Here is a 72,089-nt window from a genome sequence, read left to right as displayed (position 1 = left end):
CAGCATGTAAGGTGAACGACGTGAGGCGTAAGGGATTAGGAAACCACTAACAATTCAATTATTTTCAGCATATATGCCGAATGAAGTGGAGCATAATGGATTAGAAAAGGTATCACGATTGAATTATTTTCAGCATACAATATGTACGACGTGAGGCGTAATAATCACTGAATAATTTTCAGCATATATGCTATGACATGAGGCACGCGGGATAAGAAAGCATAAAACCACTGTATTATTCTCAGCATATATATCGAGTGAAGTTAGGTATAAGGGATTAGAAAAGTGGTCACCATTAAATTCTTTCCATCATACATGTTGAACAACGTGAGGCGTAAGGGATTAGAAAATCTATAAGTGGATTATTTTCAGTAGATGTACCGAGCGAAGTGAGGCATAAGGTATTAGGAAACTTACCGCCATTGAATTATTCCCGACATTACGTTGACTGACGTGATCATAACTGATTGGGTAACGGTTAATAATTGGGTTACTTCAGCATATATTCCGGGCGTAGTGAGGTGAAAACAATTGAATATTTTATTTCCATTGAATTGTTTACAGCATATATCCTGAGTGAGATGAAGCATAAGCGATTAGAAGACTTATCTCCTTGAATTATTTTCAGAATGTACTGTATGCTGAGTGACATGAGGCATAAGGGGTCCGGAAACCTGTAACCGTTGGATTATTTTCAGCATACGTACCGAGTGAAGTGAGGTTAAGTGGGTTAATCTTTGTTTAGATGTGTGTGCATATTGCTTTAGGAATTCTTATTGTATCGTATCTGCTAATAATATCTGCCTGTGTTGACTTCGAAAAATGGAGCCGTGCCTCATAAATTTCAGCCAATGGCAGGGGCTATTTACGTCAATGGTACGGGAAATTCCGCACGAATTATGATATTGGGTTTTAAAAATAAATATATTTCTGGGGCTTGTGGACGGGTTCCTGGCCTCGACAAAAAATTTGTCCCAGTCCTAGAAGTCATATGAGATAAGATTTTTATGATTCACATTTCCACTTGTTATGTGTTTTGTTGTGGAGTGCGTTTCATTAAGTTATATCGTTAGCAATCAATTTATGATGTAAAATAGTAGATTGCTTTCAGTGGTAATGAAAGGGGCATTAAACTACTCGCTCATGACAGAAATGGCTCTTGAAGATTGTTACTACTAAACCGGTCGTTACTTCAACGTTGAAAATATGATTACCGTATCGTATCGCACAGGTCAGTAGCACTGTTCATCCCGCAAGTACCACGTGGAAATTTTATTTTCCTAATATGAGACATAACAAATTTCCAGTCTGTCAAATACACAACAATTTCAATATAGATTACTAGCAAGATACCCGTGCTTCGCTACGGTATTATACTGAAATTTATAATTGAATGCTTAACGTTTTATATATAATCCTCCGAAATTCGCGATCTGACTCGTTTTCTGAGAGAATCCGCCAAAATTCGCGATCTGACTCCTTTTTTAAAAGATTACGGCAATGTTCCTCGCATTTTTCAATCTTTCTTTCCAGCAATCGATTTTGTACTTCCCGGGCTAGGTCCAAGTATTCCACAAGGTCAGTTGGGTCCCTATATCTTTGTCATCTTTTCCTATAAACATTTTTAGTATGGATCAAATCCCGAAGGAAATACGGCGTGGTGTCGTCTTGGGTGCCTTGGCGGTACTGAACCCGCGGTTGGACTGTACTCGTAGTCATTACCAGGGCAGGACCCGTTTCCAGCGTGTTCCGCACAATTTGACGACGGTCTAGAACATTATTACTATTATTATTATTATTATTATTATTATTATTATTATTATTATTATTATTATTATTATTATTATTATTATTAGACGTTTTGGACCCCACACCAAGATGCAAGGCCGCTACTTGGCGGTAAATTACAAGTGCTACCATTGTCGTTGTTGACAATGTGACCAGCACCATTGCCGCGCGTAGGCAAGTGTGCGGGATTTCTGGCGATACGAATGACATACTTCCATGCATTATTGACCTTATTATAGAGGTGAACAATTAGACGGTCGGTCTCATTCCTATCGTTTATTTCAAATGTGTTTAAATTTTTATTTATATGCCAGGAGAAGGTACTGTAATCTAAGAACGTTTTCGAAGGAAAAGATGGCTGTTGAAATCGAACCCAGCAAAGATTAAAACTGATCGGTTTATGATCAGAATAAGTACATCGAAAATCTACAGGAGGTTTCCAGTCATTCGACAGGGTAAGGAATGGTATGAATAAAGCCCCACCTAGCGGTGACAATAGGAATTTTGCCGGTTGCCGAACCACTCCTCTGGGGCAATGATCGATGAATGACAAATGAAATGAAATAATGGACAAAGTTGCTGGAGTGAAAGATGGCCGGGAAAACTAGAGTATCCGGAGAAAAACCCGTCTCGCCTCCGTTTTGTCCAGCACGAATGTCACATGGAGTGACCGGGGATTGAACCACGGAACCCAGCTGTGAGAGGCCGGCGCGCTGCCGCTTGAACAACGGAGCCTCCTTATACGTACATTATGAACAGTAAAATCAATTGGTCTCACCTCCTTTTGCACCCCACCACCGTTAAGATTATATCCCCCCCCCCAAAAAAAAAATTAAAAGAAGGCGTATTTCTTTATGTTTAAAGGAGATTCCAAACACACGTTCACGTCTAATACCTTCAGTTTTGAGATATAAGTATCCCCATAAAAATAATTAACTTTCTTCACTTCCTTTCACACTCCTCCACCCCCCCCCCCCCCCCCCGCCAAGTGAATTTTCCAGGAAAAATTACTAGTTTCTTTAATAGTAAAGGATCATCTAAATACCAATTATCACGGCTCGAACTTCTTCAGTTTTTGATTGATGTGTCCTCGTGAAAGGAATTCAACTCCTTTTCACTCCCGCCCCGCAAGATGCTTCCGCCCCCCGCCACCAAAACGCGATTTTCTTTGTCATGGTGAATTATTTTTACCGACATAAAATGTCCTTAAGGTTCAGTCTCTTTTTTAATGGTACTGTTGTCATTTAAGTCATTTAATTTTTCAATTCTTTCACCCCCTCCCTTCACTGGATTTTCAGAAAAAAAGTGTTTCTTTACATTTAAAGCATATTCCAAATATCAAATTTCACGTCTGTAACATCTTCATTTTTGAGATATCAGTAGCCTAATTAAAATAATTCAACACCATTTTCAGTCACTTTAAACCCCCCACTCCAACCAAGGGGTATTTCCGAAAACTAAAAATACACATTTCTTTATTTTTAATAGAGATAAAAATACCATTTTTCACTTCTGTAACGTTAAGTTTTTTTTATATATTCTGCAGAAATTCTCATTTTAAAATCTCACCCCTTTTTATTTCCTCTTAAGGGGAATTTCCGAAAACAAATCACCTATGTTTCTTTACATTTACAGGAAATTCCATATACCCACATTTTATGTCTGTAACATTTTACGTTTCTCAGATATTCTCTAGATATCGTCTTTCCAAAAATTCACCCCTAATTGTATTTCCTATTTAACCGCCATTAATTGGATTTTTCCCCCCCAAAAATACTTGTTTCTTTATTTTTAAAAAGATCCCATATACAAATTTTCAGTTGTGTATTACCTTCACTTTCTGAGATATATGTATCCTCATTAAAGGCATTTAACCCTTTAACACCCCTAGTATTGGGATTTACAGAAAACAAAAAGTATGTGTTCCATTCTTTTTAAAGGAGATTCTAAATACCAATTTTTACATCTATAAACTTTAAACGTTTAGAGATATAGATACACTGATTTTAAAAATTCACCCTCTCCCCCCCCCCATTAATTGGATTATCCGAAAACAAAGAAATACATGTTTCTTTATTCTTAAAGGAGATCCCAAACACCAATTTTCAGGCCTGTAATATCTTCAGGTTCTAAAATATAAGTAGCCACATTAAAGGTATCCAACCTATTTTTCACCCCTTTCCACCCTTCCTATTGGAATTTTCCGAAAACAAAAAGATACGTGTTTCTTTATTTTTAAGCGAGATTCTAAATACCAAATTTTATATCTATAAACTTTAAAAGTTTTGAGATATAGATACACTCATTTTAAAAATTAACCCCCTTTTCACCCCCCTCCATTAATTGGATTTTTCAAACACAAAAAATACCTGTTTCTTTATTTTTAAAGAAGATCCCAAACACCAATTTTCAGGTCTGTAATATCTTCATTTTCTGAGATATAAGTATTCTCATTAACGGCATTCAACCCATTTTCCACCCCTTTCACCCCTCCTAATGGGATTTTCCGAAAACAAAAAAAATACGTGCTTCTTTATTTTTAATGACGATTCTAAATACCAACTTTTAATCTGTAAACTTTAAAAGTTTTGAGATATACATAAACACACTTTAAAAATTCAGCCCCCCTTTTCATTCTCCCATTAATTGGATTTTCCAAAAACAAAAATACGTGTTTCTTTATTTATAAGAGAGATCAAAAGTACCAATTTTCATGTCTGTAATATCTTCAATTTCTGAGATATAAGTATCCTCATTAAAGGCATTCAAACTTCTTTCACCCCTTTTCACCCCTCCTATTATGATTTTCCGAAAACAAAAAAATGCGTGTTTCTTTATTTTTAATGAAGATTTTAAATGCCAATTTTTACACCTGTAATCTTTAAAAGTTATGAGATATAGATGCACTCATTTTAAAAATTAACCCCCTTTTCACCCTCTCATTAGTTCGATTTTCCAAAAACAAAAAATACGTGTTTCTTTATTTTTAAAAGAGATCAAAAGTACCAATTTTCAGGTCTGTAATATCTTCAGTTTCTGAGATATAAGCACCGGTATCCTGATTAAAGGCATTCAACCCATTTTTCACTGTTTTTCACCCCTCCTATTGGGATTTTCTGAAAACAAAATAATACGTATTTCCTTATTTTTAAAGAAGATTTTAAATACCAATTTTTACATGTGTAAACTTTTAAAATTTTGAGATATAGATACACTCATTTTAAAATTTCGACCCCCTTTTCACCCCCTTAGCGAAGGAATATCAAAAAATCCTCTCTTAGCGAGCACCTACATCTTAATATGAATGTTGTCCCAGAATTTCATTTCTTTATGTCCAGTAGTTTTGGCTCGGCGATGATGAATCAGTCAGGACAAGTTATTTCATATATATAGACTAGCAAGATACCCGTGCTTCGCTACGGTATTATACTGAAATTTATAATTGAATGCTTATTGTTTTATATATAATCAGCCGAAATTCGCGATCTGACTGGTTTTCTGAGAGAATCCGCCAAATTTCGCGATCGGACTCGTTTTCTAATAGATTACGGCAAGTCTCCTCCCCTTTTTCAATCTTTCTTTCCAGGAATCGATTTCGTACATCCCCGGCTAGGTACAGGTAATCCACCCGGTCAGTTGGGTCCTTAAATCTTTGCCATCTTTTCCTATAAGCATTTTTAATATGGATCAAATCCTTGAGGATACAGCGTGGTGTCGTCTTGGGTGCCAAGGCGGTACTGAACCCGCGGCCGGACTGCATTCTTAGTCATTACCCGTCCAGGACCCGTTTCCAGCGCGGTCCGCACATTTGGTGACAGTCCAGGACATTATTATTATTATTATTATTATTATTATTGTTATTATTATTATTATTATTATTATTATTATTATTATTATTATTATTATTATTATTATTATTATTATTATTATTATTATTATTATTATTATTATTATTATTATTATTATTATTATTATTATTATTATTATTATTATTATTATTATTATTATTATTATTATTATTATTATTATAGATGTTCTGGACCCCATAGCAAGATGCAAGACCGCTACTTGGCGGTAAATTACATCTGCTGCCATTGTCATTGTTGACATTGTGACCAGCACCATTGTCGCGCGTAGGCAAGTGTGCGGGATTTCTGGTGATACGAAGGACACACTTCCGTGTATTATTGACCTTATTATAGAGGTGAACAATTGGACGGTCAATCTCATTCCTAGCGTTTATTTCAAATGTGTTTAAATTTTATTTATATGCCAGGAGAATCTACTGTAATCTAAGAACGTTCTCCGAAGAAAAAGATGGCTCTTGAAAACGAACCCAGGAAAGATTAAAAATGATCGGTTTATGATCAGAATAAGTACATCGAAAATCTACAGCCTGTTTCCAGTCATTCGACAGGGTCAGGAATGGAATGAATAAAGCCCCCATTTAGTGGCGACAATTGGAATTGTGCCGGCTGCCGAAGCCTGCCGCACTCCTCTGGGGCAATGGATAATGAATGACAAATGAAATGAAATGATATTGGACAGTGTGGTGGAATGAATGATGACAGGAAAAACCGGAGTATCCGGAGAAAATCCGTCTCGCCTCCGTTTTGTCCAGCACGAATGTGACGTGGAGTGACCGGGATTTGAACCACGGAACCGAGCTGTGAGAGGCCGGCGCGCTGCCACCTGAGCAACGGAGGCTCCTTAGAAGTATATTATGAACAGTAAAATCTACTGGACTCACCTCTTTTACACCCCACCGCCGTCAATTTATTTACCCCCCCTCAAAAATGAATAAAAAGAAGGCATGTCTCTTTATGTTTAAAGGAGATACCAAACACCAATGTTCACGTCTATTACCTTCAGCTTTGGGATATAAGTATCCCCATAAAAATAATTCACTTTATTTCACTCCTTTTCACACTCCTCCCCACCCCCCCGCAAGTGAATTTTCCGGCAAAAAACGTGTTTCTTTAATAATAAAGGATCTTCTAAATACCAATTATCACGACTCTAACTTCTTCAGTTGTTGAATTCTGTGTCCTCATGAAAGGAATTCAAATCCTTTTCACTCCCACCCCCAAGATGATTTCACGCTCCCCCTCCCAAAACGCGTTTTTCTTTGTTTTAAAGGGGATCCAAATACCAAATTTCACGTCTGCAACAACTTTAGTTTTTATTAGATGTATTTATTCTCATACAATTATGTCAATTAATTGTTCAATTCTTTCACACACCCCCCCCCCTTTCATTGGATTTTCCGAGAACACGTGTTTATTTTTAAAGCAGATTCCAAATATCAAATTTCACGTCTGTAACATCTTCATTTTTGAGATATCAGCAGCCTAATTAAAATAATTCAACACCATTTTCAGACACTCCCCCCCCCTTTCCACCCAAGTGGTATTTCGGAAAACTAAAAATACACGTTTCTTGATATTAATAGAGATAAAAAAATACCATTTTTCACTTCTTTAACATGTTAAGTTTTTTGAAATATACTGTACAAATTCTCATTTTAAAATTTCACCTCTTTTAGTTCCCCTTAAGTGGAGTTTCCAAAAACAAATCACCTATGTTTCTTTACATTTACAGGAGATTCCAAATACCACTTCTTACGTCTGTAACATATTACGTTTCTCAGGTATTCTGTAGGTACAATCTTTCAAAAAATTCACCCAAATTTGTCACTCCTGTTTAACCGCCATTAATTGGATTTTACAAAAAACAAAAAACACTTGTTTCTTTATTTTTAAAGAAGATCCCATATAGACATTTTCAGTTCTGTAATATCTTCAGTTTGTGAGATATATGTATCTTCATTAAAGGCATTCAACCCATTATTTACCCTTTTACACCCCTCCTATTGGGATTTACAGAACACAAAATAATACGTGTTCCTTTATTTTTAAAGGAGATTCTAAATATCAATTTTTACATGTGCAGACTTTTAAAGTTTTGAGATATAGATGCACACATTTTAAAAATTCACCCCCTCTTCACCCCCATTAATTGGATTTTGCAAAAAAAAAACGATACACATTTCTTTATTTTTAAAAGAGATCCCGAACACCAATTTTCAGGTCTGTAATATCTTCAGTTTCTGAGATATATGTATCCTCATTACAGGCATTTAACCCGTTTTTCACCCATTTTCATCCCTCATATTGGGATTTACCGAAAACTAAGAAATACTTGTTTCTTTATTTTTAATGAAGATACTAAATACCAATTTTTACATGTGTAAACTTTCAAAATTTTGAGATATAGATACACTCATTTTAAAAATTCACCCCCTTTCCACCCTCCCATTAATTGGATTTTCCGAAAAAAATACGTGTTTCTTTATTTTTTAAAGAGATCAAAAGTACAAATTTTCAGGTCTGTAATATGTTCAGTTTCTGATATATGAGTACCGGTATCCTGATTAAAGGCATTCAACCCCTTTCTCACCCTTTTTCACCCCTCTTATTGGGATTTTCTGAAAACAAAAAAATACGTATTTCCTTATTTTCAAAAATGATTCTAAATGCCAATTTTTATATCTGTAAACTTTTAAAGTTTTGAGATATAGATACACTCATTTTAAAATTTCACCCCCCTTTTCACCCCCTTAGCGACGGAATATCCAAAAATCCTCTCTTAGCGGGTACCTACATGTTAATATGAATGTATCCCCAAAATTTCATTTCTCTATGTCCAGTAGTTTTGGCTCGGCGATGAAGAATCAGTCAGGACAAGTTACTTTATATATATAGACTAGCAAGGTACCCGTGCTTCGCAACGGTATTTTACTGAAACTTAGAATTGAATGTTTATTGCTTTCTATATAATCCGCCAAAATTCGCGATCTGACTCGTTTTCTAATAGATTACGGCACGTTTCCTCCCATTCTTCAATCTTTCTTTCAAACAATAGATTTCGTACTTCCCGGGCTAAGTCCAGGTATTCCACCCGGTCGGTTGGGTCCCTAAATCTTTGCCTTTTTCCTATAAGCATTTTTATTATGGATCAAATCCGTCAGGAGATCCGGCGTGGTGTCGTCTTGGGTGCCTTGGCGGTACTGAACTCGCGGCCGGACTGCATTCTTTGTCATTGCCCGTCCAGGACCCGTTTCCAGCGCGTTCCGCACATATGACGACGGTCCAGAACATTTCTTCTTCTTCTCTTCTTCTTCTTCATATTATTATTATTATTATTATTATTATTATTATTATTATTATTATTATTATTATTATTATTATTATTATTATTTATTATAGACTAGCAAGATACCCGTGCTTCGCTACGGTATTATACTGAAATTTATAATTGAATGCTTATTGTTTTAGATATATAATCCGCCGAAATTCGCGATCTGACCAGTTTTCTGCGAGAATCCGCCAAAATTCGCGATCTGACTCGTTTTCTAATAGATTACGGCAAGTTTCCTCCCATTTTTCAATCTTTCTTTCCAGCAAACGATTTCGTACTTCCCGGGCTAGGTCCAGGTATTTCACCCAGTTAGTTGGGTCCCTAAATCTTTGCCATCTTTTCCTATAAGCATTTTAAATATGAATCAAATCCTTCAGGGGATCTGTCGTGGTGTCGTCTTGGGTGCCTTGGCGGTAGCCTACTGAACCCGCGGCCGGACTGCATTCTTAGTCATTAGCCGTCCAGGACCCGTTTCCAGCGTGGTCCGCACATGTGACGACGGTCCAGAACATTATTATTATTATTATTATTATTATTATTATTATTATTATTATTATTATTATTATTATTATTATTATTATTATATGTTCTGGACCCCACAGCAATATGCAAGACCGCTACTTGGCGGTAAATTTCATCTGCTGCCATTGTCATTGTTGACAATGTGGCCAGCACCATTGTCGCGCGTAGGCAAGTGTGCGGGATTTCTGGCGATACGAATGACATACCTCCGTGTATTAGTGACCTTATTATAGAGGTGAACAATTTGACGGTCAATATCTTTCCTATCGTTTATTTCAAATGTGTTTAAATTTTTATATGCCAGGAGAATCTACTCTAATCTAAGAACGTTCTCCGAAGGAAAAGATGGCTGTTGAAAAAGAACCCAGGAAAGATTAAAAATGATCGGTTTATGATCAGAATAAGTACATCGAAAGTCAACAGCCTGTTTCCTATCATTCGACATGATCAGGGATGGAATGAATAAAGCCCCATCTAGCGGCGACAATATGAATTGTGCCGGCTGCCGAAGCTCCCCTCTGGGGCAATGATCGATGAGTGACAAATGAAATCATATATTGGACAGTGTTGCTGGAATTAATGATGACAGGGAAAGCCGGAGTATCCGGAGAAAAACCTGTCCCGCCGCCATTTTGTCCAGCACGAATGTCACATGGAGTGACCGGGATTTGAAACACGGAACCCATCTGTGAGAGGCCGGCGCTCTGCCGCCTGAGCAACGGAGGCTCCTTATAAGTACATTATGAACAGTAAAATCAATTGGTCTCACCGCCTTTTACACCCCACCGCCGTTAAGTTTATTTACCCCCACCCCCCAAAAAATTAAAAAAGGTGTGTTTCTTTATGTTTAAAGGAGATTCCAAACACCAATGTTTACATTTATTACCTTCAGTTTTGAGATATAAGTATCCCCTTAAAAATAATTCACTTATTTTAACTTCCTTTCACACTCCCCCCCTCACAAATTGATATTAAGACAAAAAATACTTTTTCCTTTAATAGTAAAGGATCTTCTAAATACCAATTATCACCACTCTAACTCTTTAGTTTTCGATTTATGTGTCCTCATGAAAGGAATTCAGCTCCTTTTTACTCCCCCCCAAGGTTATTTCCCCCCCCCCCCAAAGCGCTTTTCTTTGTTTTTAAAAGAGATCAAAATACCAATTTTCACGTCTGTTACAACTTTAGTTTTTATTATATGTATGTATTCTCATACAATTAAGTCAATTCATTTCTTCAATCCTTTAACCCCCAAACGCCCTTCATTGGATTTTCCGAGAATACGTGTTTGTTTACGTTTAAAGCAGATTCCAAAAATCAAATTTCACGTGCGTAACATCTTCATTTTTGAGATATCAGTAGCCTAATTAAAAGAATTCTACACCATTTTCAGTCACTTTTACCCCCCCCCCTCACTTCCCAGGTGGTATTTCCGAAAACTAAAAACACGTTTCTTTATTTTTTATAGAATTAAAAAATTGCCATTTTTCACTTCTGTAACATGTTAAGTTTTTTAAGTTATACTGTAGAAATTCTCATTTTAAAAATTCACCCCTTTTTAGTTCCCCTTAAGTGGAGTTTCCAAAGACAAATCACCTATGTTTCTTTTCACTTACAGGAGATTCCAAATACCCACTTTTTACGTCTGTAACATTTTACGCTTCTCAGATATTCTGTAGATATAGTCTTTCAAAAAATTCACCCCAATTTGCCACTACTGTTTAACCGCCATTAATTGAATTTTCCAAAAGCAGAAATATACTGTTTCTTTATTTTTTAAGGAGATCCCATTTACAAATTTTCAGTTCTGTAATATCTTCAGTTTCTGAGATATATGTATCCTCATTAAAGGCATTCAACCAATTATTTACCCTTTTACACCCCTCCTATTGGGATTTAGAGAAAACAAAGAAATACGTGTTCCTTTATTTTTAAAGGAGATTCTAAACACCAATTTTTACATCCGTAAACGTTTAAAGTTTTAAGATGTAGACACACTCATTTTAAAAATTCACCCCCCTTTTCACCCCCCATTATTTGGATTTTCCAAAAACGAAAAAATACCTGTTTCTTTACTTTTAAAGTAGATCCCAAATACCAATTTTCAGGTCTGTAATATCTTCTGGTTCTGAAATATAAGTAGCCTCATTAAAGGCATTCAACCTCTTTTTCACCCTTTTCCACCCTTCCTATTTGGATTTTCCGAAAACAAAAAATACGTGTTTCTTTATTTTTAAAGGAGATTCTAAATACCAAATTTTACATCTATAAACTTTAAAAGTTTTGAGATATAGATACACTCATTTTAAAAATTTCATCCCCCTTTTCACCACCCATTATTTGGATTTTCCCAAAACGAAAAAATACCTGTTTCTTTATTTTTAAAGTAGATCCCAAATACCAATATTCAGGTCTGTAATATATTCAGTTTCTAAGATATATGTATTCTCTTTAAAGGCATTCAACCCAATTTTCACCCCCTTTTCACCCCTCCTATTGGGATTTTCCGAAAACAAAAAACTACGTGTTCCTTGATTTATAATGAAGATTCCAAATACCGATTTTTACATCTCTAAACTTTAAAACTTTTGAGATATATAGGCACTCATTCTAAAAATTCACCCCCCTTTTCACCCTCGCATTAATTGGATTTTCCAAAAACGAAATAATATGTGATACTTTATTTTTGAAAGCGATCAAAAGTACCAATTTTGAGGTCTGTAATATCTTCAGTTTCTGAGATATAAGTAATCTCTTTAAAGGCATTCAACCAATTTTTCACCCCTTTTAACCCCCCTACTGGGATTTTCCGAAAACAAAAAAATACGTGTTCCTTTATTTTTAATGAAGATTCTAAATACCAATTTTTACATCTCTAAACTTTAAAACGTTTGAGATATAGATGCACTCATTTTAAAAATTCACCCCCCCATCACCCTCGTATTAACTGGATTTTACAAAAACAAAAAAATATGTGTTTCTTTATTTTTGACAGCGATCGAAAGTACCAAAATTGAGGTCTGTGATATCTTCAGTTTCTGAGATATATGTAGCGGTATCCCGATTAAAGGCATTCAACCCCTTTTTCACCCTTTTTCACCCCTCCTATTGGGATTGTCTGAAAACAAAAAAATACGTATTTCCTTATTTTTAAAGAAGATTCTAAATACCAATTTTCATATCTGTACACTTTTAAAGTTTTGAGATATAGACACACTCATTTTAAAGTTTCACCCCCCTTTTCACCCCCTTAGGGACGAAATATCCAAAAATCCTCTCTTAGCGAGCACCTACATTATAATATGAATATATCCCCAAAATTTCATTTCTTTATGTCCAGTAGTTTTGGCTCGGCGATGATGAATCAGTCAGTCAGTCAGTCAGTCAGTCAGTCAGTCAGTCAGTCAGGACAAGCTACTTTATATATATAGATGTTCTGGACCCCATAGCAGGATGCAAGACCGCTACTTCTTGGTAAATTACATCTGCTGCCATTGTCATTGTTGACAATGTGACCAGCTCTATTGACACGCGTAGGCAAGTGTGCAAGATTCCCGGCGATACGAATAACATACTTCCGTGCATTATTTATTCTTATTATAGAGGTGAACAATTGGACGGAAAATCTCATTCCTATCGTTTATTTCAAAGGTGTTCAAATTTTTATTTATATGCCAGGAGAATCTACTGTAATCTAAGAACGTTCTCCGAAGAAGAATGTGGCTCTTGAAAATCAACCCAGGAAATATTAAAAATGATCGGTTTATGATCAGAATAAGTACATCGAAAATCTACAGCCTGTTTCCAGTCATTCGATAGGGTCAGGAATGGAATGAATAAAGCCCCCATCTAGCGACGACAATTGGAATTGTGTCGGCTGCCAAAGCCTGTCGCACTCCTCTGGGGCAATGGATAATGAATGACAAATGGAATGAAATGAAATTATATTGGACAGTGTTGCTGGAATTAAGACAGGGAAAAACGGAGTATCCGGAGAAAAACCTGTCCCGCCTCCGTTTTGTCCAGCACGAATGTCACATGGTGTGACCGGGATTTGAACCACAGAACCCATATGTGTGAGGCTGGCGAGCTGCCGCCTGAGCAACGGAGGCTCCTTATAAGTACATTATGAACAGTAAAATCAATTGGTCTCACCTCCTTTTACGCCCCACCATCGTTCAGTTTATTTACCCCCACCCCCCAAAAAATTAAGAAGGCGTGTTTCTTTATGTTTAAAGGAGATTCCACACACCCATGTTCATGTCCGTTACCTTCAGTTTTAAGATATAAGTATCCCCATAACAATAATTCACTTTCTTTCACACTCCTCCCCACCCCCAAGTGAATTTTCCAGCAAAAATACTTGTTTCTTTAATAATAAAGGATCTTATAAATACCAATTATCACGACTCTAACTTCTTCAGTTTTTGATTTATGTGTCCTCATGAAAGGAATTCAAATCCTTTTCACTCCCACCCCCAAGATGATTTCACGCTTCCCCTCCCAAAACGCGTTTTACTTTGTTTTAAAGGGGATCCAAATACCAAATTTCACGTCTGTCACAACTTTAGTTTTTATTAGATGTATTTATTCTCATACAATTATGTCAATTAATTTTTCAATTCTTTCACACACCCCCCCCCTTTATTGGATTTTCCGAAAATACGTGTTTCTTTATTTTTAAAGCAGATTCCAAATATCAAATTTCACGTCTGTAACATCTTCATTTTTGAGATATCAGTAGCCTAATTAATTAATTAATTGAACACCATTTTCAGTCACTTTAACACCCCCCTCCACCCAAGTGGTATTTCCGAAAACTAAAAATACACGGTTTTTGATTTTTACTAGAGATAAAAATACCATTTTTCACTTCTGTAACATGTTAAGTTTTTTGAAATATACTGTAGAAATTCTCATTTTAAAATTTAACCCCCTTTTTAGTTCCCTTTAAACGGAGTTTCCAAAAACAATTCACCTATGTTTCTTTACATTTACGGGAGATTCCAAATACCACTTTTTACGTCTGTAACATTTTACGTTCCTCAGGTATTCTCTAGATATAGTCTTTGAAAAACACCCCAATTTGTCACTCCAGTTTAACCGCCATTAATTGGATTTTCCAAAAACCAAAAATACGTGTTTCTTTATTTTTAATGTAGATCCCGTATACAAATTTCCAGTTCTGTAATATCTTCATTTTCTGAGATATGTGGGTACGCTCATTAAAGGCATCAACCCATTATTTACCCATTTAAACCCCTCCTATTGGGATTTACAGAATGCAAAGAAATACGTGTTCCTACATTTTGAAAGGAGATCCTAAATATAAATTTTTACATCTGCAAACTTTTAAAGTTTTGAGATATAGATACACTCATTTTAAAAATCCTCCTCCAAAAGGAAAAAAAGAAAATTTCTTAATTTTTAAAAGAGATCCCGAATACCAATTTTCAGGTCTGTAATATCTTCAGTTTCTGAGATATAAGTATCCTCATTAAAGGTATTTAACCTCTTTTTCACCCCACCTATTGGGATTTTCCGAAAACAAAAAGTACATGTTTCTGCATTTGTAAAGGGGATTCTATATACCAATTTTTACATCTGTAAACTTTTCAGGTTTTAAGATGTAGAAACACACATTTTTAAAATTCAACCAACCATTTCACCCCCCATTTTTAGGATTTTCAAAAAACGAAGAAATACCTGTTTCTTTATTTTAAAAGTAGATCCCAAATACCAATTTTCAGGTCTGTAATATCTTCAGGTTCTGAAATATAAGTAGCCTCATTAAAGATATTCAACACATTTTTCATCCTTTTCCACCTTCCCTATTGGGATTTTCCGAAAACAAAAAATACATGTTTCTGTATATTTAATGGAGATTCTATATACCAATTTTCACATCTATAAACTTTAAATGTTTTGCTATATGGATATGCTCATTTTTAAATTTCACACCCTTTTCACCCCATCCCATTGATTGGATTTTCCAAAAAAATACGTGTTTCTTTATTTTTAAAGGAGCTCCCAAACACCAATTTTCAGGTCTGTAATATCTTCAGTTTCTGAGAAATAAGTATCCTCATTAAAGGCATTCAAACAATTTTTCACCCGTTTTCACTCTTCCTATTGGGATTTTCTGAAAACAAAAAAATACGTGTTTCTTTATTTTTAATGAAAATTATAAATACCAATTTTTACATCTGTACACTTTCAAAGTTTTGAGATATAGATACACTCATTTTAAAAATTCACCCCCCCCTTTCACCCTCCCATTAATTGGATTTTCCAAAAACAAAAACAACGTGTTTATTTTTAAAAGAGATCAAACGTACCAATTCTCAGGTCTGTAATATGTTCAGTTTATGAGATATAAGTACCGGTATCCTGATTAAAGGCATTCAACTCATTTTTCACCCCTCCTATTGGGATTTTCCGAAAACAAAAAAATTACGTGTTTCCTTATTTTCAAAGAAGATTCTATATACTATTTTTTATATCTGTAAACATTTAAAGTTTTGATTTATAGACACACTCATTTTAAAATTTCACCCCCTCTTTTCACCCCCTTAGCGAAGGAATATCCAAAAATCCTCCCTTAGCGAGCACCTACATCTTAATATGAATGTAGCCCCAAAATTTCATTTCTTTATGTCCAGTAGTTATGACTCGGCGATGATGAATCAGTCAGTCAGTCAGTCAGTCAGTCAGTCAGTCAGTCAGTCAGTCAGTCAGGACAAGTTCTTTTATATATATAGACTAGCAAGATACCCGTGCTTCGCTACGGTATTATACTGAAATTTATAATTGAATGCTTATTGTTTTAGATATATAATCCGACGAAATTCGCGATCTGACTCGTTTTCTGCAAGAATCCGCCAAAATTCGCGATCTGACTCGTTCTCTAATAGATTACGGCAAGTTTCCTCCCATTTTTCAATCTTTCTGTCCAGCAATCGATTTCGTACTTCCCGGGCTTTGCCATCTTTTCCTATAAGCATTTATAATATGGATCAAATCCATCGGGAGATCCGGCGTGATGTCATCTTGGGTGCCTTCGCGGTACTGACCCCTCTTCCGGACTACATTCTTAGTCATTACCGTCCAGGACCCGTTTCCAGCGCGGTCCGCATATTTGACGACGGTCCAGACCATTATTAGTTATTATTATTATTATTATTATTATTATTATTATTATTATTATTATTATTATTATTATTATTATTATTATAGATGGACCCCACAGCAAGATGCAAGACCGCTACTTGTCGGTAAATTACATCTGCTGCCATTGTCATTGTTGAGAAAGTTACCAGCACCATTGTCGCGCGTAGGCAAGTGTGCGGGATTTCTGGCCATACGAATGACATACTTCTGTGCATTACTGACCTTATTATAGAGGTGAACAATTGGACGGTCAATCTCATTCCTATCGTTTATATCAAATGTGTTTACATTTTTATTTATATGCCAGGAGAATCTACTGTAATCTACTGTAAGAAGGTTCTCCGAAGGAAAAGATGGCTCTTGAAAACGAACCCAGGAAAAATTAAAAATGATCGGTTTATGATCAGAATAAGTACATCGAAAATCTACAGCCTGTTTCCAGTCATTCGACAGGGTCAGGAATGGAATGAATAAAGCCCCATCTAGCGGCGACAATAGGAATTTTGCCGGCAGCCGAAACCTGTTGCAACCTGCGGCAATGATTAATTGATGACAAATGAAATGAAATGATATTGGACAGTATTGCTGGAATGAATGATGACAGGGAAAACCGGAGTATCCGTAGAAAAACCTGTTCCGCCTCCGTTTTGTCCAGCACAAATGTCACATGGAGAGACCGGGATTTGAACCACGGAACCCAGCTGTGAGAGGCCGGCGCACTGCCAACTGAGCAACGGAGGCTCCTTATAAATACATTATGAACAGTAAAATCAATTGGTCACACCTCCTTTTACACCCCACCGCCGTTAAGTTTATTAACTCCCCCCCCCCAAAAAAAAATACTAAAAGAAGGCGCGTTTCTTTATGTTTAAAGGAGATTCCGAACGCCAATGTTTACATCTATTACCTTCAGTTTTGAGATTAAAATAATTCACTTTTTTTCACTTTCACACTTCCCCCCCCCCATAGTGAATTTTCCGGCAAAAAGTACTTGTTTCTGTAATAGTAAAGGATCTTCTAAATACCAATTATCAGGACTGTAACTTCTTCAGTTTTTGATTATGTGTTCTCATGAAAGGAATTCAACTCCTTTCCACTCCCGCCCCCCAAGATGTTTGCCCCCTCCCTCAAACGGGCTTTTCTTTGTTTTTAAAGGAGATCCAAATACCAACTTTCACGTCTGTAGGCCCTAACCACTTAACTTTAGTTTTTATTAGATGTAAGTATTCTCATACAATTAAGTAAATTAATTTTTCTATTCTTTCACATCCTCCCCCACCCCCCCACCCCCACCATTCATTGGATTTTCCGAGAATATGTGTTTCTTTACTTTTAAAGCAGATTCCAGATATCCAATTTCACGTCTGTAAGATCTTCATTTTTGAGATAACAGTAGCCTAATTAAAATAATTCAACACCATTTACAGTCACTTTTACCGCGCCCCTTCACCCAAGTGGTATTTCCGAAAACTAAAACACACGTTTCTTTATTTTTAATAGAGATAAAAACTACCATTTTTCACCTCTGTAACATGTAAAAAAAATTTAAATATACTGTATAAATTCTCATTTAAAAGTTTCACCCCCTTTTTAGTACCCCTTAAGAGGAGTTTCAAAAAACAAATCGCCTATGTTTCTTTATATTTACAGGAGATTCCAAATATCACTTTTTACGTCTGTAACATTCTACGTTTCTCAGATATTCTGTACATATAGTCTTTCAAAAAGTTCACCCCAATATGTCACTCCTGTTTAACCGCCATTAATTGGATTTTCCCAAAACAAAAAATACGTGTTTCTTTATTTTCAAAGGAGATCCGAATATACAAATTGTAAGTTCTGTAATATCTTCAGTTTGTGAGATATATGTATCCTCATTAAAGGCATTCAACCCATTATTCACCTTTTTACACCCCTCCACCGATCTCGATAGCTGCAGTCGCTTAAGTGCGGCCAGTATCCAGTATTCGGGAGATAGTAGGTTCGAACCCCACTGTCGGCAGCCCTGAAGATGGTTTTCCTTGGTTTCCCATTTTCACACCAGGCAAATGCTGGGGCTGTACCTTAATTAAGACCACGGCCGCTTCCTTCCCAGTCCTAGCCCTTTCCTGTCCCATCGTCGCCATAAGACATATCTGTGACGGTGCGACGTAAAGCCAATAGCAAAAAAAAATTACACCCCTCCTATTCGGATTTATAGAAAACAAAATCGTGTCCCTTTATTTTTAAGGGAGATTCGAAATATCAATTTTTACATGTGTAAACTTTTAAAGATTTGAGATACAGATACCCTCATTTTAAAAATCACCCCCATTTTCACTCGCCGCCCACTACCAGTATTTGGATTTTCCAAAAGCAAAAAAAAAGTGTCTTTATTTTTGAAGGAGATACCAAATACCAATTTTCAGGTCTGTAATACCTTCAGTTTCTGAGATTTATGTATCCTCATTAAAGGGATTCAACCCCTTTTTCACCCCTCCTGTTGGGATTTTCCGAAAACAAAAAATACATGTTTCTTTATTTTTAAAGGAGATTCAAATTACCAATGTTCACATCTGTAAACTTTTAAAATTTTAAGATGTATATACACTAATTTTAAAAATTCACCTCTCTTTTCACCCCCCCCCCCATTATTTGGATTTTCCAAAAACGAAAAATATGTGTTTCTTCATTTTTAATGAAGATTCTAAATACCAATTTTTACATCTGTAAACTTTAAATGTTTTGAGATATTGATACACTCATTTTAAAAATTCACCCCCTTCTCACCCTCTCATTAATTGTATTTTCCAAAAACAAATAAATACGTGTTTCTTTATTTTTAAAAGAGATCAAAAATACCAATTTTCAGGTCTGTAATACCTTCAGTTTCTGAGATGTAAGTATCGGTATCCTGATTAAAGGCATTCAACCCCTTTTCCACCCTTTTTCACCCGTCCTATCGGGATTTTCTGAAAACAAAAAAATACGTGTCTCCTTATTTTTAAAGAAGATTCTAAATACCAATTTTTACATTTGTAAACTTTTAAAGTTTTGAGATATAGATACACTCATTTTAAAATTTCACTCCCCTTTTCACCCCCTTAGAGACGGAATATCCAAAAATCCTGTCTTAGCGAGGACCTACATCTTAATATGAATGTATCCCCAAAATTTCATTTCATTATGTCCAGTAGTTTTGGCTCGGCGATGATGAATCAATCAGTCAGTCAGTCAGGACAAGCTATTTTATATATATAGATAACAGTATAAGCATACCTGTAAACAATAAACACTATTATACAATGAATGACAAGTTTCCTTCTACAAGAACATCCTCAGATTCTATCAGATCACTTACAACATGCGTATATATGTGCAGTATTTTTTACGTTGCGCGAAATTGTCATATTTTAAGTGATTTGATAGAATCTGAGGATGTTTCTGTAGAATGAAACCTGTCGTTCTTTGTATAATCATGTGTATTTTTACATGTATGTTTATAGTGTTATAATTTACAATGAAATTTTTGTTTGAACGACTGGAAAATTTGTATGTCTTATTTGACTAAGTTGGCACTGTAAAGTATGGCTTCATTCTTAAAACAATTCCAAATAAAGTAGTTTATATCATATGGTCAACGAAACTGTCGATTTTTGGTTACCGCAATACCGATGTAGATCATTATAGTGATGTCCGGCTAAATGGCCAAATGGTGAGCGTGCTGGCCTTTGGTCACAGGGGTCCTGGGTTCTATTCACGGCTGGGTCGGGAATTTTAACCATAACGAGTTAATTTCGCTGGCACGGAGGCTGGGTATATGTGTAGTCTTCATCATCGTTTCATCCTTATCACGATGCGCAGGTCGCCTACGGGTGTCAAATCAAAATACCTACATCTGGCGCGCCGAAGTTGTCCTCTGGCACTCCCAGCACTAAAACCCATACGCCATTTCATAAAAATTATAATCTAATCTTGGTTCTCCTCTAGGTGCGGGAAGCCGCTCACATTCACTCGTTGTGGGTGTGGCCGCGCGCGTCACAGAACAACAGTAACATTCCACGTTATTGCCTTATTTTGCTTGATTCGAGCGGCTTATTACGGGATTTGATTGTTATTCATTATAAAGATCATTATCATTATTTTATTATGAATCAGTCGAATGTTATGGTTGACCACGTAACAAAAGTACGATTGTATTCATAATCATGACAATATAAATAGGAAGAGCGTAGAAATTTTGTACGTATCGCTTAAAAACGAGAAAACCGAACTACTCGTACTAAGCAGTGCAGCGGCCTTCGTTCCTGCGGATACCAGGTTCGATTCAAGATTTGGCCGGGTACATTACCTACGTCTAGCTAGAAAGCCGGGTGTTGGAATTTGCCTTAATAGACGCAACACGTCACACTACAAACCATCACTCCGTCTTGCACTAATTAAAGCGTCATTCCGCATAGCTTTTACGCTGCCAACGACATCCAGTCGTAAACTAGGCCTAATTCACTTGCAGTTCCGACATCAAATAATGACTAAGTTGCTGAAAAACAGAAGATTGCTTGAATACGGTACATTAACTTACCAAGGAAGATGTATGGTTTCTGTCGTGTGTGGGTTTATCATCGGCAAGCGAAGCTTTGGTCGTTCACATTCAAGCTCGGCCAGAGGAACATCTTTCGCCATAAGACATAGGTACGGCTGAAAACGACGTCGTCAGCAACGGCGTTATTCAAGAACATTTTAATCCCAGTGCCTGTGACACACAACCATTTGCGAGTGTACCGATTAAAATTAAAATATCCACAGACCATTACATACACTCATTTAACAGCTCCATTAGCTGGAAGAATGGCTTCACATTATGACTATCATACAGTTGACACATACAACTTTACTGAAATACAGTGTATAATATCTGTAGGATGTAAGAGATATCCCATGCATGAAAATAAGCAATTCAGATTTCTTCTAAATTGCTCCACAGTATGATACACAGGAAGGAAAAAATCATTAATACGCTCCGCTAATTCATACTTTTTTTACTCAGTTAATCTTGGCAGCCAGAGTATTTTTTTTTCTTCTTGGATTGTGACTTAAGATAAACAGGCAACTTGTTCGTGAGATATTTTAAAACGTTATTTCCTTGAAATCTGGCAAGGTAAATAAAATTTACGATTTCCGTTTTTGCCTTATTTTACTATGAAATTACCATCCTTAGAAAGTTGTTGACTTCCTGAAATTCCAGCGTGAGCAGCTAATTGAAGCCTCTTCTTGACGTTCACGACGCGAGAAAGGGAGGGCTCTTAATTGCTCGCTTGTATACCACGAGGCGGCTTGGCTTCCTGAGAAAAAATCCAAGTGAGTTGCTCTTCTCTGTGTCTAGAGCTTGCCTTAAGGAGTATTTTGTGAGCTTCTTCACTTTCTCTCGGGATGGCACAGCGTGGTGTGAATGCGGCTGCAAACTAGCAGAGAAACTATTTTTCATGTTCTGGGTTTCGCTTGTGCTTTGTATAACATTCTAAAATACGCCATTGGGACCATGTAATTCACAGTAAAGAAACTGTGGATACATTCCGTTTACCATTAACCTCTCTTAGCTGATCAACATTTATATTGATCACAAGTTACCAAGCTTAGGTCGTTATAATAATGCGATGACTATTACAATTATGACTTTTTGATTTTTGGCAATTAATTGTATTGTTATCAGACTTTAATAAACCATTTACTAGACAGAGGATAAGGGTATATACAGCACTCATATGGAAATTCTCTGTATGATGTCTATAGACCCAGTCTTAGCACTCTAGAATAATATGCTCTGTGCTTCAAAGTAAAAATATTTTCAGTTCTTTCAAATCACACATATTGCTCCACCACATCACGCCAAACTATCATTTTAACCCTAACGAAAACAAGACAGGAAGTGATCCGGTCCAAGTTAGTAGAATATAATGTTTTGAAAGCGCTCTGATGAGATAATTTGTTTACAGCGGATACCGTTGTGAGTCTTTGCATTTTTGTTACTCATCTTGAAAGACCGTTTATGCTTGAACAGTTGGTCATTTATCACTAGTGAAATTAAATATATATATGTCAACTTCAAGCCTAGTTTAATTGAAATAGTAGATATGGTAGTTCAACCTATTCAATACAAGTAAATAAGAGATGTAGAGATTACATTCTTATTTTATTAAAAGTGGAAATGGTACCGGTTTCGACCCCAGTCTGGGTCATCATCAGCCGATTATAACTCGAAAAACAATGCATAAGTAAGAAAGAAGTTAACGGTCAAGTCCACACAATATCAGTTGAAGAGGCGATATAAAAATGACCGGGGGTAGGCACTGTAAAATTCAGACGAAGTGGAATGTAAATCACTTAAAAGAAGTAATGCGTAATCTTCCGAGTATCAGCACGGCACACGCAATGTTTGGCACTGTCTCACAATGTTCACGAAAAGCAGAGAACAGTTAAATGAGCCAGACTTCATACACCGTCAGGCACAAAGTCACAACACAATCCAAATATGAAGATCTAAAGTCATGAAGAAGCCGAAGACGAGCAGCTCAACCGAAGTAACTTCAAAGATCGGCGCGGTGTTTAAAACGTCAAGTTATGTAGTTTCATACGCTGACGGAGATTGAAGGATAGATTAATGATCAAGTATTTGCTTAGTTCACGAAAATGTACCCATATATATACTTATAATACGATTCAATATAATTGAATACGTAATTATGATCTTGAAGATTTTTAGAACAGTTGACGTGAAAAAACAATAGTGAATAGAAAAAATGGTAAAAAGCGCAATACCGGAAACAAATGAAAACGTGTATGCACAGTGCGCTATTTCTTGAATAAAAAAATTCAGGTCGTGATTGAAGTAGTCAAAGTTGGCGGACGCAAGGCATGAGTTTAAATTTGAAAGTGAGGGCCCAAAATGAAGGTGGCAATGTAGTTTTTTTAGGGGTGAAAATAAAAATAGGCTAAATTAATAAAGAAAGAAGATTAGTGGATAAGAAAAGATTAAAAGGGTTTAAAGTTGAAAGGTGGTGAGAAAGGATAAGATAGGGATGAATGAGGGGTAGTTTAGGCTGGGTTAGGAGGGTGGGTTACTGGAGGTACAAAATGTGGGTAGGAACTTTGTAAGGCATGGAGAATTGAATTGAGGTTTTGAAATTTAGAATTTTTGGGAAGAAGAATTAGGAAGTCAAATAGGATGTTGGGTTTTTCAGAAATGTCGTTTAAGTTGAAATTGGGGTTGAAGTATTGGTCAAGGTGAATAAAACAATTTTCAGTAGTGTTTAAGATGGGGCTTTTGTTAATGATTTTAAGTATTTTCATGTCTTTTTCAATATTGGTGAAATTGTGCTTGGAGTCATGTATGTGTTGTTCTATGGCGGAGAATCTGTTGTATTTAATGGCGTTGATATGTTAGGAGTATCTGATGTTGAAGTTGCGGCCAGTTTGACCGATGTACGAGGAGCTGCAGTTGTTACATTTGAATCTGTATACTCCAGATTTTGAAAAAGCATTATATTTATTTAGTGATTTAGAGTTGTGTAATATATTAAAATTTCTGTTATTGGTTCTAAAGGAAATTTTCATGTTATGTTTTTAAGAACATTAGTTATTTTATAAGCTTCTTGAGTGAAAGTGAAAGTGGAAAATGCAGTGGGTTTGGTTTTGTCTTTAGATAGTTTTAGGACGGTGTTTGAATTTGTTGATGATACGGTTTATGAAGGGGTTGTAATAGCCATTGAATTTAGCGATGTTACGGATGCTGTTTAATTCATTATTTAAATCTTTTTTAGACATAGGGGTGTTGAAGGCACGGAAAATTAGGCTGTTATAAGTAGCACGTATATGTGCTTGAGGGTGCGAAGAATCTTGTCGCATTGTGGTTGCAGTTTGGGTTCGTTTACTGAAAAATGTGTAAGACAAAGAAGAAGGATGTCTAGTAACGGTTAAGTCTAGAAAATTAAGAGTTGTGTTGTGTTATGATTCGAGGGTGAATTTAATGTTAGAGTCAATGTTGTTGAGGAGAAGAAGTGTAGAGGCTACGTTGGTTGATTATTCGTTAAAAAATTACTAATGTGTCATCGACATATCTGGCCCAAAAGAGGATGTTAGAGAAATTATTATTATTATTAATTTTTGTGTTTTCTAAGAAGTCGAGGTAAATTTCAGCTAGAATGCCTGAAGCTGGTGAGCCCATACCTAAACCATCTTGTTGATAAATGGTGTTGTCAAAGGTAAAATAATTATTGTTGAGAACCAATTTTAAGATTGACATGAAGTCTTGAATTTCTAGTTTAGTCAGATTACTGAATTTGTTTAAGTTGTTGTTTATTATGGGGAATAATTTGGAAATTGGAATACTAGGGTACATGTTTACGATGACAAAAGAATGGAGAGAAAAGTTTGGTTGGATGTCAAAGTTCTTTAATTTGTCGATTAATTCAGAAGTGTTTTTGATAGATTAGTTGGATAAAAATCGAAAGTTTTTTAGTAAAAATGTTTAGATGAATTTAGAAGTATTGTATAAGGGACTGGGTCTGTAATTGTTTATTGGACGGATGGGAATGTTAGTTTTATGAATTTCTGGGAGGGCTTTGGCAGTGGGTAGGCCTGGGTTCATGTTAATTAATTTAGTTTTTTCCTGATCAGTGAGGACAAAGGAAGTGTTTTTTAAGGTTTGTTTGAGTAGGCGTTGAATTTAATTGGTTGGGTCTTTTTTTACTATAGAAAAAGAAGAGTCATTGAAGAAATTTTTAGTTTTAGCTATGTAGTCAGTTTTTCCATTATGACGGTGTTGTTGCCTTTATCAGATTTGGTGATAATGAGGTCATTGTCATTGATTTTCTTTTTAAGATCTAAAATGAGTTTATTGTGATTAGTTAATTTATTAAAATTATTATTATTATTTATATTTTTTTATTAGAAGTGTTTTTGTTATTATTGATGAAGATATTTTCAAGTTTTCTTTTTTACTTCATATCTGATTTCATCTTGTTCTTCTGTTGGCATTTTGTTAATGGCTATTTCAGATTCAATGATTAAATTGGCGGCTATATTGAAAGTGTTGAGGTTGGGGCCAATTGTGTTTGAGACCCTTCGAAAGAATTAAGTTTTCATCATCACTCAGAGTTGTTTTAGATAAATTGACTATAGGAGGATGGAATTGTTCAATGGTTTTGGAGGGTGTGATAATTTTCTTAAACTGATAATTATGTGAGGAATTGTTCTTAAGAATGTTGTGTTTTTTCTCAAGGGTTTGTTGCTTAATTGACAATTCATTAAATAATTTATTTTCAACTTGAGCTAGGAAGAGGTTCTATTGAACACTCTGGAGAAGGTTAGCAATTTCTAGATGTGTTTCATATAATCTGTTTTTTAAATACGATTTTTTCTTGTGTAAGAAACGAATTTCGTTTTTTAACCAAATTTCGTTGGTTATTCTTTGGGTTTTTTAATATGTGAGGAGAAGAATGGGTTTTCATTTCTGCGTAAGTACTATATCCTACATCTACTCTAATCTGCTTTTCATAGTCATCTATGGATATCATCTACCGTCCTAACTTCGACACTTCCCCCCAGAACCAACTGAACTAGTCCTGGGTGTCTTAAGATGTGTCCTCCAATTCTATATCTTCTTCTGGTCAAATTTGTCCATATCATTCCCCTCATACCAATTCGATTGAGTACCTCTTCGTACGCTTTTCGATCTGCCCATCTCACCTTCAGCGTTCTCTTGTAATACCACATATTAAAAGATTCCAGGCTCTATCTTTCTGAACGAGTTATTGTCTACAATTCACTTCTGTACGATACCACGCTCCAGAATAAAGTATTAAAACACATATTTTGAATTCCTGTATAAATGTTTGAAGTGAGCAAACGAATTTACTTAATTAAGAACGGCCGTCTTTGCTTGTGGTAGTCAGAATTTTATGTCCTTCTTACGTCTACCATCGTCATTTACTCTGCTATATAAGTAACAATATTAATCTACTTCCTTCGAGACTTAATTTTCTAATCTAATATTTCCTGCATCACCCGTACTCCATTTCGTTCCTTTGGATTCATTAATTTTAATAAGGTACTCCTTCTCCCATATCGTATTCGTACAATTCACCAATTTCTCTTGATCTTCATCCGTCTCATATAAAAAAGTTGTATATTCGGCAAATACCACAGTTTTGATTTCCTCTCCTTGCATTGTGATTCACTTTCCAAATTCTTCTTTGACTTCCTTTACCAACTGTCCTCTACAAACATTGAAACGAAGAGGAGGCAAACAGCAGGCTTGTCTCGCTCCTTTCTGCACTGATGCTCCTTTTTCATAGCACAAGATTATTATCATTGTAGATTGATTTTCATACATACATTATAGATAATTTTACTTTCTCGCCATCTAATCCCGATAAAACCTTCGGAATATCAAATAATTTCGTCCTTTCAAAAATACCGAATACCATTTCCAGATCTACGAATGCCATGTACGTACGCTTGTCGTTCTTAAATCGATTCTGTAAGGTCGGACATAATGTCAGTATTGCTTCATGTTTTGTTACATTTATTTTGAAGCCAAACAGATCTTCTCCCAACTCAGATTCAACTTGCACTTCCATTCTTCTGCAAATAATACGTGTTAAAATTTTGCAAGCGTGGGTTACTAAAGTAATCGTGTGGCGGTTTTCACATTTGTCAACACCTGCTTTTTGAGAAAATGTATAACAACATTCTGTGTAAATTCGGATAGCACTTTTCCTGTATCATACGCCTTACACACTAATGGAATAATCCTCCCATGCGGGATTCCCCTATTGCAGTCAGTAATTCGTAGGGCATGTCATCAATTCCTGGTGCCTTTTTCCTGTTCAGGTCTCTTCACTTCTTAAGCATCAGCAGTATCTTCTTGTTCCTGAAATCTTCCCCTTGATACAATTGTTGAATGCTGTGATGCTGTACGCCATTCTGTGTTACGATTTTAAGGAGGAGGAAGATGTGTCAGCTGGCATTTCAACCACCGACATTTCCACTCAGAAATTGATTGGAGCACGGCAATCCAATAAGGAACGAGCCAACTCGCACCACTCCATTATCTCACTGGGGCCTCTCGACTGTGGGTGAAAAACCAGAAGATGAACACAGATCATTCGGAATCAAAAGGACTCCAGATGCTCCTTGTTTGGTGAATTGTCTGGAAGGGCCCGACCTACCTACTTGAGGCAGGGCCGGGCGAGGTCAAGTGGTTCAGTTCTGTCACTCGGTTCAGTTCGGATTTAGTCAGTAAATTAGTTCATTGGAGTTCGGATTTAGTCAGTAAATTAGTTCATTGGAGCCGTGCATAATAATGAGACAGTCATTTCAGCGAAGTGAATCTTCTGTCTGAGAAGACTAGTATGTCGTCCTGTTCTGTCTGTCGTCGAGGGGTTGAGTCTCTTGTGCCAAACAGTTGTGAGTGTAGGGACAGTGCAAGGCATACAGAACTGTAAGATTGCGTTGTACGAGTGCGAACTCTGAACTTTGTGGCTATGATAGCGTGGAGCGGGTATAATTGTGAATTGCATTAGGATGTATGTGACAACTGTGGAAGTGAGCAATGGGTTCAGTCTAGATAGTTTGATTATGTTAGTTTGTAAGCGGCAGAGTGAACAACCAATGTCACTGAATTAGTGTGAGTAGAGAGAGTACAAATTGGTGTACTTCTGTGTCTGTGTGTAGTGTGAGAACTAGTAAATCACAAATTTTAGTCTTAAAGAAAACACTACAAAATTTTAGTATATTTTCCTACCCATCGTCACGTTCGATCTGGTATCAGAAGTGGGATAAACTCGTAGAGTATTTCATAGTGTGTCGGAATCTCTAACTTCGAAATGAATGCCGAAAACTTCCAGTCAATTTTCAATAAATTCCTAGTCGAACTTATGAACGAAATCAAATCTAACCAGGACCAACTTTAATGCGAACTCACGAGTGAACTAAAATCTAACCAGGACCAACTAAAATCGGAATCGAGTGAAATGTATGATGGAAATTTTAAGCTAGAACAGGGACAGTTTAAGTTAGAAGAAGACGTGCGCTCTCTCTAAACGAAATTAAAAATTAAGTCATACTGGACGTTAACGAATAGGTTGGGAAGCAGTTTAAAGAAATATATCAGGCTGTGGAATGTTGACTTCGAGACCTAAGGGAGGAAGTGAGTGCTTTTAGTGGAAGAGTGAAGGCAATTGAGACCCGTACTAAACCCATTAGCTGCGATGGTGGCTCCAGCTTCACAAATGTGACGATAGCCATTAGGAGTGAAGCGGTGAAACGAAAAGCGGCGTTATCACTGATGATACGAGGCGTGAAGGGCAAGGCTCCCACACAGTGGCCGGAGAGCGACGCTCGCCACCTCTGAGACGCCGAAGCTTACGTGAGATTACCTGCTGGAACTGCTGTGAGCGCGGCCACCTGTGTATGAACTGCCATTTCTCGGGTCCTCCAATCAGAGACACATACAAGGGATGACAAGTAGAGGAGCTCGTCGGCGTCGTCACTACCAGGTCCTCGCTTCACACTGATCGCGGTTGCCGAGCGGAAAAACGACAGCTTAATCGCTAACGGGTGGCTCGGTGACAGACCATGCCGTGTCACGGTAGGTAGGGGGCGGCGTTAACCTTCGCCAGACCAGATGTCGCAGAAGGAAAGCCATAGATAGATCCCAACCGAATCTACGTACTGCGAACAGCTTCGGGGGACACCATTTCTCTCCTTAAGGACGTGCTTCTTGACCTAGAACAATCGACGCCAAACAGTCTGGGCTTTAATCGCTGCCATCACAGACGAAGTCACCTTGGGCCTAGACGTACTACGAGTATCCAAGGCGACTGTTGGCGTGGGCAACATTTGCTGTGGCTCGGTAGACAAGCGATTCTGGTGAAGAAGAAAATCGGTGAGCTCCGTTTCTGCGCTGCATACCGCAAGTTGGATGGACGAGAATGTTTCCCATCACCCCAGATAGACGATACGCTGGGCATTTTGTCTGAAGCCCAGAAAAATGTTGACGTTGAACCTCAAATCTGGGTACTGGCTAGTGACGCTCTATCCGAAAGACAAGGAGAAGACGACACTATTTACTGGCCAAGGGCTGAAAAAGTTTACCGTGTTGACCTACGACCACTATAAAGGGCCGGCAACCTTCGAGGGGGGGGGGTATTGAAATAAGTTCTGAGACGACTACCTCAAAACGCCTACCTCGTGTATCTGAACTACAATATCATATTTGGGCGCACGTTCGGTGAACGCATTGAAAATATCCGGAGAGTGTTCCAGACTATACAAGGGGCTTAACTTAAGCGTAATTATGTAAGTTGCCAGCTGTTCGATATGGAGGTGCGCATCGTGTCACCTGAAGGATTAGCCATGGATCCTGAGAAGTTAGAAGACGTCAAGGTCTGGCCGGTACGGAAGGGCAAACGGAAACGCAGGAGCTTCGTGGGCAATTGTATCTACTATCACAGATTTATAGCAGGCTATGTTGACTTACGCAGCTCATCGCGGAGAGAAGGCCGTTCGAATGGTCTTCAGAAGGAGTGACAGCTTTCCTTACACTTATGAGTCCCTTTGTACGGCACGCGTCCTGAAATATGCCACGCCTGGTGTGAAGTTCATCGTAGGCACTGACGCCAGGCACGTGGGGAATGGTGGGGTGCTGTCGCAGGTGCAGTGCGGTGAGGAGAAGGTGATCACCAACTACAGTAAAACGTTGTTTAAAGACCAGCGAAATTCTGCATGACGCGTTGGGAGCTACTGGCCATCTGGAGGACCATGAAGCACATCTACAAGTACCTGTCAGGGCACTATTCTATCTGTGCACCGAACGCTCTGCACTGACCTGACTTCTGAGCTTCCGTAACCTGCAGGGGCAGGCGGGTCGCTGGATACAACGCCTCTATGCGTACGACTTCACCGCCGAACACCGCCAAAGAAAGTGACACTGGATCGCCGATGTTCTCTCCTGAAGGCCGTGCCTTGTGTCCAACAGCGATACTACTGGATACACAAGACGAACGATATCATGAGGTTGTGTCAGATGTGTGACGCCTGCGCTGCGAGCTGAGGCCAACGTACCAGTAGAAGGGGCCAGATGGTGTAGTACAATGTCGAAACACGTTTCGGAAGGATCCCCATTGACATCACTGGGCCAATTCCCAAATCCAACGCAGGAAACCCCTACCCACTCCTAGCCATGACCTATTTCCCAAAGTGGCCAGAGGCCTGCACCATCCCAGACCACGAGGCATCAACAGTAGCCGGCGTCTTAGTGAGGAACTTTTTCTTCCGCTTTTGTGTACTGCATGGAGAACAGGGCTGGATCTTCGAGTCAAGGCTAATTCAGGAGGTTCTGAAAAGTCTGGGAGTTATAAGACCATACAACGCATCTCTGCCCGTAGTCGGATTGTGATGGTGTCCGCCATTTTGTGTTAAATCCTAAGGGTGGAACAAGATAGGTCGACTGGCCTTTGGAACCACGCATGTTACTTCTCACACAATAATTGATGCGTGACGAGCCAATCAAGAACAAGGCAGACACGCAAGGCTATCCCTCTCTGTGACCACTGCGCTACCCCACAGGGGCCTCCCGACGGCAAAAGAACTAGAAGATGAACCCAGCTCATGGGAATTCGAGATAACTCTAGAGACTTCACATCTCGCGAAGTACCTGGAAAGGGTTGGACTCCGTATTAAAAGGAAGCTGGACGAGTTCCAGCGGTTCAGTTCCGTCAACCGGTTCAGTTGAGAGACGATCAGTGGACATGTTCAGTTGAGCCGTGCAGTGAAATCACGCAATCAGTGTCCCGAAGTGAGTCTTCTGTTCGTGAGGATTAGTCTGTCGTCGATGAGTTGAGTCTTTCGTGTCCAACTGTGTGAGTTTACTGTCAGTGTATCACGTACAGAATTGTAAGACTGTGATCTATGTCGCCATGCTAGTTTACAGCAAGTGGAATTGTGAACTGCCTTAGGGTCTAAGTGGTCCTGATGTGTCAGTACAGTGTGTGAGCAATTGGTAGTAATTAACAGATCTTAAATTAAAATTTAATGCTACCAGTTGTGTACTTATTTACTAACCGCCGCCACGTTACAACTTATTTTTGCTATAATCATGCCTTGTGTTTTTTCAGTAGAAACGTTCTTCCACCTGATCTATAAATAATCATACACATAGTTTTCTTTTATCCAAATGTTTCCTTGATTTTCTTATATGCAACATATACTTTTCCTACAACCTTACGACCTTCAACATCGTTGCACTTCTTTTTCAGCCATTCTTCCTCAGCTGTATTTTTCTTTCTACCTATTCCATTCCTTAATCTCCTGTATTATTTTCTATCCTCATTTTCTTCTTGTTTGCATTCCTGTACCTTTGTCATTCGTCAGTTGGGTCTAGCTTCTCCTGAGTTATCCATTGTTTTTTACTTGATCATGTCATTCTTCCTAACTTTCCTTCAGATTCCATACTGATCTCATTATTCAGGATTGCATACTCACCATCTATTGTGTTTCAGTCAGCCTTATCATTTAGTTCTTGTGTGAAATTCTCCTTGAAACAAATCTTCACTATCCTTTTCTTCAACTTGGCTACTTTCCATCTCTTGTTATTATTTCCTTCCTTGAATTTCCTCACGTTCAGATGGTATTAAATGACCCCTAATTCGTGAGAAATCAGATTATAATTTTCATATTTGAGACAATATATTATTTGTTCCAACAGCATATATTTTCAGAAATTAGAAACAATTTTCATCCGATTGCAAGAACTCACTTAGCGTAAAAAGGAATCAAGTCCATAAAACAGAGTTTTCAGATTTTTAATTATTCACCGACGGTATTGGTAAATTTAAACTTCTGAATTTTAGAGGAAATTTCATGTATTGCGCATTTAGGACCAATAGTATCAAATTGAAATATTCCAGCACGTAATTCTTAATAAAAAGTACAATTTTGAGACTTGACACTTTCGTGCTCTGAATGTTTTCTTACCTACTGTACACTTCCTCTGATGTTATTGATTGAATATTTGTACGAATAACAAAACATAAACGGAACTTCATTAGCCATTGAAACCTATTTTAGCGTCATTTATAAACAAGAATTGTTACTGAACCCTTACCTCTTCCGTCGATTGTCGGTCATTTACCACAGCTACTCTGGTAGTAACATTCAAACCTGGGTTCTCTGGGTTATTACCATCTTTTCTTATCACTTCGCCGACCGGTTAACTACTGTAGGTTCAAAGGAAGGCATAACTACTTCATAGGTAGGCAAAAATGTGGTTATCGAGATTTATTGGTTTGAAAATGTGTTACTTTAAATGAAATGAATAGATAAGTATCTGATATGGAAAAGAAAATATAACGATAACTCGTTGATAAAATGGTGCTTTAAAATCTGAATATTAAATATATTAATACGTTATAATGTTCCTTAGATATAGGATTAAAGTATGAGGACGGGAAATCTATAAATAAATACCAACGCACGGTACCATTCAACCATTGAATGGACGCTTAATTGAACCAACCTAACCTTCAGTTACATTGGATCGGTTATAGAATGCTTTATTGCAAAGCATGGTGCTTTAAGAGTTAATTTACAACAATTAATGAAATGAAAAATCGCACCGTCTAATGCCATAACTGTTAACCCTAGTGTTAATGTTAGACCAATGTTCAAATCTGTATTCCCAATCAATATGTTCAGAAGGAACCAGCAAATGACAAAGGAATTACCATGCATAACATGTTCAGAAGAAAACAACAAATGTGCAAGGAATTTTTTTAATTGAGAAATATGCTCAGAAGGAACAAAATAATATTGAAGAAAAGTGCAGCCAGGTCTTGACGAGAAAAAGTAATTAATCAGCTTCTGATCATGTACAATTACTACCAATGAAATAATTCAAAACAAGCAAACGATGTTATCGGAGAACAAATAAAACACCTGAATTCTCTTTCCTCCTTACATTCTACTAATACTGCTCTGTATAACTAAATTTATCTCCTTAATCTTTCTTTCTTTCTTTCTTTCTTAATCTGTTTACCCTCTTGGGTTGGCTTTTCCCTCGGACTCAGCAAGGGATCCCACCTCTTCCGCCTCAAGGGTAGTGTCCTGGAGCGTGAGACACTGGGTCGGGGGATACAACCGGGGGGAATGACCAGTACCTCGCCCAGGCGGTCTCACCTCCAATGCTGAACAGGGGCCTTGTGGGTTGCTTATGTGGATGTTTTATAAGTAAGGCTGGACGAGGATAGTATGGTAGGGGGTTTTGAAGCCATAATAAATAAATAAATAAATAAATAAATAAATAAATAAATAAATAAATAAATAAATAATAATAATAAATAAATAAATAAGTAAATAAATAAATAAATAGATAAATAAATAAAGTACTTTGGGAGAATATCTTCTCAAGTAGTAGTAGTGGTCATTGTCAGCATGTCATTAATGCTTGTTTTACTGCTAAATGCATTGCAGCATATGTCGAGGCCCTAAATTGCTAGCTCCCAACACGACACTAGGGGACTCTGGGCTAATAACTCACACACCTTAAATCAACCATATTAAAGAAACTGAAAGGAAAGAATGACGAACTGATACACGACTTTTAACACTAAACGGAAAACTAGAATTATATTCTGGAATGTCAGAACATTGGGAGAGATGGAGACAGGCTGCACGAGAAATGATTCTCTATATATTAGACATTTCTTTACATGGTTGCTATGATATTTGTAACGAAAGATTTTGAAGTTAACATTGCATATATAATAATAATATACAATACACTGAGTGCTGTGAAATATTTTCAGTGTTGGTTATCTTAGTCAGAATTCTTAACGAAAACATTACGATACATAATTATACGTACCAGTGTCGAGGTTGGGTAGTAGTGGTCATTGTCAGCATGGCAGGTGTGGTAGAGTAATTGGAAGTCAGAGAGAGGAGAATCGTTAGGAAGATCCTTGGCCCGGTAAAGGAAGATGGGGAATTCCGAAGGCGACACAACTCTGAGCTCTACGAATATAATGAGGGGCTCTCTGACTGTGCAAGGAAAAGAAGGGTAGTTTTTTATGACCATGTTGCAAAATTGCCTCCAACCCGACTGACCAACCTTCTGGCAAAACAAGAAGTTTCGTACCATTTGGTTGACAGAAACCGAGAAGGATATTAAAGAACTGGGAATAACAGATCTCCAAAACAAACAGTCTGTGAGATGCACTCGGTAGGAAGTCCGTGGATTTCAGGAAAAACCCCGAAGGAAAGGTACCCCCTGGAGAGAGAAAGGAGTTAGGGTACGTATATGCTGCACCTTCGCGGCTCGATGAAACAAACCAATGGAAATCGATTGGTGCTTTTACCCTGGAACTCGACTTAGAGCTGCGCTGCTGGCTGCTATCCTCGCCACATCCATGGTCTCAAACACGTTTGATTAGGGATGTGCCACTCGATCGTCTGCTCGAGCAGGCTCGAGTGCTGACGTCATGAACTGGTGTGTCGAGCTTGGTCAAGCAATATCGAGCAGCACACAATTCCCCCCGTGATGTAGGCTCGCATGCGTTCTAAGCAGGACGTGTGTGTTGTGACTCGAGCCACACTTCCGTCTTCCAGCATTACATTGTAGTAGAGTAATTAGCGATCATTCTACAGAAGTACGGACGTACCACAAGTCGTAGTGGATGCATTAGTTTATTAAACCCATATATGCCCAGAATAAATTTTTGTTATCAAATTTAAGTGACTGCTCGACATGAAGATGAGCTCTGCATAGTGATAATATTTATGTGGTTTTTCTGTCGTTATTTGGTCGCTACTTCCATTTCTGGTTCTTCTGATCATTAGATCATTTTAATAACATATTCTCTTCAGTTTTATTATAGTGCTATGGTACTATTCCTCCTACACGAAGACGTGCTTATATACAATACACCGTTGGTATGATGGGACCTTCCATATATAATTTGCACCCATTCAATTTAGAATTATTTTGCTGCCGTATATGTTAATGAGGGAAAGGAGGGAGAATAGTAATAATAATAAGAAGAAAATTTGAACAGAACTGAAGTGCTGAGTCCGATAGGATATAACTGAGCTTTCAGGATTTTTAAAATTTTATATCACAATCCGTAGATATTGCATGTTACGAAAAAGCATCACTGGACACATAGGGCTGGTATTATGTTCTTGTAATTCTAGTGGATTAGTCATTAATAATTCAAGATATTTCGATATATTTTTTTTACCACGAACATGCGGTATTTGACATCAAAGAGCAACTAAGATTGCCACGCAACTGATTTAGTACAAGGAAATCACTCATAGATGGCGGACAATACTCGTGCTCGAGTACTGCTCGACTACATCGAGCTGTGACGTCATCAGCTCGAGCTGCTCGAGCTGCCCTCAAGCCAATCCCTACGTTTGATTTTCGAGCCTGGCACATCGCCGGCTATCCTGTAACTTGGACTGTGATTGGTCTTTCAAGGTCACCCGCCCTCCCACTCTTCCTCTCTTCGCACACTATACACATGTTCAGTGATCACTAGCTCTGCTCACTTGCTATCTGAACCTGTCTTCGAACGCAACGCAATTTGGAACCAGCGGCATGAGGATCATCATAAGAGGTTCATATGGGAAAAAAGGAGTGACGAGATGACGAGCGGCCAGTAGACCTCGTTCTCCGTTTTATGACGGAGAGTAGCTTATTTTATCGTGTTTAAAATTGAAGTTTCTATTTGTTTTTATTTTTTATTTTATTGTTAACTAGTATTTTATTCTATTCACAATATGTGTATCTATCTTTGTGCATTTTTAATGTGGATTAAATATATTATTTTACTTCTATGTCAGTGCCTTATTAAATTTTATTACATTTTATTCTTTTTTAATTTTAGAGGAAAATAAGGCATTACGAATAATTAGATCCACTGATTATTTTATATTCATAATCATTTTCCTCATCATTATCATTTTTCTAATCCTAGTCAGTGCGTTAAATATAACTTTCAATCCATTTCGTCTCATCTCGTAACATCAGGGGCCGATGACTTAAATGTTAGCCCGCTTTAAACAATAAGCATCATCATCATCATCATCATCATCTTCATCATCATCATCAGACTACGGAATGAAGTGGCAAAAGAATGCGGAACGATTATATCAACTTTGTTATTTTATTCTTGCTATTTAGGGGACCTCTATCATTACAAGTATGTGATTTATATGAAGTACCTCGTTTTTTATGGATTTCTCGATATATATTTTTTCAAACTGTAAATATATCTTGTTTAGGAGAGCTAACAAAAGTTAAAATTAGACACTCCATAACACGTTATTTTACAGTATTCAAAAGTACACTATTAAATTACGAAATTAAGCATTTGTAACTTCATTCTTCAATCAACTCCCGCAGTAGAAATGCACTGAAAATCCAGGCGAGGTATTTTACACTTTTTATTACACATTCAGTACACCAAATTATTGTAAGATACACTCGTCAACAGAACTGCGAATCACTCGTTAAAAAATATCTGAATTTATTCCGCACTTCAAAAGCTTCAGCTGGAGCTGTGTTATTTCTCCTCGATGGGGTAGCTCTGGGAAGTAGGAAGTTCGTCTTCGTAGTCTAAGTGCTAAAATTATGCAAATTACAAACAGCCTTAACTATCAGTTCCGCTGTTTTGAATTTTCGACTACAAGTGAGAGCTGCTAGCAAGCATGCGTGCGGGACTGCTGCAGGGTAAGAGCTCCATGGCAAGCAGCCTGCCGATTGCCAGCAGCGACGTGCTAGGGCGAGCACCCATGTGCCAGCAGCGAGGCTGCAGCGTGAACGTACCCTTACACCAGCAGAAGATGCGACAATACTGAGCAAAGGTCAAAGCCGAAACAATTGAAAAAGCGTGGTCTAAAGTAGACCAATTGGAAAGAAGAAGAATACGACATCCTCGGATTGAGTGAGGTTAGGCGATCTGACTTTGGTGAAGTGAAAACACCCGAAGGTCTCATGCTCCTGTATTCTGGTAGAACAGGAGATAGTGCTGAACGCAAAAATGATCTAGGACTCATACTAAGCAAGCAAACAAAACAGTAGCCTGAGTAACTGGCAACCAATATCTGATAGGCTCATGAAAGCCCACTTGCAAAGCAATATTTGCAATGTAACTTATTATCCAGTGCCGTACGCATTCAGAGGTTTCTGATCTCAGACGAAAAGAGGAGTTCTACCATCTACTAACTGAAACGATTAAGGGAACAAATAAGAAGGAGATTTTTAAAGTTACAGGTGATCCAAATGTCAAAGTCGGAATGAGCAATGGAGGACTGGAGCAAGTGGTGTGTGTTCACGGACTTGGGGAAAGGAATGAAAATAGAGAAATGCTCACCAACTTCTGTTCAAATTATGCCTTGGTTATAGGAGGCACTATAATTCCTCATAAACGATGCCATAAATTTTCATGGGTACCTACCGACCACAGTACCGTAAACTCCATTGCCATTAGCAGAATGTTTCGGCACTCATTAACTGACGTTAGGAACAAGAGATATAACACTGTAGCAAAACAATATATGCAAAGAAGGCACATCGCTTCACATTACATAATTACTACCACTATTTCAACTACTCCTACTCCTAATACTACATAATTGTCTTGGTAGAGGAACGATAATATGATCAAACTCACGCGAGGGAATCGCGGATTATAACAATTATGTAAAGATGACTACATTATTATTTTTATTGTTATTAATTTAGAGTAACTTCTGACCCGGTGAGGAAACTCCCTCACTCCTCATATCCCTGGTAACCCTCTTCAGTGACGCCTAGGCTATCAATGACATCTGTTGGTGGAGCTGTGGAAGATCAAACCAGCCTTCGGACTGAATACCCTACGTACGTACGTACGCATTATAGAGAAAGAAATGATCTTCAACATAGTATACGTTCATACTGCCACACCTAGGCATGGATTTATCCACCTCGCACGAGATAACTCGGTAACGAATTCTCGATCAGCCTAATGAAGGCAATTTTTGGAAAGGTATGGCAGGAAGAAAAATTGCTAAGGGACTGTAAAGTATTGCATGTAACATTTTGTTGCGTTACAAATATACTAGAACAACACATGCCAAATTACTCCAAACCCCAAACGCAATCTACATAATTAATTGAATAAGTAGACTTAACTTTATTTTCCTATCTAACTGGAACTCATCCCAGACCGGACAACTGCATGCTGTGAGATTCTTTAGGGCATGGTTCCAATCCAATATTTATGAATATAATACATCTCAAACCGAAGATTGCAATTATTATAAATAGAGTCTTAAACGGCGGCACCATTAGCTAAGTATTCTCATGCGAAACTTAATAATCAGTCTCTCTCTCTCTGCCTTCACACCTGATGTATCTGACTATACTGGCGAAACAAGTAACACCATGCGAGACACATGTCCCGGTCACTTCAGCTTGCTCACAAACGTTCCTTATTGATTTTACTCAACAACAAATAATTTGAAGGTTGCCTTAGTAAGATATAAATAAATATTCAGCACTCATATAATAATTAATTATATTAGAATAATAATTATTAGCACACGCAGCGTTCTGTACGAAGGCATACACGTTCTCGGACGAAACATAGTTTAATTAATCCGCCTTCCTTTCCATCCGACGTCACTATTCCAACAAAGATCTATTTCATGAATACGGCCACAACACAAATAGCACTGAACCAAATGAGGAACGGAAAGGCACCAGGAGTCTATAACATTTACACGGATATTCTCAAAATCGGTACCGAATTCTCGATCAGCCTACCGAAGCCAATATCTGGAAAGGTATGGCAGGAAGAGAAATTGCCAAGGAACTGGAAAGGAGGACTAATAGTAAAAATCCTAAAGAAAGGTGGTACTGCGGATTGCAACAATTGGAGAGGCTCACAATGTCGATCGCAAATTGCGCAAGAAAACTGTACCCGTAAAAAGCGCAGATATAGCGATCTCATATACACTCTTCGCATCATTCTAAAACAAAGTGTAGAATGGCAGAGCCCGCTATATATCAACTTTGTAGATTTTAAAAAAAGCATTTCACTCGGTGAAGTGGACCGCTATGTCGAAACGGAATTCCAGATAAAGTCTCCAGTATAATCCGTGAGATGGATGATGAATATGAATGTCAAATAGTCCATGAAGGAAACGTAACTGAGCCTATCGCAATCAGCTCTGGTGTTCGCCAAGGTTATGTCCTCTCTCCTACATTGTTCTCACTCATGTTGGGTAGAGTTATGAGGAATGAAGTGGAGTGGAAAAGTAAAAGTATACAATGGGAGGAAGACAGCTTCCTTGAGATCTGGACTTTGCTGAATACATCTGCCTACTGTCCAACAACGTTGTAAATACGAAACCTTTTGGAGTTATAAAAAGAAGAAGCAGCTTTCTTGTTTAAAATAAATACTGCATTGACAAAGGAGATGAGAATCAATGGTACTGCAAACAATCAGCTCACCATATCTGGCAAGCTAATAGGAGAAGTTAGTTATTTTACCTACCTAGGAAGCCCACTGACAAAGATTGGTAGCGCAGAGGAAGAAGTCAAGGCTCGAATCCGGAAAGCAAACAGCTCTTTCGATTTACTATATCCCATTTGGAAGAACAGTAACCTCTCTCGAAAACATAAGATTCAGTACTAACGCGAAGTCCGTTCTCGTTTACGGTTATGAATCGTGGAAGGTCAATAAACAAAACACACACGTACTCCAAGTGTTCGTAAATCGCTGATCGCGGCGTATTATCAATATCAGATGGCCAGAAGTTATCACAAAAGAAAACTAGTGGAAAGAAACCAACCAGAAACCCATTACTGTACAAATAAGGAAAGGAAAGTGGATAAGAATAGAACGCACTTTAAGATAACAGGACGGAGCAGTTCAAAATTCGGTTTAGGAATGGAACCATATAGGAATGAGGAAGCGTCGAAGTCCTAGGAACACTTGGAGGCGAACAGTTACAGAGGAACTGATTGGAGTTTGGAAAACATAGGACGATGTAAAAGACCTGGCTGCAATTCATACCGAATAGATAGCTTTCCTGGATGTCCTTTTCTCTTCAAGGAAAAGTAGGAAGTAAATTATATTAGATTAGCGGATATGTTTCCCTTTGTGCAGAAATTTTCTAGTAGAATCTCAGAAAATTTTCTCAGGTAATTTCATCTTTAATGCAGGCCAGAATGTCTCAGTTTTATCGTTTACCAATGATTTAACTCGTTGGCCTAAACTCACGGCCATACAATAGCGCGTGGGACACAAATTTGAGCTCGGTCACATATGAGCACATATTTTGGATGTTCTGTCAAGAGATGGCATGATATATTATATACCATGCAAAAGCGGAAGAAGAGGTGTTCCTCGTAAGAAAAACTGACTTCGATAATCTTGTTTAGTTCACATTCTATTCAACACCGAATGTGAATCCCTGTCGCACCTATCTCCATCCAGTAGTAACAATCCTGTCGCGTAGAAGGCAGTTGTTATTAAGTGGTGATATTTCTGAAATTCTATACAAAGGCAAGAATGAAGGTAAGTCAGAAATGGCAGATGGTCATAAATTCGGCATTGAATCAGAAAATTCTGAAAGTGATGAATGTGATATTGCACCGATGGCTTCCAAGCAAGTAAAATGAAAAGTGATCAGTGGAAATTGGGAAGGAGGTGCCATACCACAAAAATGTTCACTTTCTGGGACTAGTGATATAGCAAACATTTAACTCTTTTGGATTAGTGATATAACTCAAATACTAATTAGGCAATATTGTAACCCAGAAAACCTCCTTATTTGATCAACATGATAGCCTTAAATATTTCGCGGCTTTGCATATCCGTAAATACGTCAGAATTTTCCACACCATAATTATCAACTGAAAAGGCTAAACAAATCCGAGGGTAATATTCCTGATTCCTTCATTTTTTAGTGAAAGTTTCCATGAGAGCATACAAATGACTGTGACTCAATTAAATTAAAAACTAATTCTGGGCATACGGCGGGATTCAATATTAGTGTGTCAGTGGGTTAATATTGTTTGACAACCGAAGCGTTTCGAAGTTTTCCCGCCTTCGTCGACGGTTTGAGCCAAGTGACTCACAGACCAAGAAATTCATCACACAAGGATCCAAAATATCGATTTCCTTGCTCGTTTTAAAATAACAATGTGGTTTTCTCTCCAGCGTGCCCAAATACTGTGACTACCGATGCGATGTCTTTGACCATTTCGGATAATGTGTTCATTACTTTCTGCATCTTCGGTTTCTAGTGATGCTTTTGAAGATACGGTAAGAATTTTACTTGCAAGAGTTTTGATAAAAGAGTGGTACACATATAGAATAATAGGAAATAGGTTCTCCATCTCCTTCCCTTTTGCCCTTGTCACTGTAAAGCATCCATATTTCCCAAAATTTCATCTCTTGTTCCTCTACCACTTTTCCCAAACTCTGATGAGGCCGCTGGTGCACACATGCGGATTTGGTCCAGTTTTATGGCCAGATGCCCTACCTGACCTCAACCCTGTATGTGGCTATGTATTCACTATTGCTTTTTCCTGTGGTGGTTGGTAGCGTGTGGATGAACGCAAACACTCCGTCCTCGCGCAAGAATAATTAACCACACGCGATTAAAATCCCCAATCCGAGCAGTAAAAGAAGAATTGGAAAAGACGTAGTACGTTCATACTCAGATGAATTATCAGAACTGACATCAACACAAGCTCAGACAGAAATTAAACAAAATTACAGCAGAGAAAAGTTTTGAACGCAAGATGATCTCCATTGGGGTGATCCTATTAACGACGTTGTTAAGAAAATTTACAGACATCTTCACGTGGATATGAGAGTATTTAGGCGTTTCAGCAAGGATGCAGAGTAGAGGGCGTATACGTCTCTGGTAAGACCGCATTTAGAGTATGGTTCCAGTGTACGGGAACCCCACCAGGAATACTTGGTACAAGAAATGAAAAAATCAAAGGATAGCAGCACGATTTGTTCTGGGTGATTTCCGACAAAGGAGTAGTGTTACGAAAATGTTGCAAACTTTGGCCTGGGAAGACCATGGAGTAAGGAGACGAGATGCTCGACTATGTGGTACGTTTAGAACTTTCAGTTGAGAACTGGCGTGGAATGACATAAGTAGAAGTATAAGCTTCAGTGGAGCTTTTAAAAGTAGGGAAGATAATAATATGAAGTTAAAGTTGGAATTCAAGAGGACAAATTGGGGAAAATATTAATTTATAGGACGAGGAGTAAAGGATTGGAATAAATTATCAAGAGAAATGTTCGATATATTTACAGTTCTTCAAAAATATTTAAGAAAAAGCCAGGTAAACGATTGATATGAAATCCGCCACCTCGGTGATAGCCCTAAATGCAGATTGATTGATTGGTTGATTGATTGATTGATTGATTGATTGATTGATTGATTGATTGATTGATTGATTGATTGATTGATTGATTGATTGATTGATTGATTGATTGATTGATTGATTGATTGATTGATTGATCTTTAGAGTAAACCTTTGCCAGCAGATGCCATGAAAAAAATTATTCGTACAGTCAGTTACGTCATTAAAACCATCGGCAAACGACACTACTTTTCTATTTTTAATTACACGCCATTGTAATATTATCACGCGATTTTGGTGTTTCATTGTAACTGTATAATCTTCAGTGCCACATTTTGAGAATCCAGCTGCCCATTAGCTGATGATTTTACAGGAGGCTGAACATTCTACGGTTTCAAGTAGGGTAAATACATCACTCATCACTGTCCAGAATCCTGCTGCTACCAGCATATTAATGGTAAGAAAATTATAGAAATTCTGAATGTTGAGGCTGGATTCAAGGCGTAATTGGTTTGATCCTGACTGTGGAATCAAATCTCAATAAAATCAATTGGTATTTTCAAGACATTCTCTGGCACGTTAATGAAGGTTAAAAATACGGACCTCTGGCGTCTCTTAAGACAGATAGCAGTCGAAGTGTTGTAAACACCTAATGTATATACCTTGCACTAACAACATCATTGTAAAATATCGCATTCTTGTATTGCCAAAGGTGACCCCGCGGACAAGAGGTGGCGAAACTTCCTCTTACACGGAGGGCCCGAGTTAGATTTCCAGTCAGGTTTCGGAATTTTACCTGGGTCTGAGGACAAATTCGAGGATCACCCAGGCTACATGAGAATAATTGAGGAGATAGCTGACACTGAGAGAGCGACCCCGGTCTAGAAAGCCAACAATAACGACCGAGAAGATTTATCGCGTTGACCACGCGTCACATCGTAATCTAGAGGCCTTCAAGCTGAGCAGCGATCGCTTCATAGGCCAAGGCTAAGGCCCATCAGGAAGTAATAGCGCTATAGAGTGTGTACAATCACTCTCAAACGGAAACAATATCTGAATATAGATCACATTTTCGATGTCTGCAAAATTTTAATTGCGTTGTGATCAGAGGTTTCAAAATGTAAGTATGTAGGAAAGTACTCGAAATACTTGGTATTACATACTACATAGTCACCCCTGTTTACCATATGGTGTGTGTTAGACGTTTCTAGGTAGTATTAAATTTGACAAATTGCATAAATATTTGTAAAACAAAATGTTCATTAGACTATATTTTGATTATTACAAATATTTAACTTAATGACTAAAAATGACTAAAAATTAACACAGTTACATATTTGATTTATGTGTGAACAAACCTCATTTCTGCTCCTTTTTCTCATTTTATTAGGTTCGATACCTTACATACGATAGCACACGTTTTCCAGATCTTGCCCTGCTTTGTGGGATTGTTCCATTTTTTCTGCCATTAACGATGAAGATATTCTTGGGTTCAAGAAACAAGGTCGTACAAATCGGGTGTTCTTACCGGGTTGGGCTTCTTAATTGACTTTCTCTATATTGAAAGTATAGTTTTCAAGTCGTTAGTGACATACGAAATGGAAGACAGAAAAAAATGAAAGGAAACGTGATATGAAGGTATAAAAACTTGAACAATTCACACTGAGGTAGTCAACCTAAAGTACTTGAAAATACGTTTATTTCCATAGTTGTTCCTAGAGAAATTATCTATTTAAACCATCCTGAACGGAAGAATTTTGAACGGTGGATATTCCCAGGATTATTATGAACGACACTGGGGAACACAACTAGCAATGAAAGTTTTCTGCATCGTGAAGTACAACCATGCAGGAAGCTGTCTAATTGATCTGATAACGGACAGCTTTCTCATATTGCCTTTATCCACGCATTTTATGACGAATATCGGCAGTCCAATCATAATTCCTCCATCCACGAGTATACGCACTTCCTAAACTCACTTGAAACATGTCCCAGGGCACTAGTTCCGTCAAATAATAGCGTATGGGGAACACTTCATATTGTGCTATACTCGCTGAATCGATATTCCCTTGTTATTGGCCTTTCATACTTAGCGGAGTTCATTTGAAGCAGTAATGTAAAAACATGTGCCTCAATTGCACGTTCCCTGAGGTGAAACTGAAAAGGGACTAGGAAATTGTTTTTATGATTCTGATTTGCAATGTGCAATAGACGTCACTACTAACCTTTTCCAAATTGGAATTGATTCCGTCAATTGAAACTTAGTTGCTTTAGAAATCCAGACTCACCTTGCGTTAAAACAAATGAAACAGTAGAGAAGGTCCCACTATTCACTGTAAAATAGGGTGCATAAAATATGAAAATGTACACTAAATTGTGAACATAATTATTCATTGCCAAGAAAGTGAAACAAAAACTCATCAATCGATTGTTTTAAGAAGGTTAGTACTAATGTAACTAATGAGGTTCATTGCATTTCTCACAATACCCTATAATTTGACTAGCAAGTATGTCGCGTATTTACATATTCACTTTCATATTAACAAAATTGTACCGTTGGCAAACGAATCATATCATGTTAGCCTTGCATTTCGTTCCTGTATCAAGCGAAAGCAACGCCATTTCTGTTCAGGCCATGAAAGTCGAAGTATGAGTGGAAAATAAGGCTCCCATTAACCATAACCTCGGTCCTAAATGAGAAAGAGTAGCTAGCTATATGTTCGACAGATTTAACCTCAGAAATTAGCGTGTTACACATTTTCGATGTAGGGTGAGTGCCTCTCCAGGAGTGGAAATCATATTTTAAATATTTTCCATTTACTGACGGGGAATCAAAATCGTGACCTTCTTGGTGAACCATGAATGTATTTAACGTGTCGGCTAGGCAGCACCTAATTCTAATGGTGGATATTAACCATTAAGTCAATACAACTCCATTACTGCCTCAATTTTTTTTTGCTAGTGGCTTTACATCGCACCGACAGAGAGGTCTTATGGCGACGATGGGATAGGAAAGGCCTAGGAGTTGGAAGGAAGCGGCCGTGGCTTTTAATGAAGGTACAGCCCCAGCATATGCCTGGTGTGAAAATGGGAAACCACGGAAAACCATCTTCAGGGCTGCCGACAGTGGGATTCGAACCCACTATCTCCCGGATGCAAGCTCACAGCCGCGCGCCTTTAACCGCACGGCGAACTCGCCCAGTAGTCCCTCAAATAACACTAGTTTCAAATCTTATTCTCGACCCGTGGCTGCACTATTTCTTAACCACCATTGTGTCCGTTACAAATTGTCATTCAGTTTAAATTGGAATATATGTTTTCGCTTACTCCCTAATATGCAACAAAGGCAGTGCGTGGTATTGTTGCAGTGTTGCGCAACTCCCAATAATTGTACACTACATTTATCGTCTTTTCTACTATTGTTTTAGTTTAATAAACCTAACATACATTCGAAAACATGTTAAAATGAACCATCTTTAGTTGTTCGCTGTATAAATGCTTCGTAACGGACCAATAAACGCTGCTGGCTTCGCATCAAACTCAGGGGGTTTGCTTTCCTACGGCAACTCCCTAGCGGACAGCGCGGCGCAATACACCTCTGCAGGGACGAGCCTAAGCCTGCGTAGCAACAGGTAGCATGCCCGCCCGTATCGGTCCCAGAGAGTTGCACGAGACTAGCAAGTCCCCAACCGAGAAACAGTTCCAAATGTCCCCGTTAGTTAGCGCCACTCTGCAGAATTACTTCATTCCTACTTTCTCTCTTCTCGCAAAGGTATTTTCATTTCCATTTTTAAATGTACAATTTTTGCTTTACGTCGCACCGACGCAGATAAGTCTTATAGCGAAGAGGGCTACGAGTAGGAAGGAAGCGACCGTGGCTTTATTAAGGCACAGCCACAGCATTTGCCTGGTGTGAATATAGAAAACCGCGGAAAACCACATTCAGGGCTTCCGACAGTGGTGTTCGAACGCACTATCCCCCGAATGCGAGTTCATAGCTACGCGACGCTCACCCCGTGACCAACTTGTTGGGCAATTTCTTTTCCACGCCATACCAGACCTCCCACAATATTACCAACATCTTGCTTCATTGAAAAACAGGAGGGCAAATTTTCAATTCAATTTAGGCACAAGTAACTGTGCCAGGCTAAGTGGCTCAGACGGTTGAGGCACTGGCCTTCTGACCCCAAAGTGACAGGTTCGATTCTGGCTCAGTCCGGTGGTATTTGAAGGTGTTACATCAGTAGATTTACTGGCATGTAAAAGAACTCCTGCGGGACTAATCTCCGGCACTTCGGCGTCTCCGAAAACCTTAAAAATGTCGTTAGTGGGACGTAAAGCCTAAAACATTATTATTGAGAGTGAGTGTAGTTATCCTGGTCTAGAAAGCCAAGATTAACGGCCGAGGGGATTCGTCGTGCTGACCACACGACACCTCGTAATCTGCAGGCCTTTGGGCTGACCAGCGGTCGCTTGGAAGGCCAAGGCCCTTCAAGGGCTGTAGTGCCATGTGGTTTTGGGGGGCGGGTTGAGTGTACTGCAGTTATAGTGAGCCTCTTACTTCCTAGATTGAAATTGCCAGATATATATCAGTTTTAGTAGGAATGTAGTTCACTACTTAACGGTAATAGAGTCTCTTGTTATTTCTGTAAGCTATAAAAATGTGACACTGAAAATTTTGGTGCAAAACCCAGCTTCAGATACCACCAGCTGCCACTGATAAGCAGATACAGTATATACCTGATTTTACAATTCGATGAAACACGGTAACTTTTATTAAGGACGTTTATTTCAGTACACAACAACTTGTTCACTGAAATGTTCACCTAATAACACTTCCTAGAGTACGATTTGTCCAACATTCAAACTACTTAGTGGTACGTTCGGAAATAAAGTATGTAAGAACAAGAAGGTTTCCACATGAAAATGTTATTAGTATGACGCAAGATCACTATTCCTTAGACTAGTACGAGACCGGAAGTTGAGTTGAGGTTACCAAAGACGGAACTTTGTTATTTCGCCAATGATCATTGATTAAAAGCTGCATATGAATAAATGGGCAGTGAATGATTTTACACATCAAACAATATGAGAGAGGCTTATGAGCGTGCGTAGTGCGACAACAGTAACATAAGGGTTCAGTACCACAGGCAGAGTTGTGTCAGGAGGAAGGATAGTCCTCAAAACGACAAGTAGAACCACTCAGTAAACTGTTGAAGGAGAAATATTCACACCGGATGAAATCTGGCACACAATTCTATACAACATTAGGAACAGACATAAGACAGCGAGTTACAACATACGACTAGTACATAGCAGTTCAAATCATGATTTCGTGTTTTACTGAAGCCAGATGACTATAAATAGAATGATGAAAAGGTGAACAGACATTACTCGACTGTACATTCTTGATTATAGCTACAGGTCTTGTGGATAATTGTGGCCCTAAAACGACAGGTAGAAGAGTTTTCATTTCACAAACTTCCGCATGGTGGCATGGTTTCGCTCTCTGGCACTCCTGAGGTGAGGCCAGTGACTATGTCACTCGGCTATCAGGCTATCAAAATTATGCCTGTTTTATCCAAACCCTGGTTGGTATATTCCATTCATATGTGCTTATCTGTAGTAACATTTACTGTGGTGCGGATAATTTAAGGATTAATCAGATTGGCAACGGACAGAAGTACATATTTTTGAACGATAAGAATTGATTTTGTTCCAGCAGCGATTCGAGAATCAGCTGATCTGATGTGAGGTCTACGTCTTCTAACTTGAAAATTATTTCTATCTTGGCAATTCTAGACCAAAACCGCTTCAATTAACTTACAGAGATTAAGCTGAAGAATGACTACGGTTTCAAAATAATTGTCTCCTAAGCATGTAATAGTTATTTCAGACACATTTTATGACATTCCCAGAAACACAAATTATAATGATATAAATAAAGAAAATGGGTAAGAATGGTTTTCAATCGAAATCGGAACGATGATGTCAAATTTTCATTTCAACACGCATATCTTCACATCTGCTTTTTTTTTTTTTTTTTTTTTTGCTAGTTGCTTTACGTCGCACCGACACAGACAGGTCCTATGGCGACGATGGGACAAGGAAGGGCTAGGAGTGAGAAGGAAGCGGCTGTGGCCTTAATTAAGGTACAGCCCCAGCATTTGCCTGGTGTGAAAATGGGAAACCACGGAAAACCATTTTCAGGGCTGCCGACAGTGGGGTTAGAACCTACTATCTCCCGATTACTGGATACTGGCCGCACTTAAGCGACTGCAGCTATCGAGCTCGGTCTTCACATCTATGTCTGTAATTCAGATATTTTATTTTCAGAATTTTTTACCAGATACATTACTCTCACCCATCGGCAGGATAGCAGAGGGGCGTTGTCCCTGGCTTCTCACCAGGGTGACCACTGCAGCTGGCCATTGCATGTGAGATTTAAAAACAATAAATCCCCTCTTTGTAGTTCGGGCTTAACCTAAAACTGGAGATCCTGAGGATATTTTTACAATACCATAATTCACGTGAAACAGCAAGCCTACTTTGGTACCCCGTCCTACGTCTGAACATCCTCGTAAGAAACGTGTAAAGTGTGTATTTCTATTCTGTTAAATAGCCATTAGTCAGTTACACTGCTGTTAGTAGAAATTCCATCGCATTTTGCTTTCAAAAAGGGAGATGTTCAGTCTCATGTGAAGAAGGGAGTAAGCCACTGGGACTGTTTGGTTCTGCAGACAGTGTCTGCAATGATAATCCTATTAATGACGGGTACACTCGTTCACTCCTTCACTAAATCCGGAATTTTCTACCATTCATTTCTTTAAACGTCGCAGTGTGTTCAAGATTCTAATCAGCACTGCCGGTCCTTGTCTTAAGTGTAGTTGGTAAGAATTGTGGAGAAACGTTTAGACAATGCTTTCAGGAAGCCCGACATTTGTGAAAACTTAACCCACAGACGTTAGGTTGTTCATAGACTGAGAAACGGAAGTTGTAACTATACATATATATCACAAATATGTGAATGCTGTCACACATTTATGACAGTCATCTTATTTTCGAAGTACAACTTTATTATGAAGTACGAAAAAAAATCTACATGCGGTTTACCATACCATTATGTTCTGCAATATGTGGTTATCATCTGCAAATACCGAGTTCGATGGCTGCAGTCGCTTAAGTGCGGCCAGTATCCAGTAATCGGGAGATAGTGGGTTCGAGCCTCACTGTCGGCAGCCCTGAAGATGGTTTTCCGTGGTTTCCCATTTTCACACCAGGCAAATGCCGGGGCTGTACCTTAATTAAGGCCACGGCCGCTTCCTTCCACTTCCTAGGCCTTTCCTATCCCATCGTCGCCATAAGACATATCTCTGTCGGTGCGACGTAAAGCAAATAGCAAGCATTCACATAATGAACACTTGTTATGCTGATTTGGATAGTTAGAAAAAGTATACTGCTGTCACACCCAGGGTCACCCCAGGTGAGCCAATTATGCTACGTGTGTTTGGTGACGTTATACGGCAAGTATTTTCCCTATCATATTATATGTCTTACAGAAGAGTGATTAATAAAAAGGCGCACAATATTCTGTCGTTCTACCGTCCACTTATTTCTTTCTTTCTTTCTTTCTTTCTTTATTTATTTATTTATTTATTTATTCTTCTTCTTTATCTGTTTACCCTCCAGGGTCGGTTTTCCCCTCGGACTCGGCGAGGGATCCCACCTCTAACACCTCAAGGGTAGTGTCCTGGAGCGTGAGACTTTGGGTCGGTGGATACAACTGGGACGATGACCAGTACCTCGCCCAGGCGGCCTCACCTGCTATGCTGAACCGGGAGCTTTCGAGGGGGATGGGAAGTTTGGAAGGGATAGACAAGGATGAGGGAATGGAAGCGGCCGTGGCCTTAAGTTAGGTACCATCCCGTTATTTGCCTGAGGAGAAGTGGGAAACCACGGAAAACCACTTCCAGGATGGATGAGTTGGGAATCGAACCCCTCTACTCAGTTGACCTCCCGAGGCTGAGTGGACCCAGTTCCAGCCCTCGTACCACTTTTTCAAAATTTCTTGGCAGAGTCGGGAATCGAGCCCGGGCCTCCAGGGGTGGCAGCTCATCACACTAACCACTACACCACAGAGGCGGACTATTTATTTATTTATTTATTTATTTATTTATTTATTTATTTATTTATTTATTTATTTATTCACTAATCGGCCAGTATCACTATCTTGCGGTTCACGTACGGTTTGCACTCACTCTAGTCAATGAGGTGAGCACACGGAGAGTCACTCGTACTTGTACTATGGCTGGGTGATAAAGTGCACTTTGTGATTTGTGTTCACTAGTTCCATAAAGGGCTTAAAGGATATGTCTGAAATGTTTGTAGAGTTTGAGGACGCAATAGGTTTTAGAGTATAACAGTAATAGCCGGCCCCGTGGTGTAGCGGTAGCGTGCCTCCTCTTACCCGCAGGCCCCGGTTTTGATTCCCGGCCAGGTCACGGATTTTTACCTGGACCTGAGGGCTGGTTCGCGGTCCACTCAGCCTACGTGATTAGAATTGAGGAGCTATCTGATGGTGAGATAGCGGCCCCGGTGTAGAAAGCCAAGAATACCGGCCGAGAGGATTCGTCGTGCTGCTGTAGTGCCATGGGGTTTGCTTTGATATGACAGTAATATTATGCACAAGTATTCGGAGAGTTTATTGACGATGGGCCATTGCTATTACCGAAGAGAAATTATTTACAACTATTTACAGCACATCCTTCGATTGTCTGCTCGAAATGTACTATGCGTGAAGTTAGTCCCGTTCACGATGTTTCAGTGCGAAAGTAATACGTTATTTTACTTTAATATTACCACTGTCCAAGTATTACAAAGCTCACGAAATAAATAACACAAAGACTATTATAACATAGTTCAGTTCATGGAAAGAATAAATTAAAACTTACTTCACGTGGATACTATCACTGCACAGTTTTTGTCGCGTAGTAGAGAAAGTGAAATTGTTCCACGCGAAGACTATCATGACACAGATCAACTCGTAAAATAAGTAAAGCAAGGTTACTTCACAGAAAACAAGTATTTACACAGTTCAGGACTTAAAGTTATTTCACGCGACGATTCCTATAATACAGTTTATGAACGACCTTACTGTTTGAAAAAGAGAAATATTCAGTTCAGAGATTATTGAATGTCCGAGTTACCTAAGTGTTCACTGCACAGGCTAAACCCTAAGTTTGTCACACTAGGTTATAATCACTTCGAAAATGTTGAAGAATACCAGCTAATTTGTTTGGAATATTTTAAAGTACCTCAATCACTGCTCACACGGCTCAGTCCGTTTGCACGTAGAAATTTAAAGTACTTATTTTCACCAACTTTGAAGATTTCCACTCACATAGCCATCTCGGCAGACTGACGTTAACCAGCAGCCAACCACGCGGGTCCGACTGTGGAAAAATGTTATATTTGTGTACCATTCTCGTGTCTCTTTAATAGTGGAGTTCCGGACGGTGACTGTTTCAGTTTTTCTTTCATATAATTTCTGATATCCGTAGAGGATCGTATTGAAACTTGAATATATTGATGTGAAGCGTACGGTGGTGTTATTTCCATGCTGGTACGATAATTATTATGGGAGGTATTCCGGATAGAAGGAATGGAATATTCTATGCATGCTATTACGTAGCTGGATGAGGTGGAGCGGGAAGCTACGTCACTCGTCACATGTTAGCTACAGCCAGCAGCCCGCTAGCCCACGCGGCGCTTATTTCAAAGTTGTAAAATACTTCGTGAAATGATTACAGGACCAGCGTTCCTGGTTCGTTAAATTCAGTTTAATGTTTCATCATTGGTGTTCAATTGGGTCATGTGGTCTTTGATATTTTACGTTACTTCCCTCTTTTCAAAGGATATCCGCAAGCATGTTTGTTCTGCTACCTCTTTCAGCATTAATTTCTTCTGTTGCTGTTTCAAAATTTTCCATAATTATTGCTATATTATCTGCAAAGGCTAGGCAGTCGATTGCCACTCCGTTCTCCTTGATCCCAATCGTTAACGGCCTGCACAGGTTTCTACTTTGTAGCATCTGACGCCAATCATGTAGTAATTTCTCAAGTACGTAGCTGAAAAAGAGTGCTGAGTGTCCATCTCCCTGCCTAAGACTCATTATATTTTCAAAGGGTGCAGAGTAACATCCTTGGAATTTTACTTTGGAGATGGCATTCGTCAGGGTTACTCATGTTACCGCTAGCAGTTTTCTTGTCAACTCCCATTTCCGCAATTATTTGAAGCAACACATCGCGATTAATAGAGTCGAATGCCTTTCTGAAGTCTACAAATGTACACAAGTATGTTCGGCCTCTCAGCACATGATGTCTTGTTATTGTTTTAAGATTGTGGATCTGCTCTGTTGCTGATCGGCCTTTCCCGAAACCTCCTTGGTATTCTCCAAGCGAGCCCAGAACTTACTATTCTACTCGTTCTAGGATGGTTAACTAAGGAATCCTGCATGCTACTGGGAGTAATGAGATACCACGATAGTTATTAACATCCTTAATATTTCCGTTTTTATGCAAATGATGGATTAAATCTATCTTCCAGTCATCCGGCAGTTGTTCCTTCTCCCATATGTGAATGATTGTCTTATGCAAGACGTCCATTGCTTCTTCCGGGGCATATTTCTATAGTTCCGCTATCATGGAATCATCACCAGAGGCCTTGTTTTTAGTATCCCTATGTGGCTTTTGATCTCATCGCAATCCGGGGGAGAAGACGGCAGTTTTTGACATGTTTACTTATTGGTTCTGCTGGGGTTACCTGGTTTTTCGCAGCTAAAAATCGTCGAAGTATTCGGCAAGTACCTCACAGCTTTCTTCGTTTATTGTTGTTAAAGTCCCATCTCTCCTTTGAAAGCAGATTGAGGGAGGCTTGCACCCTTTGCTCAATCTTGTCCATTTATTCCTTTTCGTACTTGGGCTTCCCACTCCGTATTTTCTTCGCAGTTTGTACCCGTTGTGTTTTGTAGATGTTCCAATCTTCCTCTCTTTTGGACTTGTAGTGCATATTTCAGGTATGCAGACCATCCAACAATGCTTGTTAGCACTTTCTTTCCACCCGGCATGCATCTTCCTATTTTAAACCTCTGTTACTTCCTTTACAGCTTGAACCATCTGTTGTTTTTTCTATGAAAGTACAAATCCACTGGCCGGGCGAGTTCTTTCAATTAATTCTGAGTTTCTTTGTGTCGAAGCCGGTTAGGGCTGGTTGAATATTTTTCCTGGATCTGAACTTAACTACTAAAACATAATGGTTCGATTCTATGTTCATCCTCTTTTAGGACTACGACGTTCATTATTTCTAACTGTACCTTCGAGAAATCGCGACATGGTCTACTTTTTATTTTCCCATTGCGGCGTTTGGGGATTGCTATGTAATTTGGGACGTGTCTATTTTTCTGTTCACGTCCAAGTTGTGCGTTGAAAACACCCATTAAGATCTTGACGTGATGTTTTGGAATTTCTACGATTCTCGTATCGAGTGTGTTCCAAAATCTATCTGTATTCTCGGAATCTTTTGGTTTTTGTCGTTAGTCGGGGCGTGAACATTAATCAACATATACATTTTGTTTGCACAGCGCACGGATAGTAGGGATAGTCGATAGTTTATAGGGTCAAAATTTCAGACAGACCTAAGGATGGAGGCGTTAAGTGCAAAAGCCATGCCGAAAATTCGGGTGTTCTTTATTACTCTTTCTTGGGCTTTGCTCTTGAAGATATGATATCCATCTGATTCAGAAGTTTCTTCGTCTGTGAAGCGGGATTCTTGCAATTCTATTACAGATATATTATTTTCATGGATGGATTTGGTAAATTGTTTCACTTGAACAGTTAGTGTGGGAGAGTTTACGTTGAAGAAAGCCAGAAAAATCTTAGATTTGGGTTTCAATTTTCTTGACTGTTCGGAGTTTCCAAGACCATCCGACTCGTCTTCAGCATGACGTCGCATCAACCCCTGAATCTTACTGGGATGCATGCGTCGTTTTTCAGGGACGGCGGATTCCTGCAAAGAGTTACCACCCGGGATAATATCTTGTTTGGGTTGTGCCATTATACTTGTAAACTTGAGTTTGCTTTGGAGCAATTGCTCACTCTAAATACAACCACGATTGTTAATCCTAGAGGGCTTTGGTTGGTTTTAGGCATCTTTTATCGCTTAATGAAAACCCTCCTCCCTTATCTGGGCTTGGGGCCGGCAACAGCAACTACTCAGCTACTCAATCCACCCAGTACATAATATTATTACTTATTTAAGGATGTATTTATTTATTCATTTGTATCGTGTCAGAAGCAGAGTTACGTATATAGGTATAAAGATGTACAACGAATGCATATAAAAGAGATTAAAAAATAAACCAAGCAGAGTCTTGGAGGGGCGTGCCAATCCAACTGATGAGCAGAAATGACACGTCTGGGCGAAACTCTGCAAATGCACACGGCCTAACCACTCAAAAGCTGCTTCTATTCCCATAATTTTAAGATGTGCAAAAAAGGTTCAGATTGTGGTGCGACTAAAACAGTTTTTTATGCTATTTGCTTTACGTCGCACCGACACTGATAGGTCTTATGGCGACGATGGGATAGGAAAGGCCTAGGATTTAGAACAAAAATGGCCGTGGCCTTAATTAAGGTATAGCCCCAGCATTTGCCTGGTGTGAAAATGGGAAAAAACGGGAAGCCATCTTCAGGGCTGCCGACAGTGGGATTTGAACCCACTATCTCCCGAATTCAAGCTCACAGCCGCGTGCTCCTGACCGCACGGCCAGATCACATGGTGCGACTAAAACTAGTGAAGTCGAATGCATTCCTTGGAGTCTCAAGTAGCTCTTTCTCAGTACATGTAGCCGGACAAAGATGACATTCCAGCAGATGGACTGTAGTATGCATCTCACCACAGCCGCTCAAAACAGAATACATTAAATATCGCCACTTGTGCAAATTGGTGTTGCATCCTGTAACACCTGAGGGCAGCCTGTCTTAAGATCCCTAAGTCAAGAAAGGCTCCATAAGTCCAGATGGTAAATATTTATGAGTTGCTTTCCATTCTCCAAGGTGCTCAACCGCAGGTCGGCACAATGTGAGTCTTGCTTTCGGTGTATTCCTTTAAGTTTCTGTGTGGTCTTCAAGAAGCCTTTGCGTGAATTTAACTGTTATGGTGCTAGTTGGAGTCCATACAATCGCTGAACTTGAACTCTAACTCTTGTGGGCCTCTCCTTGCAAACTGTCACCTCAGGTTGGATGTCAGGCGATGCGACGCCAGCAAGTTAGTACAATTCTTCTCGCTGTGCAGGTCTTAGACAGCCTGTGATGATACTACTCGTGTCATTAATTGCCACTTCTACGTCTTTAGTATGGCAAGATCTAAGAAGTAACCTAATGCTAGTGCTGAGGTTCTCACTGTGTCTCGCTGTGCTTCACGGGTTGTTACAATCATCCTCCGTACCAGATGATTCCTGGCTGCCACTTTGTACTTGTGTTCAAACAATGGTTTCTCTAAGAAAGTGTGCGGCCTAAAGTAAACCCGAGATATTTTGTGTTCTCACAATGTACCATTTGATTCCCCTCCTGCCCGCGCGATGCGATGTTCAGGTATATAGCAGCCTGTTTACTCTTCAAATAAAACACACGAGTTTGAGTTTTTGCGGGATTTGGTTTAAATTGATTATTTCTGTAGTACGTGGTAAGATCTCTCAAAGCGCTAGTTAACCTCATTTCAATCTCTTCACAACTGTCACCTTGAACAGTGATAGCATGTTCGTCAGCATAGATGAAATTGAGTTCCTTTGGGTAATGGTTGATTGCCTGGGTAGGTGATAAAAAGGGCTAGTACAAGTACACTACATTGAGGTAATGCGTTTTCTGCGTCCTCCACCAGTGTATTTTTTCCCTGGAATTCACCAAAGGACCTTCCGGTTCGCAGGAAGCTTCTGATCATACAGATAAGCTGATAGTCATGTATGATTTTGTAGAGTTTTACAACAACGAAATTATGCTTAATAGTGACATAGACTGCAAGGAAATCGATAGAAACAGCATCTCTTATCTTCCGTCCTTTAAAACCATCTTAGATTTTTTAAGTCTATTTGAGGACATGTTATGTGGAACTCTTACCTTCCCCGAAATCTGCATGTTGGGGATGCGGTAAAGTTCAATTTCGTCTATTATTCATTAGAGGATGAGTCTTTTGAGCATCTTACAAAGTTGACATAGTAATCAAATGGGTCTAAAACTCTTAGTCATTCTGGTCTCTACCAGGCTTAAGGACGGCAATAACCTTAACTTTTCTCCAAACGTTTGTGATCTTGAGTGACTGGCCGTAGTTAATAATTAATTGCAGGACCCAAATTTCTGCAATAGGACCAAAGTTCATAATCTGTTCATCTCGAATGTTATGGAGACCAGATGCTTTGCCTTTTTTTAATTTATTCAAAGACTTTCCGAGTTCAGGAAGTGTAAAAGGTTGGCCAAGATTGTTACTCTCCAACTCAAGTTGGCATATCAATGATTTGTTTCTTATCATAAAAGAGTTAGATGGTGTAAATTTCTTAACAGAGCTGATGAGAATTTGGTCTACTTCGATAATGGCTTGGGTGTTTGTTTGGGTAGGATCATCAGCAAGACGCCGTGGAAGCCTCCAAGATTTCTGGTTACCCCTGTTCATGTTGCATTCTCATAACAACTTCACTCATTGATCCTCTTTGCCTCAGAGATAGAAGAGATGATTCTCTGTGCTACACGACTAGTTTCTTCGCCAAATGGGTTTTGTTGATGGAGTTCATAGTATGTAGGCAGAATTTTTAGATGTTGTTCCTGGCAAGTAGTTCGTTCTGCAACCTCAAGGAATTGATGCCCTTGAGCAGGTTTCCACTAAATCGGGAAATGAGTCGCATATCTCAGGTATTAGATCTACGGTTCGTACCTTCCCGACTAAGGAGTTAGAGAAATTTGTCCTGTATCTCCTTTTGAAATTGTATTGGCGTTGGAAATGCACTTCTTGCGGCCGTATACTGGGAGGAATATGACATATTATTGGTTTATGTTGGCTGTTTGGAATCGGTGGACATGCGGATTTTGAACTGACCAAACGGAGATCTGGATTATATCCTCATTGCCGATTTCCACTGTTGAAAGAGATAGATAGATAGATAGATAAGAAATGGGTGAGCCCTGTTTTCGCAGAGCTCCACACGTAGGTCTATGAAGACCCTTTGTGCCCCTTGAACGGGTTTGCCTAGTCCAGCCCTAGTGCTCCTATAAAGGATACCAGTGTCCGGATTTTGGCGTTCCTGATGTCCTCCAGGCTCACAAAATGTGAGCCCAGGAATCGATGTCTAGTGCTTGCAAAAGCCTCGCACTGATATAACACATGCGCGGAGGTCTCCTCCTCCTTACCGCATCTTCTACACATCGGATCCTGGGTGATTTTCATGATGTGTAGGTGTCTCTGTAAGGTATTGTGGCCTGTTAACAGTCCAACTACCATTCTCATTCTGGTCCTATTCAAATTCATTAGGACCTTTTTATAGCTTTGACTAGGCCCTTTGATAAGTTCACGTGCCTGTCTTGCTATGGTTAACCTCTTCCAAATATCTAGTTGAGACTGGTTTATCCATTGGGATATTGCCAGTCTCACACTTCGGAGTGACACTCCCAGGAAAGGCTCTGGTCCTATGAAGGAACCCATTGAGCCCTGTTTCGCTAGTTTGTCAGCTTCTTCACTGCTTCCACAGCTTCCACTGATACCTGTGTGCCCAGGAACCCATAATAGGGTAACTGAGCTAAGCTCACACAGCTGATCTAACATCCTTTGGCATTCCCATACCAGTTTTGATGTTGTTTTAACTGCACATAGTGCTTTTAGCGCTGCCTGGCTATCACTACAAATAGTGATATGTCTTCTATGTCCAGGCATATTCCCTATATTTACAGCACAGGCTACTATTGCGTATACTTCAGCCTGGAAAACAGTAGCATATTTACCCATAGGAAGGGAGAGCCTTGTCTTAGGCCCCCAGACCCCGGCGCCTGTGCCCGTCTCCGTCCGCGAGCCGTCCGTGTACCACGTACAGCCCCCAGACTTAAGACGGGCCCCAGCGTCCGCGGCCCACTCCTCCCTTGTGGGTATCACCACTGTAAATTTATAATTCAAATTAAAGCTAGGCTTCATCAGATCCCCGATCATCATTGTCATAGGGCAAGTCTGGTGAAGCCTGGTAAGAATAGAGGCATGACCTCTATTCGGGTTTTTGAAGGACCATCCTCCGAGTGACCAAAGGCGATAGGCACTCATTCCCGCTATTACTTTAACATATAAATGTAATGGGGGAAAGCCTAGGATGGCCTCCATTGCACATAATGGTGTAGTATCCAGTGCCCCTGTTATTCCTAGACACGCAAGTCTTTGGACACTGTTTAACTTGGTACTCACAGTTTTGCTCTCTGAGCCTGGCCACCAAACTATAGATGCATAGGTGATCGTGGGCCGTACAATGGAGATATAGAGCCACTGGACCACCTTAGGTCTTAGGCCCCAAGTCTTCCCGACGGCCCTACGACAGGCCCACATAATTTTGCGAGCCTTATCCACCTTATGATCTATGTGTTTCTTCCAACTCAGTCTTGCCTCAAGGATTACCCGTAGGTACTTAACCAAAGTTGTCTTAACTAATTTTTTCCCAAATAGGAAAGGCTCTGACAGTCCGTCTAGCCTCCTCCTCTTGGTAAATACCACAAGCTCCGTCTTATCGGGATTAACCGACAAGTCTGTCTCGTGGCACCATCTTTCCACCCTTCGTAGAGAGCCCTGTACGAGTTCAGAAACCGTACTGGGGAAATTTCCTACCGCCATCAGGCTTATGTCGTCTGCATAGCCTTGGGCGTAGATTCCTCCAACATTTAACCTGGTAAGTAGTTCATCCACTACCAGACACCATAATGTTGGTGATAATACTCCTCCCTGTGGACACCCCCTGTCTATATTAGCTCTCAACATTACAGCGTTGAGGGTAAACAGAACTTGACGGCCCTGCAGTGAGGCCATAATCCATTTTATGAGCATGCTGCTCACTCCTCTTCTCTCTAGACTACGTTCTATGGAGCCCAAAGATGTATAGTTGAAGGCCCCTTCTATATCTAGGAATACAACCATGGCAAGTTGTTGTTGATCCAAGGCACTCTCCAGCCTAGAAACCAGCTGGTGCAGTGCCGTCTCAACCGACTTCCCTGGTTGGTATGCATGTTGGTGGGAATGCAGGGGAAAGTCTCTTAATACTTTCTCCCTGATATGTCTATCCACCAATCTTTCCAAAGTCTTAAGTAGAAAAGACGTTAGACTAATGGGTCTATAATCCTTAGGTCTAGTATATGAAGACCTTCCGGGTTTAGGTATAAATACCACCTTCGCCTGACGCCACAAGGAGTACACGTACCCCATAGTGAGACAGGCTCTAAAAATTCTAACCAGGTATGGTATAAGGACCTCTCCCGCCTCCTGAAGAAGCGCCGGGAAGATTCCATCCACACCTGGGCTTTTATAAGGGGCAAAGGATTCCAATGCCCACTTAACCCTTCTTGGGGTGACAATCTCTGCGGCTTCCCTCCAGCCACTTTTATCGGGTCTGAAGGATCCGCTCGATTCTACCTCACAATTCGTGATTACCGAACCTGGAAAGTGGGCATCAAGCAATAAGCTCAGGGTCTCCCCCTCTGTGGATGTGTATCCACCAGAAGGAGTCTCCAGTGAGCCCAGCCTTGCCTTTTTATCCAAGGTTAAAATTTTATGAAGCCTTGCCGCTTCATGTTGACTTTCAATGGAGTCACAAAATTGTCTCCAAGATTTCCTAGAAGCCTTTTTGACTTCTGACTTGTACCTTCTTTGTGATTCTTTGTAAGAATCTAGGCTTTCTTGATCCTGAAGTTCCCTGTATTTATTCCAGAGCCTTCGTGTATTTCTCCTCAGGTGTTCAAGATAACTATTCCACTTGAAGCTTCCTGTTACTCTCTTTGCCTTAACAATAGGGCAGTTTAATTCATAAGAGGTAACCAGTGTCCGTGTGAGAAAACTCACACTGAGCTCCAGCTCCTCTTTGTTTTTAATTATGTTTGAGGGTCCTCCCTCCAGTCCCCTTCTCACGTCCTCCCTAAAAGATATCCAATCGGTTCTTCTAGGGTTTCTGTAAGAAGGGATCTCGATGGATCCCTCTATATAGAACACAATGTGTCTATGATCTGACAAGGAAGGCTCCAAAGAGACCTTCCAGTCTTTAAATTCCTGCATGATTCCCATGGAACCCAGGGTAAGTTCTATGATCCCTTCGCTCCTATTATTAATGAAGGTAGGGGTATCGCCAATATTCATGATCTCAAGATCAGTTGTACATAGAAATTCTATGAAGTGCTCTCCCCTTCGGTTTGTATTTTTGCTTCCCCAAATGCTATGATGAGCATTGGCATCGCATCCTACTATGAGGTTTAATCCTTGTTTCCTACAGTATATCACCAGTCTCTTGAACTCCTCCGGCGGGGGTGGAGATTCAGAGTCTCCTGGGAAATATGCAGAACAGACAACTAAGTCTCTTGGCTGTCCGCCCTCTTCATATCTCATTAGGACTGCTACCAGGTCTCTACTAATGAAACCCGGTATAGCCCAAGCGTTATGATCCTTAACTAGTATACAAGCTCTAGGCTTCTCCTCTGCTATTCCACTGAATAGAGTGAAACCTGCACATTTTAGTCCCATGATATGTCCCTGTCGAAGCCAGGGTTCTTGTATCAGGGCGACCGAAAACCCACCTTTCTGGATACTTCTATTAAGTACCCTAGAGGCCGCTATACAATGTTGTATATTTGCTTGTATGAAAGTAATCATTCTTTACTTTCATAGAATACTTTATCTTATGCGGTCTCCGGAACTTGCAGCTCCGTCTCCCGCGATGTATCCTGGGGCTTGGCTGGCCCTGGTTCCTGTCCGGGCTCCAGCTCTTCGCCCCTGCTGGTCTCGGTTTTATCTGTGGTGGGGTTGGTCCTCTGCTTGTCACGCTTGCCCTCCACCAAGGTGAAGGTAGCCACGTGCACCCCGCAGAAGATCTTCTTCCCCACCACTTTCTCCACATCCCTGGAGTCCATGCTGACCACAAGGCGGACACCTCTCTTCTCCTCCTTGCGGTCGTAGACCCTCCAGCTGGTGGGATTTAAGCCATGGTTCTGGCGTGCCATTCTTCCCAAAAGGACATTATTGTCCTTTGGTTGTCCTGGTATCCAGACCATGACTCTCTTGTAGGAAAGGAGTTTGTCCATGCCCACAATTGTGAGCCTGGCTCCTTCCCACGGTTGTATACCTGCAACAAGACTAGAAAGCCATGCTACAGTTTCGTTGTTCTCTGCTATGATGACGGCCGCACCCCTCGACAGATAGCAGTCCAGGAACTGAGGCTTAATAGGCCCCTGCTCCGGAAGCCCATCTATCAGATTGGTGATAGCCTCTTCCATAGCTTCCACCTGTTTCTCGGATAGCTGCTGGTCAGGATATCCCACAGGTACTATGGCCATCCTGATCCCAGCTCTGGCTATCCTAGCGTACTCCACCTTGGGTCTCTTGCGGGTCTGCCGATCTTCTTCTGGGGTTGCCCCCGACAGAAGTCGTTTCCCCGCTGGCATCATAGTGGGTGGGGTCCTCTGTGCCCTAGAAGCAGAGCCCTTTTCAGGGTCCCGCCTCTTGTGCCCATTGGATCCCTCCACTGTTGACGCTGTTGTGATAGCAGAAGTCCCCTCAGCCCCAGGAGTCAGACCCTCTCTGGCCTGCTCCCGGGCCTTTAAGGCCTTCTTATATCTCCTTTTTTCAGCGCCAGAGCGCTGTTTCTTCTTCTTCTTCTTCTGGACCTGTAGATCGCCCACCTCTTGAGTGAGCCCTCTAACTGTCGAAGATGAACTATCCGAGGGTATCTCCGAAGAGTCCCCTTCGGTCGTTGTTGTAGTGTTTCTCTCGGAGGCCCCAGAAGGGCTCTCCGGTTTATGGATGGCTACCGTATTCATACAAATCCCACGAGTAGCTAGGGAAATATATGTCCGCCCAGGCAGAGCCCCGCATACCTGGGTAAGGCTACTTACTTCGAGAGGGCGCCAAGTATCTCGAAGGCTCCGTCTAAGACACATCTCCCATGTGCCATGCACCCCATCGGCACGGGTCGCGTTACACCTTAGGGTTGGGCGGTGCTTTAGCTTCCTCCTCCTTGTATGCCGAACGGTTACCCAATAGGGCTCCATTCGGCATCGCAAGAAAGGAGCTACTAGTCCCACTCACCACGAAGAGGATCTTCAATTGAAGAGGGTAACCAAGGTTAGCCCCCTACAATTGTAGAAGCACACACGAGGGGGTGTTGAAAGAGAAAGGGAGTTTGCTATCATTTATTATAGAATATTTGTAACGTACAGCCCAAGAAAGAACTGCTCCTCCATTTTTACTCTCTTTGTTGTATCCCCAAACATGACCTCAGGTATTGAAATATCCAATAACGATGGATGTCCTGTTACATTTTTGTAAGTTCTGAGGAGGAGAAAAAAGATGTCTGCCACAGTGGGGCTTGTATATAGAGGTGACTACACAACTGCTAAGTTCCAAAGAGATGGTCTCTATGCTATTGCCATCTCTTTATATACACTGTCAACATGGAGCTCAGGTTTTACAAAAATGGCACTGCCATATTGATCATACAGTCTTTCGGCAACAAGTGTCAATCCAGGTATCCTTGTACGTGTCTGGTGTTTATCCCTATGGGTTTCCTTAAAACACAATACAATGCACTTCTTATTTCGATATAAATAATTCAGTAATTGTTCTTTACACGACGATATGCCTTCAATATTAATAGATGTTACAGTCAGGATTGGCTCTGAAAATTGCTGTTGATTTCATCACATAATGGTAACTTATAGCTAAGTAATAATAATATTGTATTGTCTCAGCTAAAGTGTAACAGGTATTTCTATATAACAGTGTGTCAATATCGCCGATCCATTTTACTCTCAGATAAGAGAGAGGGACTCTGACTAGCAATTAGTGGCAGAGATAACGAATTAATATTGTCCTGAATCACCAAGGGTGTCACCCGAGAAATTTTACATGCTGACATCGTACGATACGGAGTGCCGAATGGACATTTACTGCATTTCAAATCACCGATTCACTCAGCCATGTTTGAATCCAAGTTTATGGGTTACTGGACCGACAATCTGTCACTTGTCCACAGGGAGAGATATCGTCCATTGTCATCGTTCGATGCACCACTACTCACTAACAGTCTCGAGATGGATTGCTAACGGTAGGCTTTAGAGTGCTAAACAATTCCGCAATCATTCTGTAATAAATTGCGACGAATAACAAGCAGAATACGTCTGATAGCTGTGCCGAACCAAGTTTGCCTTGGTGACTCACTTCTTAGGACATACCGCATTCTTTGACTGCTATCGACATTTCGTCGATCTATCCCCTGGACGTGACGTATGACTTGTTTTCTCCCTGACAAAGAGCGCTTCCGGCCATCAGCCGAAGTGTCTCGGAGAGTCTTGTGCTCGCCTTTCTTTGGAATAGGATCGTTAGATGGTGAAGGCAACATGGCGGTCTATAAAACAATGAGCATCTTGAGATGTGAAATATTTTACTTGTGTCGTTTACTTTTCCAGCCGAGGATTTATCCACTCAATTGCCCGACATTTCCTTTGAGTCGCTATTTTGTGACTACCTAAAGGCACTGCACTCCGCCCGATTATTCAGGTAATTTCCATTTCTTGGCTTGCTATGGTTACGTTGGCAAATTATTTATATATTTTTCTGCTAATTTCACGTTTCATTTTACTGCAGGTTTCCATTGATTTTTTGTGTGCTCTATTTTTCGTGTCATATAAGCCTGTGTGGATGGAGGATGATATTGGTCTGTTGTGTGATTGTTTTGCGTGCATGTGATATGATGCTTGAGACCTACTACTTTTTATCACTCGTCGATTTCTTTCATGGCCGAGCTCTGGATTTGTGATGCTGTGTTTTGACGATATGACTGGTATTCATGTTCGTCCATGGCGAGGCGACATGGATACGTTAAGGGCGTGCTGGTTATGATGATGTTGGTGTGATTTAAGTTGGGATATGCCTTCCCTCGATGCGGCGATTCTTTATCATTCTTACGCATCTTGTATTGAGCTCATGAGTCCATGAAAGCACATGTCTTGCTATGCGGATTACTGTATATTCGTTATGTGTCTGGACATACTGATTATTCTGATATACGTACACTTCTCTTGGGTCTCTATGGTGCGTGTGTATGTGTGGTTGTGCTGTCAGTCTACCTGATTAACAGTATTCTCCGTTTCTCACAGTGTTATTTTTATTTTTATTTACATTTTCTTTATTTTCATTCTTTGAGTTATTTGCTGGCCTAATTATTTAGTAACGTTTGTTGTCTTCCTTTGAATGTGTCTTCTTTCATTGTTAGGTTTATTTACTCTCCTCGTAACTATGGCAACCATCATTTTTTCTTTCTCTTGTTCTTTGACATGCTGCTATTCGAGATGGGGGATTGTTGTGATGAATCGCGTCTGCTGAAAGATGGTAGCAGAGCATGGTTCATCTCTCATCAGCACACACCACACATACAGGGGATACACACACTCTCTGCTACCGAGGACATTCACGCACGCACGCACACACACACACACACACACACACACACACGCACACCCACACTCTGCTACTGAAGACACACACGCACATACGCACACAGACTCCCACGTGCATACACCGACAGGTCCGTGCTTACCTACTTACCTCTTTAATAGGCCGTGGATGGGCTGGAACAGACTAGATCAGCCTGGAACTGAACTCGTGCCAAATTAGAGTAAGGGGAGGAACGGGAATGGAAAGAACCCGGAACCCCATCCCAGCAAAAGAAAGAACGGGATCAAAAATATTTGGGTTTATTGATAAACATAAGGCAAAACAAGATATATGAAAAGAAAATGAATAGGAATAAATGTTACTCACTGAGGTTTACGTCAGGTGTCTATCTCATACATCCAATTGATACCAAGAGGCTCATCAGACACAAATCAATCATGACCGCATTCGCCTCTTAACACTGCCAGACATCTCCCAACGTACGGTTGGATTGCCCCCACCTTATTTCGTATGCATGACATATGACGCGTCGCTCCCCACAGTAAAATAATAAAACGCACATACTCTAAAGGAACTTCACACACATCAAAAACATAAGATACATCCAGATCACAACTCAAATATCTCCGCGTATAAGAACGAGCATCACCCGAGACGCGATTCATCACAACAATCCCCCATATCGAATACGCAGCATCTCAAAAAACAAAAGAAAGAAAAAATTATGGTTGCCATAGTTACGAGGCGAGTACACAAATCTAACAATGAAAGAAGACACATTCAAAGGAACACAACAAACGTTACTAAATAATTAGGCCAGCAAATAGCCCAAAGAATGAAAATAAAGAAAATGTAAATAAAAATAAAAATAACACTGTGAGAAACGGAGAATACTATTAATCAGGTAGACTGACAGCACAACCACACATACACACGCACCATAGAGACCCAAGAGAAGTGTACGTATATCAGAATTATCAGTATGTCCAGACACATAACGAATATACAGTAATCCGCATAGCAAGACATGTGCTTTCATGGACTCATGAGCTCAATACAAGATGCGTCAGAATGATAAAGGATCGCCGCATCGAGGAAAGTCATACCCCAACTTAAATCACCCCAACATCATCATAACCAGCACGCCCACAACGTATCCATGTCGCCTCGCCATGGACGAACATGAATACCAGTCATAGCGTCATAACACAGCATCACACATCCAGAGCTCGGCCATGAAAGAAATCGACGAGTGATAAAAAGTAGTAGGTCTCAAGCATCATATCACATGCACGCAAAACAATCACACAACAGACCAATATCATCCTCCATCCTCACAGGTTTATATGACACGAAAAATAGAGCACACAAAAAATCAATGGAAACCTACAATAAAATGAAACGTGAAATTAGCAGAAAAATATATAACTAATATGCCCACGCAACCATAGAAGCCATGAAATGGAAATTACCTGAATAATCGGGCGGAGTGCAGTGCCTTTAGGTAGTCACAAAATAGCGACTCAAGGGAAGAGTCGGGCAATTGAGTGGATAAATCCACGGCTGGAAAAGTAAACGACACAAGTAAAATATTTCACATCTCAAGATGCTCATTATTTTATAGACCGCCATGTTGGCTTCACCGTCTAATGATCCTATTCCAAAGAAAGGCGAGCACAAGACTCTCGGAGACATTTCGGCTGATGGCCGGAAGCGCTCTCTGTCAAGGAGAAAACAAGTCATACGTCACGTCCAGGGGACAGATCGACAAAAATGTCGATAGCGGTCAAAGAATGTGGTATGTTCTAAGAAGTGCGTCACCAAGGCAAACTTGGTTCGGCACATAATATGTGGCAGTTCACTAACTATACACTGTGGTAGCAGACGGGACAGCACGGCCCCTCAATGACGATGATCTTCTTCAGCAACTGAGATCGAAAATGGTCCTTCCATGTGATCATGCAATTCTCATGCCTTTCACCAGGTTCACTGCACGGACGAGTGTGTGGAATCCAGGCACAGGTTTGGAGGCAGGGACAAGGTGATAGCAGACGGGGAAGGAAAGGAAAAACAAATTTTTTTCTAAAGGGGAAGGTTTGAACAAAGTTGCCAGAGAAAAAATGGAATATCTTAGATATATGTTGACAGGGCAGAAGGCCTCATCTTTCAACTTACGAATACATACGAAAATTTGAGATCCTAAGATGTTAAGGAAAGAAATATAATTACATTCTCAATGCCATGACTTGGTGTACTACACTGAAAAACAGGGATAACATACGGGTTTTACTCGGGACAGGTGAACCCCAAAAATTCTTTCGGTGGCTGGATTGCTGACAGAAAGGGTGACCGGCGTTAAGAAATTCAAAATAATGCACGATCCATGAAATCTTGAGGCAAGCTTTCCTGCAGGAACGAAATTTTTCACCACGACCTGGTCTCAAACCTTTAAATTGGTTGGTCTCCGACCACGATCGTATCCCTCTTTAACTTTCTCAAGAGAAGCCTAAAGGTTATATTTGGCCTTCTTCCACAGGTCACTGATATTATCGGGAACTATTGTCCCTGGTAAAATCACGTTGATTGACCATAGATTAGACAACGGCGTGTTAGGAACAAACTTGAAGGTGAGAGAAGCAGGTCTAAAATTGTGTGACTCGTGAACAGCCGAATTTAAAGCAAAATATAACCAATGCAGAGCAGTATCCCACCTAGAATGGTCTTCATGATGAAAAGCGATCAAATCAGATCGACGATTACGGTTAACCCGCTGAGCAAGAGATGGGTGTGGGTAATAAGCAGATGTTGTGAGATGTGAGATGGATAAGTCAAAACAAAATTTGCGGAAGAAATTAGAGACCACATATTGACAAGGACCAAAAGAAGCAAGAATATTATTAAGACAAAAATAGCAAACTGAGCGCTGGCTAGCTCAGTCAGAAATAGCCATGAACACCTCTTAAAACCATCTACACACACGAGGAAGAATTTGTTCCCGTTCCCCTTAGATAGAGGGAAGGGTCCGATGCAATCTATATAAAAGCGCTCCATAGGGAGAGATGCTTGATGAGATGACAATAACCCTAGCTTAGTGGGCAAGGCGGGCTTACTAATCCAGCACGATTTACAGGCTTTAACCATTTCTCTGATTCGCAGTCCATACTTTTCCAGATGAACATTTCTCTGATTTTTCTCTGGATTTGAAGAAATACCATGGGCACAAGAACAGCTAGAACTACTACTTTCATCTTCTGGTCATGCCTCGAAGGGCAACACAGAACCCCATTCCTCAGAACGTAAGGGACAACATTTTTCCATAATAGGAGCCAGCAATGGATCTTCTCATTGATATTTTTCAATATCACTAAATAACGTAGGGGCATCAGTTGAAATAACACTAACACAAGAAGGTATGGAAATAGAAGGAGAAAAGCTTTCCTCTTGCTCAATGAAATCAGCGTCCCCCGAAAACATGTGACTAAAGCCATCTGCGACCACATTCTCTGATCCCCGATTGTGTCGCACCTCAAATTGAAAAGCAGAAATACAGAAAGCCCAACGGGTGATACGACCTGTACGACGGGGCCCAGCCACAACCCAACTTAGAGCATTGTCGGTTTCTAACTCAATCTTAACATGCTCCAGGTACAGGCGGAACTTCTCCAAGGCAAACAGGACTGCAAGTCTTAATTCATAGATGGAGTACTTGGCTTCCTGAGCCGATAAGGTCCTAGACGCATAGGCGATAGTCCTCCTTCCGAAATCGGTTTCTTGAAGAAGAACAGCAGCAACAGCAGATGAGGAGGCATCGGTTTGAAGTGTGAATTTCTTAGAGAAATCTGGCATAGCTAAGACTGGGACGTTACAGAGAGCTAACTGAAGGTATTCGAGCGCAGCTTGATGCGATGGCCCCCATTCAAACTTCACACCTTCCCTACGAATTAAGTTTAGGGGCGCCGCCCTATTAGCGAAGTTAGGAATAAATTTCCTGAAGAATTTCACCATGCCAATGAATCTAGCGATTCCTTTAACATCTTCAGGAGGTTTCAGGTCACGAATAGGCTGCGTTCTAGAATGGTCTATTGAAACTCCATAGGGAGACAAAATATGCCCTAAGAAAAACATAAAAGGCTTAGCAAAAGCTACCTTAGATTATTTAACCGTCAACGCAGCCTTACGAAAGTGATTTAGGACTTCCTTAAGGTGATCTATGTGTTTTCAGAGGTTTCAGAAAACACCACGACATCGTCAGGGTAATGGTAATGATATTGGACGCTTAAGGAATCGTCGCAAACGTTTTCATAAACATGGCACGAGGCAGGCTTAGCATTGGCCAGCAGATATTCATCTCTGTTCGCACGGAACTTGAAACGTTGCAACTTTTAGACCCCTTAGTTAACGCGCTAACGAATATCGGCACCCAAAACTGATGCTGACATCATTTTTACGTGTTCTACCTCAATGTGTTTTGCAAGTTTCATCGCGATCGGAGACGTAACCATTGACGATGTTCCCTCGTCAGTGGTAGTGCGTGAACAAGTGAATGCGGCATTAGATGTAGGCTCCCCGCTACCAGCCTCACTGTCATTACTGGCAAGTAGTTGCTGCCTGTCCTGCACTGTGGCCAATTGATTACATAATGAAAACATTTACATGTGCCGTATTAGTTGACATTCACCTCGTTTACGAAGCAACTGGATAAACTGCACATGCGGCGAGGAAGCTGTGTAAACAACGATTTTAAAACCACCGTATTTCCAATAGCCGAACGTTCGTCGCTGTGTACCGAAGGCTGCTGGACTCAGCCTCGCTTCATTCTTGGATCGAGTGTCGTGAACGGCATCGCAATCCCTCGGAGCTTCGGTGGGAAGAAATTTTTTTTTGAACTTGTCGAAGGAAGATCGACTATAACCACAAGGAGCTTGGCAAGACAAGTAAATACGTCTAACTAAACTGCTCGTCGTACTTTGCGTGAACAGCTATTGTAACCACAACACTACCATAAAGTTCAGCATATCATCGAGCAAGTAACCGCATGGTTTGAGTCACGTAGTTATCAGCTAGAATTTGGGAGATAGTGCGTGCGAACCCCACTGCCGGAAGCCCTGAAGATGATTTTCCGTGGTTTGCCATTTTCACACCAGGCAAATGCTAGGCTGTACCTTAATTATGTCCACATTTTCTTCTTTCCTATTCCCTCCCAGTCCTTTCCTTTCCCATCGTCGCAGTAAGACCTATCTGTGTCAGTGCGATGTAGAGAAAATTGTAGACAAAAAACAAAAAACGAAGTTCAAAATCTCCAAGAAGTGGATTACCTACCAAGAGATGAATTCTTTGCCTTTCTCTTGAAAAAATTTGAACGTAATGCAGACGTTCCGCATAGTGAGTTGGTTACTAATGAGGCATCCTTTACCTGGGAGAGTATAATTAATTTTCACAATCCCCACACATGTGCTGAAGAAGAACCTCATGGAATTTATCAAGGTCACTTCCAGCACAGCTTTTCTAAAAATATTAGGGCTGAAACTTCGTGTACAACTGAGTGGTTCTAGTTATCTCCATTTTCTGCAGTCTTCTCTTCCGGAGGCTCTGGACGATGTTCCACTACAGATACGTAATGGGATGTGGCTCATGCACGAAGGGGCACCTCCTCTCGTCAGTATGTATGTTCGTAGATCGCTAGAACGCTGTTTCTCTAATCGCTGGGCTGGTCGGCATAGTCCCGTCAGCTGGCAATCGAGGCCCTCCGATTTAAACCCACTAGATTTTTATTTGTAGGGGCACCTCAAAGACTTGGTGTACCAAGTAGAAATTGCGCATAAAGTAACTGTATGACAACGTATTTGGATTGCCCTCCCAACTGTGAGAGTTGATATGGTGGTGTGGAGGCAAATGAGGGCTTTATTGTCGCACCACGTGAAGGTATCATCAAGTTAACAGACGATATTTCGAACATTTCCTATGAAGGAACAGAACAGTAACTTGGGACGTTGAAGTACATTTTGCAGTATTTGGGGTGTTATGTTCGATGTTATGATTAATAACTCGGAGTTGTTGACAGCTCACTGTTTTCTTTTTCATGTATTCTGACAAATTAAGAGCTACAAAGTTTGAGTGTGACGGTTAACTTTTATTTAGTCCCACTCACGTTTTTCAGAGACTCCGAGGTGGAGAAATTTTGTCCCACATGTATTCCTTAACGTTCCAGTAATTCTACTGATGGTAATCTGACGTATTTGAGCAGCTACAAATACCACCAGACTGA

The sequence above is a fragment of the Anabrus simplex genome, chromosome 2 (genome assembly GCF_040414725.1).
Source record: "Anabrus simplex isolate iqAnaSimp1 chromosome 2, ASM4041472v1, whole genome shotgun sequence".
In the NCBI taxonomy this organism is placed as follows: domain Eukaryota; kingdom Metazoa; phylum Arthropoda; class Insecta; order Orthoptera; family Tettigoniidae; genus Anabrus; species Anabrus simplex.
This window is presented reverse-complemented; position numbering follows the sequence as displayed.